At 44.0% G+C, this 66,951-nt stretch overlaps 1 protein-coding gene across 1 annotated transcript; it reads left to right on the top strand.

The window, feature by feature from the left end:
* The first annotated feature begins 29,330 nt into the window (after positions 1-29,330).
* Positions 29,331-60,057, top strand: ATP6V0C (ATPase H+ transporting V0 subunit c). The gene is made up of 3 exons (XM_073636640.1): positions 29,331-29,681; positions 57,892-58,075; positions 59,048-60,057. The coding sequence occupies exons 1-3, from the start codon at positions 29,603-29,605 to the stop codon at positions 59,250-59,252; spliced, it is 468 nt and encodes a 155-aa protein (XP_073492741.1). The 5' UTR covers positions 29,331-29,602; the 3' UTR covers positions 59,253-60,057.
* The last annotated feature ends 6,894 nt before the right edge of the window (positions 60,058-66,951 follow it).

Here is a 66,951-nt window from a genome sequence, read left to right on the forward strand (position 1 = left end):
GTCAATCTGTTGCTGACCCCCATTCGAAACCTTCCCTACTCTTTGCAGCCCCACAGCAACTGATCATATGTTTATTGTTTCCCTAAAATAAATAGTGGAATCTGATTGGACCCTTTTAGTTAATCCAACTCTCATTGTTAGTGTAATATCCCTGGAGCATACGTATTTGCACAGTGAGTCATCACATGAATGCACACACCTATCAGAATAGATACAAAATCGCAACAAGCTATTTTAAACTAGGTATCAATGAGAGAGAAGTGATCACTGGGGAAGCACTGAGCCTGGCAGACAACAGAGAAGAGTTTTCAGGACGAGAGCAGTGTATGGCACCAGCCAAAAGATAAAAAGGATCCCAGGAGTAGAATGTGAAAGTGAATGCATTACCCCAACTGGCCACCCTCCAGAGCCACATACAAACAACAAACATCCAAGCAATAGATTGCATGCTTATAGGCACGTGCAGGTCCTCCTCTGCTCTGTAGTTGGCACTTTGCCTTTATAACAGATGAAGTGGCGTCTGTAAGGGGAATTGTCCCCCTAGGCCCTAGGGACTGTCAGTATCTCAGAAGGGTCAGAAGGGTCAGCTGTCTGACTGGACGCTGCAACTTCTCTGGATCTTTATCAACCGTCTTGGTTTGGGACCTTAAATAATTGGGTATCCACTTCATTTGGGCATGCCTGAAATGAGTACTAGGTCAAAGGTATAGACCCCGCTGGCTAGAGAGAGAGAGAGAGAGAGTGCATAGCACAGGGGAAGGTTCCTGCCAACTAGGGTCAGCTCAGGGACAATGCCTTCTTCTGAAGAAACATCCCAGTATCCCGAACAGCAACATGGGGCTCTTCACAGCAGTAATAAAGGGTCGTCCTGATACACTGCAAACCACCACCCCTCTAATGGAAGCCATCCTCAGGCAATACAGGCCCAGACCTGGTGACATTGTACAAATACCAATTGCTGTATTTCCTTATATTAGTGCCAAGAAAACTGTGTTCTTTCATTACCGCTAACCTGTATACAAACTTCAAGATAATTTAGAACATCAAGAACGGTGTGTGTGGTCTCTCCCGACACCACCCTTTTTTTAACCCGATTAGAGCCTCTGGTTCTAATCACGTGCTTAAAAAAAGCACACCCCCGACATTGGAATCCATAGTCCGGCGGCCTGTAAGTAGACAAGGGGGCCGGACGAATGGATGGGGGGGCCCCGTGCTGACCTAATGAACTGGCTGCCACTGATATACACCTAAATCTTAAATGACACTGATATCCACATTATCCTGCACTCCCACTGGGAATGAGGGCAAAGCCACAAGGCATCATCCAGTCAGCTCTCTGTACTAGTAAGGAAGCTGGAGCCTGGTGTGCATCAGTCTACTGGGGGTGTCAGCCACAGCTAGCCAGAAAGACCACTACATCTCCATTCCCACCCCAGGAGAGAGCAGAAGTGTCAGATCCATGATCCCAATCTGCTTCAACAGTGTAACTGTCAGAACAGATAAGAAAACACGGCCCGGCAGGAGCAGAATTACAAACCTACCTGATTGAAATTTACTGACATGACACCCAAAATTTACTGGCCGAGTTTTTACCAATTTACCATTTCCAAAAGTTACAAAATTACAGTTTTAAGTGCAAATTTCAGTATTTAGGCTACAAATAAGTACAATATGCAATTAGAGATGTGATTTTAGGTAGATATTAAAGCAAAAAGCATATTTCTTATTTTATTTTCAAAATAGTAAGTAAGTGGCTCAGGGACAGGACTCAGGAGGGCGGAAAATTACAATGGACAGGCCACACACATGAAATTGAGCAGTGTGGAGCAGCACAGATCACCAACAGGACACGACCCCTCCTGAGTCACAGTGACAGTCTCTCTGCATGCCAGGTGGTCTCTTCAGTCCCATCCAGTCCCAACAGCACTGACAGTCCCACTCTGGGCTTGCCTTGCTCCCATCCTGCAGACCTGCACACGAGGCTCTGGCCACTCCGCTCGGCTCCCTTGCACCATGACATCACATGACATGCTCAGGCACCACCTCCGCCAGATCGCCCCTCCCTCCCCCCCGCCGGTACTGCCTGAACACACTGTAGCAGGCACTTGGATGGTCTTGGCCAGCCCTGGATCGGAGCTGCGCATGCGCAGTTTCCGAGCCAAGCGTCACAGCCATATTTTTTTTTACTGGCAACCTTTTTGTCTTACTGGTATTTACTGGCAGGAGAAAAGTGCCCATTTTTTACTGGCTTCCGGTAAAAATACAGACGGTTGGCAACACTGGGCAGGAGGAAGGCTGTGGCCCCATACCAAGACACAGCCTGGTGATTGAGAACCACTGTCTTACGTTGTTGGGGGGCTGGGTATCTATTCCTTTTCTTGCAGCCAGCTCCCTGTTGACACGCCACGGCGCATGTACAATGGAATACATAAGTATTCCAGGAGGCTGTGGAAAGTAAGAGGTACATCATCACAAGCGTAAATGGTAAAAAAAAAGGTCAGCAATTGTGAGAAAAAAAGGAGGGAGGTGGAAAAGAGTATTATTGAGGAAAGTAGTTGAAAGGGGTGAAGGTCCACTTTAGGTACATAGCAAAAGGAATTCTTCACCAAAGAGAAAAAAAAAAAACAGGAAAAACAAGAAAAACAATTTTGTCCTGCTAAAATCACAACGCAAAGCATTCTATGAATGTCTTGATCATGAATAATGACAGAAATGCAGGACTTAAAGCGGAGTTTCAACTGTTACATTTTTTTTTTGATGAATATCTTATTTAAAAATCTTATTAAAGCGGTTGTATAGTCTTTTTTTTTACTTTTACCTACAGGTAAGCCTATAATAAGGCTTACCTGTAGGTAAAAAAAATATCTCCTAAACCTTTTCGGTTTAGGAGATATTCCCCTTGCTATGCGCTGCTGACTGCAGCGGCGCATGCGCACAGGGGATTCTCGGCTGAAGCCCGGCAGCTGCCGGACCTAGCCAAGTAAGAAATCTCCCACGCGCATGCGCTGGAACCGCGATACCCGGAAGACACGCCGAGGCAACATGACAGCTCCCTCGGCGTGGACCAGGTAAGATACCGACGCCTCGTTCTAAGGTAAGTATTTCATAATGAGCTAGTATGCGGTGCATACTAGCTCATTATGCCTTTTGCTTTACAGGGTTAAAAAAAAAAAAATTTGCGGGTATACAACTGCTTTAATAGCACTCACGTTTCTCTGATGAATCGCTGCTCGATTGCCGATTTAATAGAGGAAGATATGTTAGATTGTTCGTTCTTGGCAATTTCCATCTTGCTTGTGGGCATGTCAAGCCCACAAGCACTATCTTCCGGGATCAGGTGCAGCTGAGCGACCAGCATGCACTGCCCGTTCTCGCGCATGCGCAATATGTACGGCTCGCAGCGCAGTACACTTCTGATGTTACCACCACAATGGGTGGCGTTGTCGGAATTGTCCACCCCATTGTGATGTCAACAAAGCCCTCAGCGCTTCCCACTGACTCCTGGGAAATGATGACAAGCATCTCCCAGAAGCACTAGCAAGCACGGGCACTGAGGGAAATGACGTCAGGCGCCAGGGAGAGGAAGAGGCAGATTACAAGGCACCCCTTAGCAATAGACATGAAAAAATGAGTAAAAATGCCGCTAAATAATGCAAAGTTAATTTTATGGGTGGAACTCCGCTTGAAGCTGGATACACACTATACAATTTTCTGTAGATTCAGATTTACCAAAACCATATAATATGAGGTCAAACCTTACAGCGGAGTTCCACTCAAAAATGGAACTTCCGCTTTAAGTGATAGTGACCCCCTGACATGCCACATTTGGCATGTCATTTTGTTTGGGGGGGAGCGGATACCCTCTTTTTAGAGGCAACCAGTTTCCACTTCCTCCTGGGGCTCTGCGGCGTCGGAAGGAAGTTCACCTCTCCCCCCTCCCTCCCTGCAATCTTCTGGGACACATCACAGGTCCCAGAAGATTGCCCGGCCATTCACAGCGCGCAGCGCATGCGCAGTGCGTGCCTGGCTGTGAAGCCATAGCCAGGCGCCCACAGTTACAATGCCGGCGCTGCAGAGAGGAGGGGGAGAGAAGCGGGGCTTCGTTAGCCCGCAACGCTGGACCCTGGGACAGGTGAGTGTCCGATTATTAAAAGTCAGCAGCTACACTTTTTTGTAGCTGCTGACTTTTGAATGGGTGGAACTCCGCTTTAAGAGTTTCAATATGTATGTAATCAGGCAGGCCCTTGCACTACATGATTTTGGTAAATCTAAGGAAATTGACAACAAAAGTACACTACATATAATACATTATATTTTGACAAACCACATAAAGGGCACCCAGTTCATTGTTATGTTAATAAGATCCATCATGTACCATATTTATCGGTGTATAACACGCACAGGCATATAACATGCATCTTAATTTTAAGGGGGAAGTTTCAGGAAAAAAAATGTAAGTTTAAATAAAGAACTTCGAAAGAAGATAAGGGTCAGTGCCCATCAATGCAGCCTTATCAGTGCCCATCAATGCAGCCTCACCATTGCCCATCAATGCAGCCTGATCAGTGCCCATCTGCAGCCTCACCATTGCACAGAGTTTAGAGACGCCAGATTACACAGAGTGGTGATTTCCTGTTTACTTGGCGGCCACTGTCATTCAAAGTCCCGCCTCCTGGACCGGTTCCTATGATAGAGAGAACACTGGTCTAATGTCGGGACATGTGATGTCTATCATAGGAGCCGGGCCAGGAGGCGGGACTTCGTATTACAGCAGCCACTGAGTGAATGAGAGATCTCTGTTCTGTGTAATCTGGCGGCGCTCGCCCCTCCCTTCCCCTCCGAGGCAGCCCAATTTAAATATTGGCGTAAAACATGCGCACATTATTTACACTAGATTTTCAGGGGGAAAAGGTGTGTTATACGCTGATAAATACGGGTATGTTCTTTTTTTTTCTGTGCCGACGCCTAAAGGTCTATTCCTGGATCTTCTTGTTTTCTGTCACTTCAGTTCTACTATCTGAAGAAAAGAAAGCAGGTAGATTGCTAACATATCCCAGAACAAAACTGAAACCAAACAACCCCTTCTAGTTTTTTTTTTTTTTTAAGTAAGAACAAAACTAGAACTACATTCTTCTAGAATTTTTTAATAAGTTCTAAAGCTGGTGCTATGCTTTGCAAAGTTCCCATGTTTTAGGTGAAAATATAATTATGAATAAACAATCACATTTAAAAAAAATGGACAGATTACAATAATGTAACAAAATAATTTGGATGTTCTCTGTTTGGGTGTCTTCTGAGTATATGCTGCAGTTAAAGGAAAAGTACAGCCAAAGCTCATTTGGCTGTACTTCTCCTGTGGATCACAGGAGAGCAGATCGTTTTATACTCCTGTGACCTGTTTTCAACAGACAGCAGGCTGACGTCACAGAGCCTGTCCAGGATCAGGAAGGATCGCGACCATATGGTCGGGATCTGCCCACATGCCTGGATCGGCACCTGGTTCAGCCTCTCAGCCGGCCGCTCCCACCCCCTCCATAGAACAGCGCTCCAGTGAGCCCTGAGAACCGAGCGATCGGCGGCCTTTTAAAGGCAGAGAATGTTATTCCGTAGGAAGAAACACTATATCATCAAAGTTTTTGGACACCTGACCATCACACCTACATTAAATGATCTTGTTGAACGTCCCTTTCCAAAACTATGGAAATTTATATAGAGTGGACTTCTGTGCTGAAATCTTGTATACACGTTTCAGACTTGAAATTTAGCTATGGGGTCAAGTTCCTAGCTATAAGTATTGGTGAGGATGGGAAGGGGGAAATTAAGGAAAGGGGAGGGCTCTGGGCAGGGCCAGACTTACCATTGGGCTTGACTGGGCTCAAGGCCATGGGCCCCGTCCAATAGGGGGCCCCAGCCGAGTGTACTCGGCTAGTTCTGCTCACAGTCATGCCTAGTCCCGCCCTATGATGGACATAACACAGGGACTGGGCGTGACTGTGAGCGTAGCTAACCGAGTACACTCGGCTATGTATGTATATCGGCGGCGCTCGGCTCCGCTCACAGTCATGCCCAGTCCCGCCATTGGACCTGTGTTATGTCCATAATAGGGCGGGACTGGGCAAGACTGCGAGAGGAGCCGAGAAAAGCCGACAGGAGCTGAGATACACAGGACTGGCTCTGTGTATCTCGGCGGCGCCATATTTAAACTGCAGTGACACTGACAAGTCACTGCAGTTTAACTGCAGCCTGGGTAAGGCTGCAAATGACACAGACAAGGCTGCAGATGGACACTGATAAGGCTGCAGATGGACACTGATAAGGCTGCCGATGGAGGCTGCAAGGCTGCAAATGACACTTACAAGGCTGCAAGGCTGCAAATGACACTGACAAGGCTGCAAGGCTGCAAATGACACTGACAAGGCTGCAAGGCTGCAAATTACACTGACAAGGCTGCAAGGCTGCAAATGACACTGACAAGGCTTCAATGTCACTGGGCAAGGATGCAAATGACACTGACAAGGCTGCAAGGCTGCAAATGACATTGATAAGGCTGCAAGCCTCCAAATGACACTGACAAGGCTGCAATGTCACTGGGCAAGGATGCAAATGACACTGACAAGGCTGCAAATGACACTGGACAAGCATGCAGATGGACGCTGTGCAAGGCTGCATTGATGAGCATTTAAATGTAAGTTTTTTTTCCTTAAATAGTTTTTTTCCTTAAAATTCCTTAAACTCTTAGGCCCCTTTCACACTGGGGCGGTGGGGGCGTCGGCGGTACAACAGCGCTATTTTTAACGCTGCTGTACCGTCGTTCTTGCAGCTGTATTCGGCCGCTAGCGGTGCGGTTTTAACTCCCGCTGGCGGCCAAAAAAGGGTTAATATCACTCGTACAGCGCAGCTATAGCCGCGGTATTGCCGCGGTATAGCCGCGCTGTCCCATTGATTTCAATGGGCAGGAGCGGTTTAGGAGCGGTGAATACACCGCTCCTTCACCGCTCCAAAGAAGCGGTTTGCAGGACTTTTTTCACTGTCCTGCCAGCGCACCGCTTCAGTGTGAAAGCCCTCGGGCTTTCACACTGAACAAACAGCGGAGGCTGTTTAGGGGCGGCTTGCAGGCGGTATTTTTAGCGCAATACCGCCTGCAAACTGCCCCAGTGTGAAAGGGGTCTTATCTTGAGGTTTGCTGATTGGTTATTGGCAGTTACGTAGTGCCTCGTTTACTGCCGTTGAGAAAACCTGTCTGCATTAGACAGTGATGTAATAGTGGACAAACGGTATCAGAGTGGCGCGCTTAAACGAAAACTAAAGGTTTAAAGTAATGTATAGAAGGTAGGGCCCGAAAGTGACTCAAGCCCCCACCACCCTAAGTCCTGCCCTGGCTCTGGGGTAGGACTATGCGCATGGAGAAAAGGAGAAAATTAAAAAATGGAAGAAAGGGGCAAGAGAGGAACAGAAGATGATCATTATGAGAATAGCTAGCACGTGGCTTCCCTTAATGACTAGTATATAAATTGCAGAACTAATAATATATATGTAACATATTGGTAATGGTGTGGCTTCATTGCCTTGCATGACAGAAACAATAGTCAAGCAAGTTGGGATCACACTATATAGTGTTATCTAACACACAGAAATCCTCCTAATGTTTGGGAGATAACGTTCACAGAATGCTTCAATAATGCTTTAGATTAACCTGTGATAGACATAATAGGATTGGCTGATCCACAAATGTATTACAAAAATCAATAACGTTTTTGAGTTGTTAATACTTTTTTTTACAGGTTTTGTAAATGTGTAGATTAGCCTTTCTAAACCTTTTTACTCCAGAGAAACCCTTGAAATAAATTTCAGATCTAAGGAAACCCCTACTAAAGTTGATTCATCAGGGTTGAATGGGAAGAATGCCCCTTATACTGTATTGGTTGTCAGTGGGCAGAATGCTCCTTATATTGTTGGTCAGCGGGAAGAATAACTCCCTTACATCGGTGGTTAGTGGGAAGAATGCCTTTTACATTGGTGGTTAGGGGGAAGAATGCCTATTACAATGGCAGTCAGTGGGAAGAGTATCCCATACTACACAATTGTACATAGGTGGCCAGTGTGAAGAATGCCCCCTTTATAGGGATGGTAAGAATGTACCCCTTACAGACAGCTAAGAAGATCATTGATGTCATGCTGCTGGCTCTGCCAAGTGCCATTGGATCTGGAACTACCTAGGCACCATCTGATGAAAGTTCAATCAGCCACAGCTCAAGGAATTTTAGCAACCTCTGGAGGAATCCAGGTTGAGCTAGTATAGATGTATGACAACCCATGGACAGAGATGAGTGTTTAACAGGTTCAACATACACAAGTACATTTGAAGTGTGTGTTTAACAGTCCACAGAAAAAAGTGCTAGCTGTCCTTTGAAGGGGTGTATCTACCAGCAAGAGGAAGTTGACCGTATTAAAAGAACTCATACACACTTATGCCGCGTACACACGGTCGGACTTTCTGACGTAAAATGTGCGATTGGAGTTTCCGACCGTGTGTAGGCTCCATCGGACAGTTTCCATCGGAATTTCCTTTGCACAAAATTTGAGATCTCGATCTCAAATTTTCCGACAACAAAATCCATTTGCGTAAATTCCGATCGTGTGTACATAATTCCGACGCACAAAGTGCCACGCATGCTCAGAATCAAGCAATCAGCACTGGCTATTGAACTTCATTTTTCTCGGCTCGTCACAAGTGTTGTACGTCACCGCGTTCTTGACGTTTGGAATTTCCGACAAGATTTGTGTGACCGTGTGTATGCAAGACAAGTTTGAGCCAACATCCGTCGGAAAAAATCCATGGATTTTGTTGTCGGAATGTCCGATCAATGTCCGATCGTGTGTACGGGGCTTAACCCAGGCTGTAGGCTTTGATAGACTGCTAGATTGCAAACCATAATGAGAAAACAAACAGTCCAGGTCATTTACCTGTAAACCTTTATAGAAATAATACAAATCTTATCAGTCTTCACTAGAGGGGCCAATTCAGTTGGGTGCATTATGGTAAAGTACAATAAATGGGCAAACACCATGCTGCTGCTGCAATGGTATTCATGGCACCCCAGCGCACTATTGCCAGACCTTTCTTTTCAAGAACACCCTTTTCATAAGATTAAATGTGGATGTAATGTATTTTCCGTATGTTAATGCACATGTAAATGCCTCTCTTGTGTAGACGTTCAGAAGCGCTGAGATTGCTGGTGGGGGGCTGCCATCTTGGAGGTGATATCAGCAGCCCCAGCAGATTCAGAGCTGTCAACCAAACAACACCCTATACAATAGAACATTGTTTTCCTCTGATGGGACTTTGTAAGGCAAGAGTCTTCAAACAATATATCAGAAACATATATATAATTTTATTATCAAAAAGTTAAAATCATGACAAGAAACATGAAATACTTAGATAAGAAGGGAGGATGCTGACAGTTCAAATGGCGATGACAATGACAATATGCTTATAAGGGTGCAATGATAAACACAGAGAACCACATCGACTAATATGGCTGGAGTCTAAACACACAAGAGCCCGACTCGAGGGCTTTCACACTGAAGCGGTGTGCTGGCAGGAGAAGAAAAAATATCCTGCGAGCCGCATCTTTGGAGCGGTGAAGGAGTGGTGTATACACCGCTCCTAAACCGCTCCTGCCCATTGAAATCAATGGGACAGCGCGGCTATACAGCGGTAATACCGCGGCTATAGCTGCGCTATACGAGTGGTTTTAACCCTTTTTCGGCCGCCAGCGGGGGGTTAAACCCGCACCGCTAGCGGCCGAATACCGCGGTAAAACAGCGCTAAAAATAGCGCTCTTTTACCGCCGACGTCCCCTACCGCCCCAGTGTGAAAGGAGCCTTAGGCTACCGTCACTACCCTCATTTAAATAACACCCTATAGTATTCCTCTTCGCTTCACCCCCAGTCACTATAGAAATGATTATGTAGGTTGGTGACGAGAGGGGGTAGAAGAACTAGGCCAGCACAGACAGTAAATAGACACTTCTAGAGGAGGAGAGGACTATGACTTGCAAGGAGGAAGGGAGGGGCTGTGCCAGGGAAGTAGTCAAATTTGCTGCAAGTTCAGCGGCACATTGCATGTCAATAAAAAATAATTTTTGAAAGGAAAAATTATGCAAATAAGACTTGATTTTTACCGTAATTTTTTAAGTTGGTAAGAGGGTCTCTTTACGGTGCACTGTCAACCTATTTAAATAAATGGGCTGCTTATGTTAACGAACAACAATCCAACATATAATCTGAAGGGGGCCCCAATGAATATGTAAACTCAAGCACTAAAATCTCATATAAGCTTTAACATATTAAAGTCAATCACCGGCTTTCCAATTAAAGCGGTAATAAACTCTGTAAGAAGAACAAAAAAAAAATTCCACCTGCAAGGCAATGTCATAATATGCTAGTATGCACCACATACTAGCACACTATGAAAGACTTACCTTAAACCGAAGCCCTCCAGCGGTGCGTTGTCACCACTGCAGAGGCTTCAGTCTGCACCCGGTCTTTCTTCCGGGTTCAGGGTCTCCGGGCATCTGGTTGGCCGAGCCACGATGACGTCACTTGGACGCGGCACACAGCTCTGAAGGAATGGCACGAGTATGCTGTTACTTCAGAGCGCATGCGCTGGTGACGTCACCGGCTGCTGCTCTCAAGAATATCTCCTAAACGGTACACGTTTAGGAGATGTTAATTTTACCTACAGGTAAACTTTATTATGAGCTTACCTGTAGGTAAAAATACAAATGCAGGATTTGCTACCACTTTAATAAAACTGACAACAGCAAAACAAACATCATTTAAAAAAACAATACAATTAGTAATGCTTGCTTACATCTTTCTATAATGTCTTCTTCAATCTACCGTATATACTCAAGTATAAGTCGATCCGAGTATAAGTCGAGGCCCTAATTTACCACAAAAAAATGAGAAAAACTTAGTGACCCGAGTATAAGACGAGGGTGAGAAATGCACAGCTACTGTAAGTGGAAAAGAGGGTCAACAATGCCCATTTACAGCCTCACTGTGCCCATTTGCATGCCTCACTGTGCCCATTTGCAGCCATAGGTCCCCCGAACTTCAAACTCGGTATTTAAGGGTTCCTAGATGCCCCCTAGCTGCAGCCAAAATTTGGGGTCTCTGAACCCAAAGGGTCCCGAAATGACATTGCTGCAGATGGACACAGTTGACCGATTTTGGGGCCCTGTATCTCGGGGCCACTTAGTGCTAGGAACCCCAAATTTGGTGTACAAACCCAGTGGAACTAGCACAATAAAATATCCAAAGCTGGGGTTTCTATCACTAAGTGGCCCCGAGATACAGGGCCCCAAATATCGGTTCAGAAAATGTCAAGCACTTTTCTGCTGCAGAGAATTACATTTTCCGAACCGATTTTGGGGCCCCGTATCTTGGGGCCACGTGGTGCTATCCCAGCTTTAGATATGTTGTGGTACCAGTTCCACTGGGTTTGCACACCAAATTTGGGGTTCCTAGCCCAAAGGGGCCATGAGATACGGGGCCCCAAAGTTGGTTCGGAAAATGAAATTTTTTGCTGCAGAAAAGTGCTTGACTCGAGTATAAGTCGAGGGAGGCACATTCAGCACAAAAAAATGTGCTGAAAAACTCGACTTATACTCGAGTATATACGGTACATGGTCTGTTCTCTCCCCACCCCCCATCATGTGCTGGTATTTATATTTTTTTTTAAAAAAAGCATAATTGGCAATCAGCTTCTTTTTCTTATTCTGGGCTGGCCCACCAATGATTTTGCGCCTGATTTTGCGTACGTACAAGCTAAAACTGCACTTTTTTAAAATGTATTTTTTGGTATGTGTCAAAATAGCACAACATAACAAGACAATATGAATGGATAGAAATAGGCCATGAACAACAATCATCAGCAGAACAAAATTAGAAAACCATAGAACAAGTGTGTACAGAAGACTGCACCCCCAATAAAAATTAGTAGTGCCATAAAGGCACACTTCCCAATCAAAACTACCATTGAGAGGAAAGGTGTTAGGACTCATTAAATTCCATATACATACACTTTAAAATAGCGGCGCGTCAAAAGAGTTTAGGTGGACTACAAGATTCAGAACCTGTACACATGGCCTGCTAGCAATCATACCCAAGGTATCAACGCACACCAGAAAACATTTTGAAATATTTTTAATGGGGAGAGTGACACCCTAGGGTGTCTGAGGGGGGAGGAAAGATGTGAAAAGAAAGGAGAGAGAAAACAAAGGGAGGGGTAGAGGAAGAAGCAGAATAAGTGGGGAAATGGAAGGGGCAGGGGTCCTCGGCGGGGATGACGGATATGCAAATTGAATCCAATGCAGAAACAGCTTTGGTTAGCATGTTGGTTAGTGCATTCTGCTCCTCTGTTTTGTTTCTAAAGTTGGCAGTCAAATTAAAACTGCACTTTTTATAAAAATGTTACCTTGTGCAGGCACTTCCTAGTATGGGGTGAAAATGCAGTATAGTTGATTTTTTAACTTTACAGAAATGGAGCCCAAACAATTTAACAATTGTTTTTTTTCCAAGATCTTATCCCCCCCTTGCAGATCAAACAGTATGGGACCATGTGTATGTGCGCTTGACTCCCTGGTGGGTCCAATCTACCACAGTTCCCGGTATGAACACTATAGGCAGCCTCCAGGTTGGGGTCTCGCAGGTTCTAGGCTCCGTTCTTATGTGAGTATATGTGGAAATAGTTTTATTACTGTCTCTTACATATTATTATATTCATTTTCCCTGTATACATTTTATTATACTGGCTTACTCATATGTCTCTATTTATTTAGATGCACCCGCCCCTGAGGAAGTGTTTTTTAGCCACGAAACACGTCGGTCATATCTGGATGCATCTTGTGTCTTACATAGACGGTCTATTTGATTTTAGCTCAGTTGGGTTTATTATTATTTTCCCACTGTGTTCAAAAGCCACATAAACACGGAGGACGATATTTTATGCCACATTGTGCAGTGTACTGTTATGCTATGATCTATTTTTAGGACAATGGTCTTTAATATATATTTTTTGTATGTTTATCAATTATTGTATTCATTATGAGACTGTTTTTTACCATCCAGATAATAAATACATATATATTTTTATTATTGACTTATTTTCTGGTCACATATAACATGCTTTATTTAAAGTCCCAATCAGTTGCATACTTACATAGAAAGGAAGTGATATGCAATAAAAGCTAAACAGTCATCCATTTGGGGGTTTACATCTAGTTTAATAAAAACAACGCAGAGCAACCAGTTTAATCATTGTCTGCGCTATCCTACCTGGTTCAGAAAAATGAATCCAGTGGTTTCTATTTGAGCACCCCGATGATTTTCTTTAAAAAGGCATTCATATACTGCCTGCTTTGGATACAGTATACTAGACCTCCACGCTTTTCTTCTTGGTATTTCTCCCCATCCCTGGGGTTACGCTGTGACTGCATCACATGCCATACAATGTTCTGTCATTCTCTTCCTCCAATCCTGCAAACATTATTCATAGAAGTGTAATCTGTCATTAAATCCAGTGTCTGCCTGTGCTTTTTTTTATTGAGATGTACAAGCATTAATACTCAGGGCCTGTAGAACATTTAACATGTTACATATTTATCAGATACTAAATTATTAAACGATATTTGAGAAATTAAATTGCTGCATTTAGTGTAAGCATGACTGGCTGGGATCTGCAGCGCATGCACAGCCTCCAGTCCCACCAGGCAGCATAAATATAATGATGCTGAGCGTAGGGGTATTTATAGGAGGGTGCGTAAATGTTTTAATGTATCAATGGGAATTTATTACCGTGTGTGCGTTTGCATCCTCTATAGGAAATATTGTACAGTGCTGCTGGTAAAAGAATATAATGATGTTTAGTTAACCCTTTCACCAGGGTCCAGCCCATCCTGAGCAAAAGGGTCGAGGTGCCTTTGTAGTTAGGGATCCTGTGCAAATCTTGCTGCTCTTCGATCCAATAGAAGCCTCATAGTCTGCCCAGACTGGGTTACTCACATTACAGCAATTGTTAGAGGATCCCTTACTGCTTAATACTGCAGGGAAAGCCATTGATAAAACAGTGACTGTGTGTATCATACAGCCTGCAGACAACCCCCTCTCCAGTCATTGGTTTGCTCACCCCACCCCCTCCTATTCTCCTGTCTCTTCCATCAGATCCATCCATATTATTGTGCTTTCCTCCCATTCCCTGAATTTCATCACGTTTTTGCATTTACATTATAACATTTCTGTTGGCCTGTCTCTTGCTATCACTCTCTTTTTATTACCGCCAGTCTTTATTAAGACTGCACAGAACATCCTCCCTAACATTTATACTCTTTCGTCATTTTGTCGTGACAATTACGTCATTTGCTCACCATCACCTCATAGGCCAATTTATCTAACCCTGGATTTCTATTTTTGTATGCATTTTATTCTCACCTATCTAAACCACTTCTCTAGCATGACCTGCTTCCAGCTCTTTTTTTCTCTTCTTTCACGGAAATTATAGATAATAAAGATTTTTTCAGGTATATACAGTATATATAGCATGTGAAAGTTTTCAGTTTAAAGGACAGCTGTACCTTTAATAAAAACTACTGAAACCCGCCCTCCTAAGGTAACCTACACTAAAGCCCCCACCCCAGCTTCTTACTTACTTCAGTAGCATAGCTGTGACCTCTGATGTTTACAGCCTCTCTGGTCAAAATCCACACCTGTACAGTGAGCCCTGATAGACATGTGTGTGGGCATCTCATGAGGGTGGAGGTGGTTGAAAGATGGCTCTAAACAACTCTATGAGGGTTTACTGTGTAGGTGGACTGCACATGGTTGGGAGAAGGCTCTTTAAAACTCTATGAAGTCTCAATGCACAGATATACCTGAGACCTGAGATAACCTACACTAGAACCTCACCTACCCTAACTACTCATTTACCTCAGTAGCACAGCTGCAACCTCCTCCAATGTTTACAGCCTCTCTGATCAAAATTCACGCCTGCACAGTCCTCAGATCTGTATGGAGACATCTCATGAAGGTGGAGATGGTTGGAAGTCCACCCTATACAACTTTATTAGGCCTTACTGTGCAGGTAGATTGGAGGTGGCATGGAGATGGCCCTATACAACTCTTCGAGGGTTCATTGCATAGGTAGATTGCAGATGCTTGGAAAACGGCCTTCTACATGAAGGCTCACTGCACTGTTAGCCTGGAGATGGCCCTATACAACTCCATAGGGCTAACTGTGCAGGTATACTTTAGATGGTTGGGAGACCACCCTATATAACTCTAGGGGGGCTCACTGTACAGGTAGATTGGTGATGCTTTGAAGATGACCCTACAGTATATGGACTCACTGCACGGGGAGACTGGAGATGATCGGCAGATGGTCCTGTGCAACTGTATGAGGGCTAATTATGCAGGTAGACTTAAAATACTCAGGCGATGGCTCTATATAACTATATGGTGGCTCACAGCACAGAAAAGTCGGAGATACTTGGTAGATGGCCATGCACAACCCCATGAGGGCTCATTGTCCAGGTGCAGCAAGCACTGAAGAGTCATTGGTCAGAGAGGGCATAAGCATTGGCAGAAGCCACATCTGTGCTACTAAGGTAATAAGCTGGGGTGAAGGGTTTCCATGAAGATCACCTTACAAGAAAGAAGAAAGGGTGGGTTATTAGAAGTGCAGTTGTTCTTAATAGTGACCATATCATTAGATTAAAGGAATTAATTAATCGTGTAGAAAAATAAATACCTTTCTGGCAGCCAGTGAATCAAACTTTTGCTCTCTTGAAGAGTTACAGGCTCCACTGGTATTTGGCAATTACTACTCTTAATAACTATCCTTCTAATCTGTCTATCCATGCTCCTCTTTACCTTAGTCATCCATTTTCTAGTAAGTAACTCTCATCTCCAGGCACTTCCTTTTCCCTTAAATATGTTATCTTGTGTTCCTACACCTACAGTTGATTAAGTGTAAACTCATTTACACTTTGTTCAAAATCCCACCATGTTCTAAATTTAAAAGTGACCCTGTTTTAAAACTAAAATTGCCCTTTAAACTTATCAGCTCACTAACCACTGGCATTGACAACAAATTAGTTCAACATATGGATCTGTTTATGGAAGAACAGTGGCTTGAAGCACTGCAAAGAAAACCACAGGTGTCTATACTCCTCTCCATGAGACTTATGCCGCGTACACACGAGCGAACTTTACAGCAGACTTTGCCCGGCAGACGGGATTTCGTCGGACAATTCGATCGTGTGTGGGCTCCAGCGGACTTTGTTTTCTCAAAAGTTGGACGGACTCAGATTTGAAACATGTTTCAAATCTATCCGACGGACTCGAGTCCGGTCGAAAAGTCCGCTCGTCTGTATGCTAGTTCGACGGACAAAAAGCCAGGGCAGCTTTTGGCTACTGGCTATGAACTTCCTTATTTTAGTCCGGTCGTACGTCATCACGTACGAATTCGACGGACTTTGGTTGATCGTGTGTAGGCAAGTCCGTTCATTCAGAAAGTCCGTCGTAAAGTCCATTGAAAAGTCCACCGGGCAAAGTCTGCCGTAAAGTCCGCTCGTGTGTATGCGGCATTAAACAATTATTCTTCTTGCATTGAGTGTATAGTACACACTGTGCTAATTTTCCCATATAGATTGCCCATCATGCCCTAGATGTACCTCAGGACAAAGAGATCCTATTCAGGTGTCCTGGAGATGCCTAAAATTGACCCACTACTGGCATGATGTGTTCCATACTGTTAACAGTGCATTCCAACTTCACTGTTCACCTGAGCCAAAGATGGAACTCCTGGGGATTTTGAAACTTCCGTCCAAGGACCCCTACCTAGAGATCCAGAACATGGGCAGGAATACTATCACACAACATTAGCTATCACCTCAATCCCCTACTGCACATCTTTGAATAGAATAGGTGAACTACACCAACCATAAAGGTAGCTCTCCAAAATTGAAGAATATCTGGCATGGAAAGCTGAGGGATACTTAATTTGCACACCCTGCTTTATGGTGGCCAAACATGCTTCTTTTTCTATCCAGTCGATCTGAGATTTGATCAAAATGATTGAAGAGGCAAAAAGACAAATAGCCACAACTTCCCTTCTGATGGACTTATGCCGCATACACACGACCGGACTTTCCGTCAGAGTAGACTCTGACGTTCTTTCCGATGGAGTTCTGACGGAGTTCCGCTGAAACGGACTTGCCTACACACGGTCACACCAAAGTCCATTCGTTTAGAACGCGATTACATATGACAGGACTAGAAAAAGGAAGTTCAATAGCCAGTAGCCAATAGCTGCCCTTGCGTCATTTTTGGTCCGTCGGAATAGCATACAGACGAACGGTTTTCCCGATAGGAGTTGAGTCCGTCGGAAAGATTTGAAACATGTTCTATTTCTAGGTCCGTCAGAATTTTCGAAAGGAAAAGTCAGATGAAGCCCGCACACGATCGGAATGTCCGACGGAATGATTCAGTCGGACCTTTTCTGCCGGAAAGTCCGGTCGTGTGTACGTGGCATTAGACTAAGTTTTGATAAAATTCAATCAAACTGAGTTGATCGTCCATGGCAGAAAAGTATCGATCATTCCACATCGATCGGCAGCACCGAGATACTTTGCTTATGAATATGACTGTATTTCGATTGATCAGATTATGAGATTACATGGTGGAAATAGAGATGCAATTAATGACTTACAGTACCGTAAGTTACAATCACATCTTAACTATCAATCGAAATCCACTTGCCTGGTTGTGGCATATCGATCAAATGGGTTGTTGACTATAGAATGATTATTCTGATTGGAAGAGATTGATCAGAAAAAAAATGTATTATTTATCAAAGCGTGTATGGCCACCATTAGTCATGAATAGTCTATTTGGAGGTTCTGGTCATGAGGATACATAGCTGATATACACTTCACATATCACAGCATGCACTCAAGGCAGGCCATAAACGGTGCAAATTTCTTTCTTGTAACCACGGTTTGCAGGGAAGAAAGTTGCCCAATTCCCCCATTAGCACAGACAGTGCTGACAGGGGAATCCCTCCTGCCGAGACATTGTGTTCCTCGGGAGTGAGTATTGCCAGCAGCTATAGCAGCTGCTAGCGATAATCGCAAGTAAATCAAGCAGGCTGGTTGTACCCAAGTTAATCAATTAATCAACTTGGTACATTCAGCCTGCCCATACATGGTTCGAACCTCTTGCTGAATCGGACAAGATTTGAATTGTCTATGGCCGGTCTTACTCCTTTGTATGTTCAGTACATTAAAGATCACACAGACTACAGTTAATCCTTACTGACAATGAGCTATTGTGTTTAGATTTCATATATAGTTCCATTGTCCCTGAATACTTTTTCATGTAACATTCCTGTCTACTGTACCACTGTACTTCATGGTTGTATGGAAGGGTCACATCAACTGAATTTGTAACTAGTGAACTGAAGGTTGCTTTCTTCTGCCCTAGTACTGTATGCCACATTATCTTATATCTGTTGTTTTCTTGTTTTTCTGCTGTATGAAACAGAAACTTTGTTCTTCTTTGAGAATACCTAGATGAAAAAAATGTCACTAAAAGCTTCACATGTAAATAGACAGGTGATACTTACCTCTTCTGCTGCCTGTGCCACCGAAATGAAGTCTTCTGCAGGAACTGACACTTCTTGTTGACCTCCACAGTAGTGACATGAAGATTAGAGGAAGGAATGGCTGAGTGTTGGGGTGACCATGGGGATTGACACTTTCAGAAGTACCAGTTTGGGCAGACTTTATTTCTCTAGTTTTGAGAAGCATTTAGCAGCGCCGCTATCAGAAGGGGTAAGTATTCACTTGCGTCTTTACAAGTACAGATTTTATGGGCATTTTACATTTTCAGACCGAATTGCTTTATAGTGTATGTAAGGGAATAGTTTTGAATAGATTTGGGAAAATTAAGACCCTCAGACAAATAGTTATTGCTGGGAAGATTCACCTGTGTATTTGTTTTGGTGACTGCTGTCACTGAGACAGAAAGTTAGGACAAATCTAATGTCTTAGATCTGTTAGAAGGATCACCCTCTCCTAAAAATGTATCTAATCACCTTCTCAATGGAACACAAAACTATTTCCCTTTTATTGTGATCAGCTGTGGTCATTTTGATTAACTCAGCATGAAAAGAGCTTTCCTGGAGCATTTCAGTCCCTGGTAGTGCAACTGAAGAAAACAACCAGCGTAAAGCCTGGTACACATGGTAAGTTTTTTCTCAGCAGGTTGAAAAAAAAAAAAAAACTGGAGAGCCCTGGAAGAGGTTGCTGTACTAATGATTACATTTTAGTACAGCAATCTTCCTGTTGAGCTATTGTGTTCTGACAGGTGGACCGTCCCCCGCCAGAACACACCGGTCAGTGCTCGCAGCTGGTTTTCCAGAAGCCAGCCGTGAGATTGGCTTCTGTCAAACAAGGACCCGTACACACGGCCCGAATGTCGCCTCGTATCTGCTGTACCAGCTGATTTAGGCCAATATTCGGCCTGTGGGTACAGGGCTTTAGAGGTTAGAGTAAATTATCCATGGGACACCTGTTTCTGCGACAACAGTCTAAAACAGCCTTTCCCGACCTTTTCAACAAACCCTTAAAATAACTTTCCAGTCTAAGGGAACCCCTGCTAAAAATGACTATATCTACAACTCATGATACATTAGTGTGATGGTCAGTGGGAAGAATGCTCCTTACACTTGTGGTCATTGGGAAGAATTACCTCCTTACAGATAGCTGAAAAGATCAATGGTGTCAGTGGGAACTTATCTGAGAGGCAAAAATTGCTCATTGTTCAAGGAACCCCGAGCAACCTCTGGAGGAACCCTAGGGTCCCATGGAAACCCCGATTAAGAAATCCTTGTCTAAAGAAGAATACACTTTAGGAAAAATTTGGCTCATCGCCTGTATTGGATCTAGGAAAGGAAACTAAGGACAATCTCCTCTGACAGCAAAAGATAACCCAACAGGGGTTCTAAACATTTCCTATCCCAGCTAAAAAAAAAAAAAGAATGTTTTGGCTAAACACATACCGTGTTTTAGGCATCCAATGTACTAAATGACTATCAATAGAAGAAAATAAAAAATTAAAACAACTCCCAACCTCTCTTTGTCTTTTTATGTAATAGGAAGATGTCCTTGTGTTATACTCACACATATTAGTATATTAGACCAAAGTGTATTTTAGTTATACAGTATTGATCATGGAAATATGATTTTTCTAGGTTTTCCTTTAAGCTATAAAAAATAAATTAGAAAGGTTGATCCTGTCAAATAACCTGCTTTTATAAGTCTGACAAGTTTTAAACATCCTATTATATTTTCTGTATTTATAGCTGTTAAAACTGAAGTGCCATAACCAGTTTACCTTACACATTTACACTCTAAACAAGTATTAAGGCAAGACCGAGTCACTGGTTTCTTCCAGTATCATACTGTAATCATAAAATATGTATTGCCTTTCTAATGACAAGAAAGGTCAGACATATAATGGTACGATAATACACCATTATTGAAAATATAGGGATAGTGACAGTCACAGTGGAGTGCCATGACCCCTTAAAATAGAACTGCGGCCAAGCTATGGAGATTCAGATATTTACATATTCTTAACAATCAGTAAATACCCTAGCACAGGGGTACTGAATTTCATTTCTTAGAGGTACGACTAGTAAAAAAAAATTTCCAGCACAGGTTCGAATCGCATTTTTGTGCGATGATTCTTTACATCACAGCCCAGGTGTGCAGGAACGACAGCCGATTCATTTGAACGGGCTGCTATGCCTGCATTTTCTGCTGGGAAAAGGTCCTGGCACCTTTTTAAAAATGCAGCAGCATGGAAACTGCATGGTGCGTTTGTACCATGCTATTTCCATGATTGGGATACTGCATCTTGTATTTCAGTGAGTTTAAGAGTCAATGGTACCCCTACACATTTTCTGTGCAGCACCTCATTTTGTGTGCAGCTGCTTGTCCCCTTTCACATCTTCTCCACCACAGCACTGTCACCTTCACATATCACCCCCACAGCACTGCCCCTTTCACTTCCCCCCGCACAGCACTGCCCCTTTCACTTCCCCCGCACAGCACTGTCCCCTTTACATCACTACCCCCGCACACAGCTTTCCCCTCTTCACATATCATCCCCACAGCACTTGCCCCTTTGACATCCCCCCCACAGCACCGCCCCCTTCATATATCCCCCACAGCACTGCCCCCTTCATATATCCCTCACAGCACCGCCCCCTTCACATATTCCCCACAGCACCATCCCCTTCATATATCCCCCACAGCACCGCCCCCTTCATATATTCCCACAGCACCGCCCCCTTCATATATCCCCCCACAGCACTGCCCCCTTCATTTATCCCCCCACAGCACCGCCCTTCACATCCCCCCACAGCACCGCCCCTTCACATTCTTCCCACAGCACCACCCCCTTCATATATCCCCCCACAGCACTGCCCCTTCATATATCCCCCCACAGCACTGCCCCCTTCATTTATCCCCCCACAGCACCGCCCTTCACATCCCCCCACAGCACCGCCCCTTCACATTCTTCCCACAGCACCACCCCCTTCATATATCCCCCCACAGCACTGCCCCTTCATATATCCCCCCACAGTACTGTCCCCTTCATATATCCTCCCACAGCACCGTCCCCTTCATATATCCCCCACAGCACCGCCCCCTTCATATATTCCCACAGCACCGCCCCCTTCATATATCCCCCCACAGCACTGCCCCCTTCATTTATCCCCCCACAGCACCGCCCTTCACATCCCCCCACAGCACCGCCCCTTCACATTCTTTCCACAGCACCACCCCCTTCATATATCCCCCCACAGCACTGCCTTCATATATCCCCCACAGTACTGTCCTCTTCATATATCCTCCCACAGCACCGCCCCTTCATATATCCCCCCACAGCACCGCCCCTTCATATATCCCCCCACAGCACCGCCCCTTCATATATACCCCCACAGCACTGTCCCCTTCATTTATCCTCCCACAAGACTGTCCCCTTCATATATTCACCCACAGCACTACCCCCTTCATTTACCCCCCACAGCACTGCCCCCTTCACATCCTCCCCACAGCACTGCCCCCTTCATATATCCCCCCACAGCACTGCCCCCTTCATATATACCCCCACAGCACTGCCCCCTTCACATGCTCCCCACAGCACCACCCCTTCATATATCCATCCCACAACAGTGCCCCCTTCATATATACCCCCACAACGCTGTCCCCTTCATATACCCCCCCCACAGCACTACCCTCTTCATTTATCCCCCCACAGCACTGCCCCCCTTCACATCCTCCCCACAGCACTGCCCCCTTCATATATCCCCCCACAGCGCTGCCCCCTTCATATATACCCCCACAGTACTGCCCCCTTCACATATACCCCCACAGCACTGCCCCCTTTACATGACCTCCCCACACACAGCACTGCCCCCTGTACATGACCCCCCCCCATCCTTCACAGCCATGTACTTTCCTCCCTTGACTCTCCTACCTTTCACAGAGCGGAGGGCAGGAGGCAGAGCAATCCTGAACTGAAGGCAGAGGCACAGCAGCACTGAATGGGGCGCTTTTCATATTAGCAAGCTGGTGATTGGCTGCCAGGACCACCTCCTAGTAGCCAATCACCTCCTGGTTAACGTGAAAGGTTAATTCAGGAAGCTGCCTCTCTCGATGCAGTGCTGGTCCCGCCCCCAGTTGAGAATTGTCCCACCTCCCGCCATCCGCCCTGCTCTACTCTGCTATTGACAGCGGCAGAGGCTGGGGACAAAAGCAGCAGCTAAATGGTCCGGTGGTCGCACGGCAGTCCGGAAAGAGCAGTAGCCATTTAGTGATGCCCGTTCTAGCATATGCGCCCCTTCCATCTGCTGTCCTGGCCCCCCTGTGTGCGCCTTTTCCCCGCAGTGCTAACGGCTTCCCTCCTCTCCTCCCCCGCTGGCAGTTGCTGCAAGCACACAGGGGGTTGTTACAGGATAAAGAGCGGGGGGAAGGGGCCGGTAAAAATTTAATATACAAGCCCCTTCCTTTCCTAAATGAACACAGTGAGCCATCAGTATCAATCACTCCTGTGTCCATTCATCACTGAAGCATAGTAAACTGTCATGATGGGGCCCTGTCAGGTAGGCTAAATGGGGCCCCATCATTTCTAACAGCAGCCCTGGACGCCCCAGTCGGCTTCCTGGCCTGCTCCTTAACAACCAGCTATTCACTTCGCCCTGATTGGGCAAAGCTTTGCCCAATCAGGGCTCAGAATGCACTGTGCAGTTCGCAGTGCATTGCAGGGCAAACACCCGCCGAACTGGGCGAACAGCAGGGCCATCTTGGGTTCCTGGGCAAAGTAATGCACTAGGGCCCCTGCCAGGGAGAAGGTGACCTGCGGTGCGCTATGCCCACGGTGGCAAGGAGTAGGTGTGGCTGAATAATGCTACATTTTGGGCGTGGCCTTTTAGTCTGATTAGAAACAAGAAATACAGAAAACTAGGGAATTAACCCAAATTAAATTCACCCCCTATACACACTGTCCCACCCTCTCTACACACTGCCCCCCCCCCCATATACATAGACCCCCCGTAAACACTGACTCTTTTTCCCTGTACACACTGCTCCTTTTTGAAACTATCCCCCTCCCTGTACACACTGCCCCTCTCTCATAAATGCTTCTCCCAGCCATTTAGCGGTCTGTATTTATGTATGACTGTACACAGTATGGGGGGGGGGACAGGAAGGCACAGTACAGGGGGGTTGGAGGACAAAGTAGAGGGGAGGTCAGGAGGGTACAGAATAGGTGGTAGTAGTAGGTAGGTGGTGTAGTAATGTATAGTGTCAGGTTTGGGTAGTATAGGGTGGTATAGTGGCAGGCTAGGGTAGTATAGGCCAGTATAGTGGCAAGATAATGCAGTACAGAGGTAGGTTTGGATAGTATAGGGCAGTACAGAGGTAGGTTTGGATAGTATAGGGCAGTATAGTGGAAGGTTTGGATAGTATGGGGCAGCACAAAGGTAGGTTTGGATAGTATAGGGCAGTGCAGTGGAAGGTTTGGACAGTATAGGGCAGTGCAGTGGAAGGTTTGGATAGTATAGGGCAGTACAGAGGTAGGTTTGGATAGTATAGGGCACTATAGTGTCAGATTTGGATAGTATAGGGCACTATAGTGTCAGCTTTGGATAGTATAGGGCACTATAGTGTCAGGTTTGGATAGTATAGGGCGGTATAGTGGTGGGTCTGGATAGTATAGGGAGGTATAGTGGTAGGTCTGGATAGTATAGGGTGGTATAGTGGTAGGTCTGGGTAGTATAGGGAGGTATATTAAGACAGGAAGTGTGCCAATGGAAGGACTCAGTACAGTTTTCACCCTAGGACAGGAAGTGTGCCAATGGCAGGACTCAGTACAGTTGTCACCCTAGGACAGGAAGTGTGCCAATGGCAGGAATCAGTACAGTTGTCGCCCTAGGACAGGAAGTGTGCTAATGGCATGACCACCAGGTTAAAAGAAAAGAAAAAAAAGTGTAAAAAAAAGAAATAGAATGCTGCCATCATTTTTGTTTTTGGGTTTACATAATATTTAAAGTATAACTCGTTTTGGATAGAGTGGGGAGGGACTAGAACACCTGTCAGGTTTTTATTGCTGTCTGTGCCCCCATTAGGGAGATTCACGCTATTTTTTCCAGTTTACCGTTATGTTATAAGAAAAAAATCCCAAATTTTGGGTTGTCACCAGAACAGGAACAGAGGGGAAATCTTCCAACAGGGACACTAGTTCTGGTGACAACCAGGGATTTCCTTTACTTTGGAGGGATTTTCTCTTACTTCCTGTTGTGGCTATAGGACCGGAGGTGAAGAGAGATCTCCCCAACGGGGACACGGAGGTCCTTTGGTTTTGCCTTTAAGGCTCCTCACACATGCAGCTAGCATGCGCTTCCTCACTGCCTGTTTTAACCCTCAAAATGCTGCACCAATTTTTGTTACGAGGCCGTAAGGCTAAGCCATTGTACCTCCAATGGTACCTTTTAAAATTTTCTTTTATTAATTTTTTTCCCACGTATACAGTATGTCACATTGCACGTATATGTGTGTTTTTTTCACGTGGATTGTAGGGTGTGGGTCTTTGGGCCTACCTTGAAATTTAGGGGAGGATGTGAGGCCCTTAGGTTTCTTCCTACCCCTGTCTTGAAGGGGGGGGGGGGTCTCTATTTGGGAGAGCCCCCACCTAATACTTGTTGGTTGGCTTTGGTTGATCATAAGGAGCCGCTGGGCCTTTTGGCTAGGTGGGCCTAAAGCCTCGTACACAGGATCGGATTTTCAGACAGGAAATGTGGATGACAGGCTGTTGGAGGAAAAACCATTTGTACGCTCCATCGGACAATTGTTGTCGGATTTTCCGCGGACAAATGTTGGATGGCAGGCTTTAAAATTGTTGTTGGATTTTCCAAGCGTGTGTACACAAGTCTGTAGTACAAACACACATGCTCGGAAGCAAGGACGAGCCGGAAGCGGTCGGTCTTGTAAACTAGCATTCGTAATGAAGAATCAACATTCGTGACGTGGCAAATTATGAAATCTCGAAATGCAGCGCACAATTCTCTTCTTCTTTAATGGGATAATAATGAAGCTGCTTTGCTGGTGATACTGATGGAGTTCTGGCAAACTACCGTAATTTTCAAAGGCTTTTTTTTTCTAGTGATATCAAGAATAATATTATTATGCTTGTTTTTTTTATTTTTTTTTTTTTTGGTGCAAGTTACCACAACACCATTATCCCGCAGTTTTTAAGATCAAAGATACAACTATGTTGGTGTCCCTTGTCAATTTTACATTGTATTTGTAAATGCAACTGCCTACTCCCAAACTGTCATTTGAAGTAAAACACATAGCCAGGTATTATTCTCCAATCTTTTTTATTGTGCATTAAAAATAAATAAATAAATAAAATTAGACATGCTATCTGCCAATAGAACTTAACCAAAAAGTGCATTCTATGCATCCAAAAATATAGAAAATATACCAAATCAAATCATTATTTAACCAAAAAATAAAATAAAAATCTCATGCATGTGTCCTGCTTCTTAATATAGGGGGTCAACAATGCCAAGAGTTGGTGAAAGCAGGGGTCCGTCATCCGGAGATAATTCCTAAAATTATCAGGATTATTCTCCTGGAGCTCCCGCAGCAAAGGTATATGACATAATTGGTCAAGATTAAAGCAACCCATTTTTGGTCCAAGAAATCCTCCTCCTCCTGTTCCTGGACTGGACTTGGGTCAAAGCAATAACTCCAAGGCCAATAATAAATAACAAGTTATCTCCTCCGATTCCGCAACATGTCTGGTTGATGAACAGCCGTTCAGAAACGAACTGAAAAGCGTGAACTGAAAAGCGCGAAATGAAAAGCGCGAATCAACACTCACCAAACTTCTACTAACACTAAATTAGCAGAAGGAGCCCAAAGGGTGGCGCTAAAGAGCTGGAAAAACATGTAGTATGTCACTACGTTCGTGTTTGTTCGCCGACAATTCCTTGCCGTTTGTATGCAAGACAAGTTCCTAGCCAACGCCCTTTGGACAAAAGTCAGAGTTTTTGTTTGCGGAGAATCTGATCGTGTGTACGAGGCTTAAGTGTGCCTCGCCCCTGTCTGGAGACTTACATCCTGGGGGAGGGGGGCTCAGAGAAGGGTCCTTCCTCTTCGTGAAGGGAGTAGTGGACACACCCTAAGGGCCTGTTCACATTTGGGATCACGGGCAGAAGTAGGAGCTTTTTTGGGCGACAAGCTTCACGTGATTCAGTTTGCTGCGACTGCTGTATGATTTATTTCAGTGCAATTTGGAATCGCAGGCAGAATCACAATGATTCTGCCCGCAATCCCAAATTGCCAGATGTGAACGGGGCCTAAGTGCACTTTTTTGTGTGTGTTTACATGCAGTTTTTTGGTTTATTACCGGTGTATTGTTGCACTTCAGGCTCAAAAACTAAATAAAGCTTTACCTCCAGGGTACTTGCAGCATGGCCCCATTAACTTGAATTGGTTGTTTTCAGTGGCGGTACATTTTTACCCCTCCTACTTTAACCAGTTGCCTACTGGGCACTTTCACCCCCTTCCTGCCCAGGCCAATTTTCAGCTGTCACTCTTCGAATGACAATTGTGCGGTCATGCTACACTGTACCCAAATGAAATTTTTATAATTTTTTGCACACAAATAGAGCTTTCTTTTGTGGTATTTAATCACCGCTGGGTTTTTTATTTTTTGCTAAATAAACAGAAAAAGACTGAAAATTTTGCAAAAAAAAACGCAACATTTTTCAGAGCTTGTTTTTGCAAACAGATAATTAATAATCTTTCACTGATATGCACTGAAGAGGCTGCACTGATGGGCACTGAAGAGGTTGCACTAATGAGGCGGCACTGATAAGCTGCACTGATCCACGATGAGGCAGCACTGATCGACACTGATGAGGTGGCACTGATGGGGCTACACTAATGGGCACTGATGAGGCTGCACTGATAGGTGACACTGACACCTCTTTTACAACATAAATAATGTGACAAGGAACATCCCACTTCCTCTCCTTTTTACTCTTAAATATGCACTAGACACTTTCACAAACACTTGCTGCTTCAAAGACTCTTAGAAATATGTAGTTACATAGTTCCCAGATGTGTACAGCTTTATCATTTTTTATTTTAAGTTCTTCTCTGTGTTCTATTTTTGTATATTTATAATTATGTTTAATTAGTATGTAGCGCAGTGGTCCTGCCAAATACGGCATTTCATTGTACCGTATGTCCACACGTCTAGTAGAATGACAATAAAGCTTGACTTGACGAGGAGGCACTGATGGGCAGAACTGATGGGTACTGATTAGCAGCACTGGTGGGTACTGATTTGCAGCACTGGCGGGCACTGATTGGCAGCACCGGTGGGCACTGATTGGCAGCACCGGTGGGCACTGATTGGCAGCACTGGTGGGTACTGATTGGCAGCACCGGTGGGCACTGATTGGCAGCACTGGTGGGCACTGTTGGAACAGCACTGATAATCAGGACACTAATAATCCATGCCCTGATTACCAGTGTCGATGTCTCTTTAACACAAGACGATTATCGGCTCTCTTTTTCCTTTCTCAAGCCAATCAGCTTGTGTTGACATCCGTGATCAGCTGTCATTGGACACAGCTGATCACGTGGTGAAAGGCTGCTGTGATTGGCCCTTTACCCAGATCTGTGATCAGCTGAGTCCGAAGAACGGGAAGAGCGTTCACAGGAGGAAATCCATGTAAGCCCTTCCGGCAAAGTAAGCCCACGCTGTAGCCGTCATTCGGCTAGGAAGTAGGCGGGAAGTGGTGAAAAGGGTTAGCTCACCTTTACTAAAAAAAAAAAACTGCCTATGTAGGTAAGGGGCGTCTGCACATAAAAACAAACTGTGCAGCTATGACTAAAGTTGAATGATGCCCCTGTTTTATGCATAGGCCATTTACACATCTTATGAAGCCTGACTGGAGAACTCCCAGGATGTTGCTAAGGACGTTGCTAGGTGAGGCCTAGATTTACTGTTCACCTTCACCATCCCAGGAGTGAGCTCAGAGCTCCTGCATCAGGGGTGGAGGGAGAGCATGTGAGGGATGTGAGGGGTGTGAATCAGAGGAAGAGCTCACTCCTGTGATGGCGGAGGTGAGCGGGAATTGCTAGGTCTCTCTTAGCAACGGCCTAGGAGATTTCCAGTCAGACTTCATGAGGTACATAAATGGTCTACATCTACAGAAAGGACAAGATTTCAACTGTGAACGGTGCTAATGTACATAAGATGGTTTAGTGTGTGTTGTGGTAAGGTGTGCACTGGATGAGGCCTCTGACTGGGCCCTAAACCCCTCAGATTGTCAGGGAGTGTATTTTTATTGACTTGTATTGTATTTCCCTCGTATTAGCCCCCTATGTGTCCTCTGTACCTGCAGGCTGACCTCTTATTGTTATCAGTGACTGAAAAGTCATCAGATCCAGTGCTGAGCGCCCATCCCCCCTTCCCCTTTATGAACCTGCCTGACGCACCTTGCACCTCACCCTACCGGGCCCTCAGGGCACCCCGTGCCCGCTAACCGAGTCCTGACCCGGGAAATAAAACTCCACGGACCTCATTAACCCCTCACATCCCACCACCAACATCCCTCCACCCGCCTACAGAACACCTCGGTCCGCCGGTGGGCGTGGCCAGCAGGAGCAGGGAAGCGCCGCGTCACGTGACCGCCCCGGCCGGCCGCCATTTTGTGCTGCGGTGAAGTATTTAGAGCAGAGAGCGGCGCTTCACCTCTTCCAGTGTGAGAGGCGCACCGAGTGTCAGCAACAGTCCGTTCCCTTCCTCCTTCCTCCTCCCATAGAATCCGCCGACACAGCTCCCTCCCCCCGGCCTCTCTGTCTTCGCTTCACCCCCCCACACACACCGGAGGTTTATTCGTCCACCTTCAGTCAGCGGACACAACCCGGACCAAGGCGGCACCATGTCCACCACATCCACCGCTCCGGAGTACTCCGCCTTCTTCGCCGTCATGGGCGCCTCGTCAGCCATGGTGTTCAGCGGTGAGACCGAGAGAGAGATGTGTGCTTTACGGCCCGACCTCCTCCCATGGGGGGGGGGGGGTATTATAGGAGGGCGCCTCCATTATAGAATGGGGGGGGGGGGGTATAGGCAAGGGGCCTTTATTATAGATGGGGGGGGGGGGGGGCGCATTGTAAGGAGTCTCCAGGGGGGATTTATTATTGGAGGGGGGGCCTTCATTAGTGGGGGTATTATAGGTGAAGGGGCGTTTAGTACAGGCAGAGGGCCTTTAATATTGGGGGTGCTTAATTATAGGGAGCCCAATATTGTGTGTTTATTACCGTAAGGGGCTTCAATATGAATTATGGGGAGCCCCAACTTTATTTTTTTGTTTGGGGGGGGGGGGACTTTATTATAGGCACGGGTCCTCTACTGTTGGGGGAGAAAGGGGGGGTTTTATTAACTAGAGCTGGGGCTTTATTAGAGGGGGGGTATTATTGGGGAGGAAGGGGGGTCTTCATTATGGGGAACCTCCATTATTGGGGAGGAAGGGGGGTCTTCATTATGGGGAACCTCCATTATTGGGGAGGAAGGGGGGTCTTCATTATGGGGAACCTCCATTATTGGGGAGGAAGGGGGGGTCTTCATGGTAGATTATTATAGGAGGGGGGGCTTCAGTATAGGGAATCTCCAACATAATTTGGGTTAGGCAGGATGGTTAATGGGGAAGATTATCAGGAAAGGGGTTTATTGTAGGAAATAGGGAAGACTTCATTATATTGGGCGACAGGGTGGTCATTATAGGGAGCTTCCATTATAGAAGAGGGTGCCTTTATTATAAATGGGGTACTTTTTTTAGGAGGGGGTGACTATTTTTTTTTTTTTTTTTTTTTTTTGAGGGGGGGGGTTATAGGTGACAATATCTGCTTGCTTTATGGCTGATGTGTGCTGTCATCACTGTGTGTATGATTTTGAATGGGGGTTGTAGTGTCTATAAGATTTCTATGTTGCCAGCAGTCTGTATGTTCCAGTATAGATCCCTCTGTATGTTCCGGATGACACAATGCAGTGGCGGCACGGTGTTGTTTCCTGTACTCGGCTGTACGATGGAAGGGGCGAGGTGTTGTCAGTAATGGACAGCCTGCAGTATCTTTTCTTCAGGCCGTCAACCTGACAAAGGACGAGTTTTTTTTCTTCCCATGTCATTTCTCCCAGTACACCATGCAGTGACTGGGTTGCTTAGTACATGAAGGGGTTACAGTGTGAATGTGTATCTATATGTGATCTCCTTCTGTAGATCTCATTCCCAGTACAGCCTGCTCTTCTTCTTCCTTCTTGTCATGTGACCCGGCTCCATCCTGCCATCTTTCCTCTCTTCGGTTCACTGGCTGCCTGTACTAGTCTCCTCCTTCTGTGTCACACTTCAGTTGTATCTGCTTCCACAGCCTGAGCCTATTCGGGATTTTTGGCTTTTTTTTTTTTTTTTAATTTTATTATTTTTTTATGCACAAATCAGTGGTACGCCTGTTTGATTGGGGTGTGTGTCTCTTCCCAGAAGGGGAGCCCAGTGTGTGTGTGACGTCACTGGGGTGATTCCAGCAGCTTGTCACATGACTGCAGAGGGAAGAAGATCGAGGGGTGGGGGGGGAGGGGTTGTTCAGGACTAGTGAGCTGTCCGCTCAGCCTGTGTTCAGTCTTGTGACTTTCTTACTGGTTGTCAGTGTAGTGGGGACAAGGAAATAAATGGCTTTTTCCACCCAGCTGTAAAAATCCATTGTGCTGTTGTCGCTGCAGATGAAGAAATAGACTTGTTTTGCAATGACGTGATAATCACGTGCCTGTTGAACAGTTTATGAAAGCTTTCAAGGTTTTTTTGTATAAGGAGCTGAATTTCCGTTGGAAAACAATTCCTAAAATGAAGTAGAAGCTTGCTGATAACAGGCATTTATCGAGTCCTAACAATTCACAGGGTGGCACACCGTTCATTCACCTCAGTTCTTGCCCTCAAGGAGCTGACAATCTAAGGTCCCTGTTACACACTGGGCTCAATTTTAGATGGGAGCCAATTAACCTTCCAGTATATCCTTGTCTGGAGGAAACCATGCAAGCCCAGGGAGATCATGCACGCCATGTAGACGCTGGCCAGGATTCAAACCATGGACCTCAGTGCTGCCCATAGATATGATGGTAATGCTGGATAGCGGGGCCTAGCAGTACTCCACCTTTAGGCCCCTTTCACACTTATACGACTTGTCCCACGATTTTGTACTGCAAAATCATATGACAAGTCATTCTCCATAATTTTCAATGACTACCATTCATATTGGCACGACTAAGTCGTGCCGACTTCAAAGTAGTCCCTGCACTACTTCGGTCCAACTTCCATACGACTTGTACTCCATAGACCTCAATGTTAAACCCTCAAGTAGCATGCAAATCGTACCTGAATAATAGACACTATTTCAGCACTACTTTGTAAGCACAAGCTGAGAATGGTTAATGGCAAAGTAGTACTGCTCCCAAATGGCTGCAAAATCGCGCGACTTTGAAGTTGTATAAGTGTGAAAGGGGCCCTAAGCTGGCTGTGCACTAGATTTCTGAATGGACATTCCTATAAATGCTTGTATGAAAATTCTTTGTGCATTCAATGACTGGGTGAACATCATTCGAAAACGGCAATGTTTTGTTTGCTCTTTTGGGATGCATGTCATTTCTCAAATCAAAGCCACACTAAGATTCATTCATTCAAGAGAAACTCCATCCTGCTTCAAATTTTGTCATCACTGGTCAAAAACTAACTGATCTCACTAGTGTATGGCCAGCATTACCCATAGTGACCCTATTTCCTTAAAGCAGTATAAGGTCCCTTTCACACTGCCAGAGGCCGCCAGTGGATCTCTCTGCTGACCCCCACCGAGCGGGTGGATGACAGGTCCATCTCTGCTCCGCTGATGAACGGACACAGCATTGCTGTTTTCTATGGGGCTGTCAGATGGAAAAGGACCGCCTGTCTGTTTCCATCCCACTGTCACCCAATGGATCTCCATCTGACTGTTTTTAGCGGACAGGATTGGATGCCAGCGAACACGTTCACTCTATAGAGCAGTGGCTTATTGGATTGCGTCCACCTTAAAAACTGACAGATGGACCTGATCTGTCGATCTGTGTGAGACTCACTTAAAGTGGGGGGTGTGGGGTTTTTTTGGGGGGGTTGCGCCCCTAGACAGGCAATGCCATAATGGCTAGTCTGCACTGCATTTTGGCACACAAGACTTGACTGTCATAATGAGCACTTCAGTGCTGTGCTGTCACAGATCCTGCTAGTCCCAGGCACTTCCATCACCTTGGTCTTCCTTCCAGGTTCCGGCTGTTCCACCACCTGAATGGCCAGGCTACAATGTCACCCCTGCACACATGGTAATTGCATCACCATGGCAGACAGCGGGTGCTGTTGACACCCTGAGCTGCGTACATGTGTAGCTAATAGGGTCTCTGTTAGCAAGTTTTTAAAGTGGGTTTAATACAGTTTTAACTGTAATCTGTTACCCAGTCTTTAGGTTTACATAGATGGCCCATTAAGCCTAGGTTTACACTGACTGTGGGTTAGAAATTGTGCCAGTTCAGCTAAACTTGCATGTTTTCAAACTGTGGCCATACAGTCCGACTTCAGGGGCGATTCAACAGACATCTGTGCAGGTTCATGCACAAATGTCTAAACAAATCACCCCCTGAAGTTGGCAAGAGTAGTACAGGAATTCGTTTTGGGAATCGGTGCGGCGCTGCAACTATTCGGACAGTGCCATTGCCAGCAATAGCTGCTGATTTGGCATGCGATTCAACATGTCAAATCGGCCCAATCTGAACGTGGGCTTAGACTGTTTTGCTGCGTTGTGGTAGATTCCTGCACGTTGCTTTAACGTGTGGTAGTTTGTTTTAAGGTGCTGCAATTATGCTGCCAATGCAGATATTACCAATCACTTTTTTTTCTTTTTTTAATATGGCAATTGGCCAGAATGATCAGATAAGCTTACATCTGTGGAACTCCTTGTAATCTTTTGTACATTGGAGTCCTGTTAAAAATGTGACTAGGCACAAATTCTTTCTGTACTTTGTGGCTTGATACTGAGGGCCCATTCACACCGGAACATGCATGTTCCCGTGCATTCTGGTTTTGCAGCCCATTCTTTTGAATGGACTGCAAAACACACTGCAATGCAGGAACGAAAGCAATACTTTTTTCAGAATGCACTGCGCCAAACTGCATGGTACTAATACCATGCGGTTTGGTGCCTGCAAATGTGCTGCGTTTGCAAGGTGAATTTGGGGTGCCATTCACCCTCACTCTTGCAAGGGCAACGCATTCCCCTGTGGTGTGGGAAAAGCGCGCAGAACACCCCTTACCTGCACCACATTTTGGTGTGAATCGGCCCTTAATCTTTTTAGACTTCAGATTTCTGGGTTAAATCCATTACCATTTTAGCTATCGAGTTGCTGCTTCTTAAATATTATTTAATAAAGTAATCTTTATCCTGCTTTAAAACAAGTGTGGCTGCTGCAATGATTGTTTCAAGATGGTCCTTAATTGTATTCCTTAATGGCTGCTAGAGATGCCCCATGTCGATATGACCTCAGTAGTTGACTGATGTGGTGGTGAAGGGCTCATGCACATCATGTATGACTTTTCATGGGGTATTGTTGGCAGCAAGATCTACGTAGAATCTTGTCTTGGGAGCATGTCTGAACTTTTATGTGCAGATCAGGACGCTGGTGTCTCCTGCCGCCTAGCGTCATTGGTATTCATGGCTTGTGGGGGGGTTATGTTCACTGTACGCCTGTAAACATTAGTACAAACGCTTTCATGCGTACAACGTTGCATACAGTCCATAGCCGTGACTGGATGCAGATCTCTATCACCAGATTACAAAGCTTTGTGCATTGGCCAGTAGCATATCACAGTTGCATTCAGATCCGTAATAACACAATAAGCATCAACTGCAGTATCATCTTGTACATGTGTGCATGATCCTTAAGGCCTAGGTTTAAACTATATTCAGAGGAGGATTCAGGGCAACTTTTTCAGTATTCTAAATCTGGTTCTCAAATTTCACTTGTCCTGATCCTATTTGTCTTTAGCACCACCTTAGTGCCACACCAAGGTCATTTGTAGAGCAGCACATCTGTTTACTATAGCTGCTATCAAATAATTGGCTAGTCTTTTCTAAGCCCTTATAAAAAATCTCAAATATGCTTAACTTGTAGGTCTAAATGTAATGACAAATCAATAATTTGATCATGCTATAAGATCATTAACGAAATTAGTTTGCACGTGACCTTCAAGAGGTTCTAGTTTCCTTTGTAAATGTTCTAGATTTATTTCCCTTTATAGAAGACGGCACCATCCGTCTTGTAGATTTGATAAGTCTATTTTTAGAACGGTCCTTGCCTGGCTTAATCTTTTCTGCAGTTTCCTTTTCTTCCTGCTGATCAGTGAAGGTGTGCAAAATCCTGTGTACTGACAGATGGTGTGATCACATCCCTCCTTCCCCCATATATGCTTCATGTTAACACTCTGCAAATTGGTGTGGGAGAAACTCATCATTAGTAAGCACACTTTTGCATCCACACAATCGGATTCATGTTTAGTCTGAACTTATTCTGAAATTCAGTAATCGTGCTCCTAAAAGGATCTTATCTTCACATGTGCCATTTATCTGTGCTAACCAGACTTGAGCCTTTGGTCCTCTGTGCGTTCAAGTTTCTGAACATGCCAGGCTTCATATCTGGGTGTGTAAATATCTGTTGGTCATTTTACAATCTACATTTATTTTCAAATGGTTTCCAGGTCAACTTAATGGCTGTAGCTATACAGTTTTGATACTGAAGCTTTGATAGATGAGGCCTAAATCTGATGGGTCAAATGTGTGTTGGATATTGCTGCATTTTCCTGCGCTAACCTTTTTGAAAGCCATATAAGTTGCCTTCTGTTGCTTGTTAATGATTGGTAGGTAGAGCAGTTTTAGAAATGCAGTATTTAGGTTTGTTTGGCAGAGTACATTTTTTCATTATGCTATCTGCTGATCTTGTGCTTTAAGTGGTAACTGCTTACTGCAAGGCAGTAAAATATTTGGTAAAACATCAAATTAAAGCAGAGTTCCACTTGCTCCCCCCTCCCTACTTCTGGAGATGGGCTGTGGCCCAATCTGCTGGAAGTTCAGCCCCCCCCCCCCCCCCTCCAGAGCCGAGCAGCTCTGTGTCCATTCAAACATGGAGCTGCCATTTGGCCCTGTCTCCTTTCTCCCAATTGGCTAACCAGCTTTGATAGCTGCGGGAGCCTATGGCTCCACTGCTGTGTCTCCCTCAATCAGGAGGGGAAGTCAGGGATGGCCAAGAGACTCTTGGACATCGCTGGACAGAGGGGGGTCCAGTAGGTATTAGGGGGTGCTGGGAGGCTGCTACACACAAGGCTTTTTACCTGAATGCATAGAATGGAAGGAAGAGGGGTGAAGAGGAATGTGGCCTCCAGTGGGGACAGCACAGGCAGGTAAGTGTCACATAATGGGTTAGTATGCGATGCATACTAGCCCATTGTGCTTTTACTTTGCAGGGAACAAAAGTAAAACCATTAGGGTTTACTTCCTCTTTAAGGCTAAACGGGCAATTCCACTAAAAGAACAACCTACCTGTGTATGTATTTTGCCTTCAACATAAAACCACATTAAACATGTGGCAAAAAGACTACTTGTGAAATAAAGACTTAACACTCAGTGCAAGTACACTGAGCCACGGCAAACTGCCCAAAAACCAACAATAGTGATTTGGGATGGGTTATTGGAGCTAAAACGCTTGGTGCTAAACTACCTTTTTTATTTTAGGAAGCCCAGATGTAAGTGGAAAGTGATCTTTGGCTGTTTAAATGCATTTGTCTTCATCTGGTTATTAAACATATTTACTGCTAGTATGATTGAGTTTGTTTTTTGTTTAAACACTAGTCTGCACTTTTTGTCCTCTGGTTTGTGGATGCTGGACGTGTGGGTTTGTGTTTAAACCTACAACAAACCAACTAATCATGCTAGTAGTAAAAAGTTGCTCAGGCAAACTAGTTCTTCCTAGTATAATTCAACCTTAAGCCAAAGAACTGGTGACCTTGATTGGTCCCCTCCTTTCTGCAGTAGCAGCATTTGGTAAAGCTGAGCGCCAGACAGATATTAAAGTGATTGTAAAGCTGTTTTTTTATTTTATTTTTTATGTACTCATCTGCTCTGTGTAGTGGCCCTGATCCTTCTCTGGCACTCCGGTTTCCTTAGTGTGCAACCATGGGAAGCTGCTTCTTATGATGGCACACCTGCAGGCTCAAGCCCTGCTCATTGGCCCTGGATTTGATGACCCTGACTCCTGCCTTATGTTCATATGACCTTAAAGTGGTAAACCGGAAAGCAAACCTTGATTATATTGCAGCTTACCAATTAAACGTGATGGCTGAATTTTTTTTTCAGGCTTCTAGTTTCATCTCTTGATCCAGCCAGTTACACTATATTCACACCTATGTGTTTGTTGAAGATTGTTTGAGCACAGCAGCCCATTCCCTGCACCTTTTTTAAAGACTCAGCTGCAGGAAAATCAGCCTCGGTTGTCTGCGAAGAGCAGAATGTTTTGATTGTGGGTGGTTTTCAGAAAAAACGCACCTACAACCAAAATGTTCTTCTCTCGTTTTGTGTTGGACAGAGAAACTGACTGCTCCAGTCGGAGGCTCTGTACGAGCAACCTCCCTTGCTGTTCTATTGTGTTCTGGCCCCTGCCAGAACACTCCGGTCAGCTTTCTCAGCCATTGGCTTTGGGTGCTGATCGGGAGGCGGTCGGCTGCTGGACAAAAGCCAGCTTCTGCGGCTGCCACACACAGGCTGAATGTTGGCTGGTTTTTATTCAACCGACTGCACAACATTTGGCCCATGTGTACTAGGCTTAACCACTTTAAGACCAGGCCTATTTTTCAAACTTGTTTACAAGTTAAAATCCTATTTTTTTTTTTTTTTTTTGCTAGGAAATTATTTGAAACCCCAAACATTATATATTTCTAACACACTAAAGAGTAAAATGGTTGTAATAGATTTTGTCACACCGTACTTGCGCAGCGGTCTTACAAGTGCACTTTTTTGAATTGATAAATAAGAAAACGGTAAAGTTTAGTTTTTTGGGGGGTTTTTTTTCTGTGAAAGATGTTAAGCTGAGTATGATACCCAGCATGTCACGCTTCAAAGTTGTGCCCGCCTGTGGAATGGTGAAAAACGTACCCTTAATCTCCATATGCGATGTTTAATAAAAAAAAAAAAAATTCTACAGGCTGCATGTTTTGAGTTAGAGGAGATCTAGGGCTAGAATTATTGCTCACTATGATTGCGGCGATGCCTCACATGTGGTTTGAACAGTTTTCTTATGCGGGCGCTACTCACATATGCTTTTGTTTCTGCAAGCTTGGCGGGATGGGGCGCGTTTAATAGTTATTTTTTTTTTTTTACCTTTTTTTATTTTACTCTGTTCTTTAAAAAAAAAAAAAAAAATTGTCACTTTTATTCCTATTACAAGAAGTGTAAACATCCCTTGTAATAAAAAAAAGCATGACGGGACCTCCTTCAATATGAGATCTGGGGTCAAAAAGACCTCAGATCTCATATTTACACTAAAATGCAATAAAAAAACTGCATGAGGGGGGGCCCTCTCCCGCCGCAGATAAAAGTGATCTCGTGGCGAATACGCAGCAGAGACCACTTTTATCTGAAAGTGGACCGCCTGCTGGAGAGGATACTGGGGTTATGGTAGCTAGCTGCTGCCATAACTTTGTCCCTCTTCAAACAGCTGACGTATGACGGCGAGCGGTCCGTGGTTAAAGTGGTTGTAAAGCCTCAAGTTTTTTCACCTTAATGCATGAAGGTGAAAACCTTCTGTGCTGCAGCCCCCCTTTACCTGAGTCCGATCCAGCCATGTGCACAAGTGCAGCAGCTCCAGCCACTGTCGCTCTCCTCATTGGATAGATTGATAGCAGCGGGAGCCATCCCCCAATATTACCTGAGCCAGATCTCGATCCAGCAATGTGCACAAGAGCAGCTGCTCTGAATCATTAGCTTGGACTCTGAGCTCTGTTGCAGCTAGTAAGGGAGTGGGGGGCAGGGGTGAGCCTTGTTCTGTCTTAGAAGCTTGGTGGTATGCATGCTTGCCCCATAGCAAGATGCTATGTGCATATACAGTGCCTTGAAAAGGTATTCATACCTCTTGGAATTTTGTCATGTTACAACATTAAATGTATTTTATGTGTTAGACCAACACAAAGTGGCACATAATTGTGAAAAAGGAAAACAGTAAATGGTTTTCTAAATTTTTTACAAATCTGTGAAAAGTGTGGCGTGCATTTGTATTCAGCCCCCCCCCAGTCAATACTTTGTAGAACCACCTTTCACTGCAATTACAGCTGTAGGTCTTTTTGGGGGTGTCTCTACCAGCTTTGTACATTCTAGAGTGAAATTTTTGCCAATTCTTCTCTGCAAAATGGCTCAAGCTCTGTCAGATTGGAGTGTCTGAACAGCAAATTGCAAGTCTTGCCACAGATTCTCAATTGGATTTAGGTCTGGACTTTGACTGGGCCATTCTAACACATGAATATGCTTTGATCTAAAACATTCTATTGTAGCTCTGGCTGTATGTTTAGAGTCTTTGTCCTGCTAGAAGATGAACCTCCACCCCAGTCAAGTCTTTTGCAGACTAACAGGTTTTCTTCTAAGATTGCCCTGTATTTGGCTCCATCCAGCTTCCCTGTCCCTGCTGAAGAAAAGCATCCCCAACATGGTGCTGCCACCACCATGTTTCACAGTGGGGATGATGTGTTCAGGGTGATGTGCAGTGTTGGTTTTCCACTACATAGCGTTTTGCTTTTAGGCCAAAAATTAAAATTTTGGTCTCATCTGACCAGAGCACCTTCTTCCACATGTTTGCTGTGTCCCCCACATGGCTTCTAACTGCAAACTGACTTTTTATGGCTTTCTTTCAACAATGGCTTTCTTCTTTCTTCTTGGCCTTTTCCATAAAGATCAGACTTGTGGAGTGTATTTGGACAGATTCTCCCACCTCAGCTAAGGATCTCTGCAGCTCCTCCAGAGTTATCAATGGCCTCTTGGTTGCTTCTCTGATTAATGCTCCCCTTGCCTGGCCTGACAGTTTAGGTGGACGGTCATGTTTTGGTAGGCCATACTCTCTCCATTTTCAGATGATGGATTAAACCATCTCTGTGAGATGTACAAAGCTTGGGATATTTTATAACCTAACACTGCTTTAAACTTCTCAAACTTTATGCCTGACCTGTCTGTCTTGTTCCTTGGTCTTCACAATGCTGTTTGTTCACTAAGGTTCTCTGACAAACATGAGGGCTTCACAGAACAGCTCTGTCTATACTGAGATTAAATTACACACAGGTGGACTCTATTTACTAATTAGGTGACTTCTGAAGACAATTGATTCCACTAGAGTTTAGTTAGGGATATCAGAATAAAGGGGCTGAATACAAATGCACGCCACACTTTTCAGTTTTGTTGCTGCAATTCTGCATGAAAAACAGCAGTGTGCACCTAGGCACTCTGTGCCCACAGCTTCATAGCTGAGATTAGGGCACTGCTGCCTCTGATTGCTAGTCCATTTGATGTCACTGCTTTGCTACTCGTTTTTTTTCTGCAGGCTCTGATATTGGGATGTTAAAGCCCTGCCTCTACCAAGATGACCACGTCACACTGGCAGTGCAGAACAAGGCATGGCAAGTCAGCTTATCGTAGATCAGGTGCAGGAAAACCAAAGGTGATGGTGGTTAGTCCTCTGGTTTTTAGGTTCGTGGGCAGACTCCTCATGCAATAAGCAAGGTATAACCCTAACAATTTTAGTTGGCTGTTCTAGCTATAGCCAGAAAAGATAGATCAGATGCAGTTTTTAGAGTGAAGGGAGGGTTATAACGCCGCGCCCCCCCCCCCCCCTCTCCATCTTTGTCCCATTTGAGAGGTTTAGCTTCACATCCTGTCCCATAGCTAAAACAGGAACTGAGGAAATCTCTGCAAATTATGGAAATACAGGATTCCACAACTACCTTCTGCCACCGTGGCTGATGGTTTTTAGTTTTGAATGAGCTGCGACTGTGCTGAGCGCTCTCGTTCATTCACAGGCCCTGCAGCTTTCAACAGACAGCCCATATGAAGGGCAGAAAGCTGTATGGTTTGTCTGCAGAAGCCTGACATTGCACCACTGATCACAGGTGCAATGCTTCCCAGGCTCCTGCAGGAAAAAAATACATGCACTTTTTTTCTTGACAGATGAACTTGTCCTATAAGGTGCTGTGTGTACTGGCTTTCTTTAGAATGGTTTATGTATACATTTATGGAGCTTCCGGGGGAATCAAGCTAGAGCAGTTTTTGCTTTGCGGTGATCTTTAAAGTTAAATGGTCCAAATCTATCCAATCTATCTTTTGGATCGATATGGCAAGGCTAGAACTTTTTTTTTTTCCAAAAAATATATGCTCTGACTTGGTGTCTGCTTACTAACTATATGGGTCTCAACTAAGGCCCTTGACATCACCAGAGGGCCCCACTTAATGTTTAGTATGTACAGTGCCTTGAAAAAGTGTTAATACCCCTTCAAATGTTCCACATTTTGTCATGTTACAACTAAACACCTAAATGTATTTTATTGGGATTTTATGTGATAGACCAACAAAGTGGCATAGAATTGTGAAGTGGAAGGAAAATGATAAATGGTTTAACTTTTTTTTACTAAATCTGGAAAGTGTGGCATGCATTTGTTTTCAGCCCCCCTGAGTCAATATTTTGTAGAACCACCTTTCACTGCAATTACAGCTGCAAGACTTTTTGAGAAGGTCTTTGCACATTCTTTTTGCAAAATGGCTCAAGATTGGTTCACTTGGTTCACATAGCACCAGTTGGGCTTGCAAGTGGGGTCTATGTGGATACTTCATGTGCATGTGATATCAATTTTAGTTCAACAAGACTTGAGCCGCATGCACATAATGCCTACGCATGTAGATTTACTCAAATTGCAGCAAAATATTTCAAACAATGCTAGATTCACTTATATGCAAGTGTTCATCAATGTATACGCAAGAGAGCACAGTGTTGACAAGGCTTGGTGTAGTAGGCTCTTCGTCGTTCATAAGCCTCGCTGCTGAGAGTGCTTAGGTTTTCATGAGCTGGCAGTTTGCAGTATACCTACTGAGAAAATGCAGTGCTTGAAATATCGCTTTTGTGAAGTAAATATGTACACTTTTGACACGTTCAGTCCAACTGTGCAGGATGAATTTTTAATACAATTTCTACCCCCCCCCCCCCCCCCCCCCAAAAAAAAAATATTTATTCAGGATTTATATAGCGTCAATTTGCGCAGAGCTTTACAATAAGAGGGCAGACATTAGTTACAATTCAATACAGGAGTAATCAGAGGGCCCTGCTCATTAGAGTTTACAATCTAGAAAATATGCCCCCCACTTTACACTTTACTAGTGTTAAATGCTACGTACCACTTTCATACATAGCTTGGTTAACTGTCTTTTGCATGTGGTAGCCATAAAGCTGAGATTGCTTTTAAAATGGCAGCATTTCATTTGTACCTGTAACACTTTGGACTGTTCACACAAATGAGCCTCCATCTAGACAAACAAAAAGGGGGGTGGGGGGTGGGGAGATGCAGGTCAGCAGAGCTGAAAGGTCAGGAAAATGCAGCATTGGTTTTGATTGAGCCAAAATGTGAAATGTTAATGGCACCAGCCACAATGATCGGCAGATGAGCCAGAATATTTAGATTAAAATAAAAAAAATGTAGACAACCAGGAAGCGTTTTGAGACCTAATTTGAATGTGAATTGGCAACTTCATGCTACCAGTGAAAAGTTGGTAAGTTGACAATGCTGCAACTTTGAAGCTAGAAATTATGATAGTTCTCTTTTTGTAGTTGTATGACTTTCCCTCCTGTTTTGCCAAACACTGTTCTAGGCCCCTTTCACACAATCTGCCCACAAAGATCCGCCTCTCAATTTTTCAGGTGGACCTGAGCAGGCCACCCATTGACTTGTATGGGCAGGTGGATGTCAGCAGATATGTGTCTGTTGACACCCGCTTGCCATCCAATCCAAGATCCACTGAAAACAGACGAATGGCGATGCGTTCGCCCATCCGTCCAGCAGATCAGATGAAAACGGACATGCTGTCTGTTTTCATCCGATCTTCCCATAGAGAACAGCAGGGCTCTGACAGGTCCATCTCTGCAGTGAGTATCCTCTTCTTTGGCTGGCGGTCTGGTTTCCAATAATAGTGGTCTCTGTGGCGGATTCGCCGCAAGATCACTTTATTAGTGGCGGTAGAGGGACCCCCCTCCCGCCGTGCTCCAGTGCCCCCTCGCCACTTACCGGAACCCTCGACAGAGGCGACGGGATCCTCCCTTGCTGGGTATGGAAGCGGGTGAGGGGAAGATGGCCCCCACCCGTCTCCATAACATTGCAGGGCGAAAGCAATGTCAAAACATCACTTCCACCCATAGCTTTTAAAGGCCCATTTAAAAAAAAATAAAAAATTTAAATGACAATTTTTTTTATTGCATTTTTGTGTAAATGAGATCTGAGGTCCCTTTGACCCCAGATTTTATATTTAAAGCGGGGGTCCACCCACACCACCAAAAAAAAAATATTAAAAGCCAGCAGCTACAAATACTGCAGCTGCTGACTTTTAATAAATGGCCACTTACCTGTCCCAGGGTCCAGCGATGTCGGCAGGCGATGCCGAGAACCCGCTCAGTTCTCGGCAGCTGCCGCCGCCATCCTAGGTGAGGGAATCAGGAAGTGAAGCGTTGCGGCTTCACTTCCTGGTTCCCTACTGCACATGCGCAAGTCGCGCTGCGCGTCCCAAGTGGTCCCCGCTCTCTCCTGGGAGCCGTGTGTTCCCAGCAGACAGCGCGGTGGGGACGGGAAGAGGCATAGACTCCCATGGGAGTCTATGCCGGAAGTGGGTGCAAATACCTGTCTTAGACAGGTATCTGCACCCCCCTCCCCCCTGAAAGGTGCCAAATGTGACACCGGAGGGGGGGAGGGTTCCGAAAAGCGGAAGTTCCATTTTTGTGTGGAAGTCTGCTTTAAGAGATTCTGTCATGCGTTTTTTTTTTTTTTTTTTTTTATTACAAGGGATGTTTACATTTCTTGTAATAGGAATAAAAGTAACTTTTTTTAATTTTTACACTGTTCTAAAAAAAAGTTAAAACTTTTTTTAAATGCGCTGAGCTCGCGTGCAGAAGCGAACGCATACGTAGTGCCTGCATGTGAAAACGCTGTTCAAACCACAAATGTGAGGTATCGCTGCGATCGGTAGAGCGAGAGCAATACTAGACCTCTGATTCAAAAGGTGCAACCTGTAGAAATTTTTTTTTTTTTTAAGGGATAAAGTTTGTTGCCATTCCTCAAGCGGGTGCAATTTTGAAGCGTGAAATGTTGGGTATAAATTTACTCGGCGTAACATTCTTTCACAATATAAAAAAAAAATGGGCTAACTACTGAACTACTGTGTGGGGTGGTTTTTTTTTTTTTTTTTTTTTTTTTTTTTTTATATATTCAGAAGTGTGTTTCTTTCCAAAAAAAGTGCACTTGTAAGACTTCTGCGCAAATACGGTGCAACGACCGCCATTTTATTCTCTAGGGTGTTGGTAAAATAATGTCTAATGGTTGGGAGTTCTAAGTAACTTTCTAGCACAAAAAAATGTTTTTAACTTGTAAACAACAAATCTCAGAGGCTTGGTTCTTCAGATGTGTGTGGAGAGAAGAGGCAGGAAGGTCAACCACATTCTATGCATTAAGGTGAAAAAACCTTCTGTGCTGCAGCTGCCACCCTCTTACCTGAACCCGATCGTTTCAGCGACAAGCACAGGAGCTCCAGCCGCTGTCTCGGTTCCTCATTGGTTAGATTGATAGGTGCCATTGGCTCCCGCTGCTGTCAATCAAATCCCGTGACGGGGGCTGGGTCCTGCTGTCAATGGATGCAGCAGGACTCTGAGCGTGCCTGCAAGAGTGCCCCCATGGAGGGGGCACTTGAAGAGGAGTCAGGAGTACTGCTGGAGGACCCTAGAAAAGGGGGATTGGGACTGCTCTGTGTAAAACCCTTGCACAGAGCAGGTAAGTATAACATAATAAAAAAAAAACAAAAAACTTTACAATCGCCTTAGGGCCACGCATGCCCCTTTAGGGACGGGGGGGGGGAACCCCACTGCCAGCACGTTCAGGAGCAGCAGCATTTTGGCACAGAGCCTAACTCTCGTCAACACTAGTCGTATTTGGTGCATCAGTGTTCATTTCAGTGGCCAGACGTGCTTAAATGGGTTTACTAAACGTGGCTCGAGGCCTGTTTTTAATGCTGCTGCCAGAAGAAAGGTGTTCAGGAGAGCCAGGCAAACACCCAGTGTACATGAGGCCTACAACCAAACCCAAGTGCAAAAATCTTGATATCATGACAGATTTACTATCCGCTTTGACCTTCTGGGCTCTTTAGCTGTGACTTTTGTACTGGAGTGCTTTTTGCATGCTATCCTCCTTCCCTCCATGCATTGATGATAAATGATCCTGTATTTTGTTAGCGGAATTCAAGGCATTTTGTGATTGAACAAAGGGTGGTCCTGTTTATTTGCTCCTCTCCCCTTGTCCATTTACAGAATGCCTTGTATTCTGCAAATTTGAGTATAAGATGTTTAACCACTTCAATACCGGGCATTTTCACCCCCTTCCTGCCCAGTCCAATTTTCAGCTTTCAGTGCTGTTGGATTTTGAATGACAATTATGCGGTCATGCAACACTACCCAACTGTATGTGTGTGTATATATTTATATTTATATATTTTTTTTTTTTTCATCTTCCCAACAAATTGCTTTCTTTTGGTATTTGATCACCACTGGGGTTTTTATTTTTTGCGCTCCAAATAAAAAGACCGAAAATTTTGAGAAGGTTTTTCTTTTCTGTTATTTTTGTAAATAAGTGTGGGGTTTTTTTTTTTTTTTTTTTTTTTTTTTTTTTTTTTTTTTTTTTTTTTTTTTTTTTTTTTTTTTTTCTTCACTGATGAGGCGGCACTGAGACATCCCTGGTGGTCTCCGGTGATTATCAGCACAGGTCCCCACCATCAGGAGAGCAGCCAATTGGTTCTCCTCTACTCGCCTCTGTCAGTGTGAGTGGAGGAAAAGGCAATAAACAGCTCTTCCCACACTCTTCAAAAGGGTTGAGCACCTCTTTTAGAGGTAGAACTTTTTGCAGAAACTATTGCTAGAATCCAAAAGCACCCTAAAGTAACAATGACTTTAGGCTTGCAGTGATAATTTCCCAATGGGCATCTCTGCCTAGTGTGACCAACCAGGTCCACCACTGGTACCTGGTGCATCACTGTTGTGTCCTTTACTAATTGCCAGGGAGGCCTGTTGTCCACACACCTAACCATGATACCTGTAGTTCTCAATGAGATTTGATGCTACACACCAAAAGTCCAATCAATCTGGCCATATGCTGCAAATTTTGATCAGTTTATGGTGAGCCAGCTGCCATTTGATCAGTGAATGGCCTTGCACCGCCATCTCACCTGACATCCTTCGATTTGACAATTGAAATGGCTAAGCAGAGAATTGTCATCCAATCACTCAGTTGCTGTTTAAATTAGGTGCCAGCTGTCAAAATACACTAGTCAGTGAGACTAGTCTATCTGTGCTGTATAGTGTGAATGGAAGAATATTATTGCATGTGGATTTTTTTTGTGTTGTATTGTGCATTGTCTGAGGCTTTTTTTCTTGTGGTGATCAGGTCTCCATGACCCAGTGAATACACCATCAATTTCTACACCACGGCTTTCCGCGCATTGTCAAATCTTAATGCTGTGCAAGTCTGTTTGGGTTTTTGTTTTTCCCCCAGATAGCGGTTATAGTGTGTGTGTATAATTTTTTTTTTTTTTCAAACTGATGTGTTTAAAGGCCTAGTCCATCTGCAAAAATGTACCTACAGTGCGCATTTAATAAATTCTTTACATTGGAGCATGCAGAGCATTGCAGCTGTGATCTATGCATCATCATGGGTGCAATGCTCAGGCTCCTGCACTGTTTGCATCCTAGCTCCAGGTCCATGTGAAGGTACTGCCCTTCAGTAATTGGGCTAAAGGAAGTAAACCATGGATTACAAGTGCAGTGATGACTCCATGAGTTGTTGTGTTGAGGCAGATGGGGCTTGTAGCCTTCCTTTCAGATACCTGTAAATGGATAACATGGCTGTACAGGCAGGGCCACACACAGCCATGCTAAATTCAAAGACACCTTTGTGATTCAGGCAAGTGGGGAATGCAGTTATGCCGGACAATATGGCTGAAACATGGTCACAAGATTAATTCTTTAACATGCATATATTTTTCAGAATAGGAGTTGAGATTTACTTTCCCAATTTGGGAATAGGTCTATTTGCTCTCCAGTATTGATGCTATGGTGAGTTCAGTGGTGTACTTCCAAATCTGTTTGCAGCATTGTGGGTATATGTTGCATAGTTCTGTCTGACATTTGCTCATCAGCACAGATCTAAATCCTTTCGGCTCTCAGATCACACTCTGCTCTGTGGTCTATTTCTGCAATATGTGACATCAGATTCCCACCCCTGCTTTCTGCTGAGAACAATTCTTTCATCTGTGTGGTGTACACACTGTACAAGACTGCTGCAGAAAAACGGGTACAACTTGGGCTAGGTTCACACTTGTGCAATCGGAATTTATTTTCAGTGCAGTTATGTAGTGTAACTTGAAGTGGTTTGCATGTTCTATGGGGCCAAAATCTCACTGGAATTGCATCAAGTAGTACAGGAACATTTTACAATAACATTATGCTTGGCTGCATTGATGTGAATGGGCAATATTGAAAACAATGTTTTCTGTTGTGTGACTCAAATTGCATCTGAAATCGCACTAGAGTGACTGGAGCTTTATTTAGCTGTGCATCACCTGAGGCCAGTCACTTTGCTGGGTATATGACTGTTTACATTCATGGTAAAGCATCGCCTATGGAAAATTTTGTCTAACAAAGTTAGTTGCAGTTTCATCGGCAAGTGCAATTTTAAGGTTTGGCATGAATGTGACCTTTTTTTATCCAAAAACTGGGTGGTAATGTTTGCATTAAAATTTTAGAGTGGTGTGCATTTTCTGAAAATATGGGGCTTGATGATGGTTATTGTGTGTAAATTGACTGTGGCAGCATAAAGGTTAAAACAAAAGTCCAGGCAAGCTAAATACTCTGTTGTAATGTATGTATATATGGGAACGGTTTAACTGGCAAGTTTTTTTTTTTTGTTTTTTTTTTTTTTTTTTTTTCCCCCCATCCAGTTTCTAAGACTGTCTTCTATAGTTGGAGCAATATAGACTCTGTGTTGCTTTTTTGCGTGGTCTAACCATTTTATGATCATCCCTACTAGATGTCTTGATTGTGGGTTCTCACAAACCTAGGAATTTGCCATATAAGTGATGAAAGCAGTCGTGTGATTGTTCTTTCCACCCTGGAATGTGACACATGATCTGCAATGGAATCACTTGATCGACTGGAACCCTGATTATCTGGATGTTCTGGTACAAGTGCATTGTCTCCAAAGACTGTCTAGTGCAGGGATATGCAACCAGCTGTTTCGAAACTACAAGTCCCATCGTGCCTCTACCCCTGGTTGTCATGCTTGTGGCTGTCAGCCTTGCTATGCCTCATGGGACTTGTAGTTCTCCAACAGCTGGAGGTATGCTAATATCATATCCCTTGTCTAGTATCTTAAACTTTGTGCAATTAGGGCTCATTCATGTGCGGCAGTGACTGCCACTCCTGAAAAGTGATTCACTCAGAATGCTTTCAAAGGTATCCCACAGGTGATGTGGTGATAATGCTGCCTGATTTAACTCTATATTACTGTACCCCTGCATCATCACAGTGCCGTACATTGCACCTGATTAGGGGCTGTCTTAGGGCAGTGCCATAGAACAGCATTAATAAAGACCACTGCTTCGGGCCATGTTGAAACTATCGCCGACACAGTGGTAAGTGCAGTCAGGTCCCAGGGGTGCTCAGGGTCTAGTAAGTTACCTTTTCCAAAAAAAGTGAACTTGCTTTTTTAAATTGTTTTTTACTTCAGCACCACCCAAATCCATCAGGATGTTTCCACAATTCTTAGTGCTTATGAGCTCTAGTGTAGTTTATTTTTTAATATCTGGTAGGACTTTTCTAAGCTTTCAGGTTTTTAACTTGACTAGATCAGCCAGAAAGGCATGCAAAACGTAATGCTTTCAACTTTTGAAGTTAAACCAACTACGTTGGGGGTGCATCTTACAGTGAGTAGAGAAAGTAAGGTAGACCCACTGTATAGACTGCTTATGTAATAGTCAGTCTGCCCCATGTCTATCCTTTATAAATGGATACTGATTTTAACACTGCCCATATTGATGAGGTCATGTTTAAAACCTTTTGCTAATGTAAAAATTAGTTCAAGGACAACAGATAAAGGTTCCTTGATCTTACAGCAATTCACATTTGAGGCCAGCTACAAAAGTTAGATGCAGGCATACCCCACTTCTTTTTATACCAATTGACCATAGCATGTATGTAAAATGAAAATGTTCTTGAAGTGAAGCAATACCTTTTTTTTACTTCTTGCATGTACTGCATTGCAATAGTCACGTACAGACGTAACTGATTACCTAGGCAAGCTGGCCAACCCCAAAATCTGATGTGGCATGGCAGTGCCATGCCAAGCTGGCCAAGATTTCCCATTGACGCCAATGTTAAAAACCGGGAGCTGTGCCAAGCTAAGATTTTCCATAGACACAAATGTGTCAATACTCACAAGTGTACGTAAGTGGGGTATGCCTGTGTTCTGTCAAAATGGCCAACTCTACAAACTCCAACTAAACTTCCGGTTTCTTTAAACCATCAGTAATTGGAGATTTTGACAAATTGCTTTTTTGACACAACACTGGAAACTGAATAGTCCAGTGCACAATATTATGAGCAGAGATTGTTGCTCCAATACTAGCCAACAAAATGGCCGCCTCCGAGGCGGTGACAACTTTGTCTTTGTTAGCTGCTGTGCTGTCAACGGCTGCATTTTCCTGTACTGTATTTGGTTGCCAGTGTTGTCCAAACAGCAGTTTGTCCATCTTTAGATACTGATGGTTTAAAGAAACCGGATGTGACGTGGTTGGAGTCTCTGACCACTTGGCTAATTTGACAGAACACCTGTAATGGTCTGAGAGGTCTGTCCTTTTATTGTATCGAATCTGGTTGATAGCTTGTGGAGGCTCCATCTGGTGAGTGCATCTCAACATTGTCAGGATCTTTCCTGAGCCTGGTGTAGATGGCGCACAGTAACCGGCTATCAGCTGACTTTGAGCCACTTTGAGCACTTCTACTTCTGTGACTCTGATGTGAAGTACTGGCAAGAGGTTTTGCCAACCTCCTCCTTTTTGTAAATTCTTTTAAAAATCAACAGCTTTTATTAAAATACCTGCTAATCCTGCCATGAAGGTTCTTGAGGCCTTTGCTGATGTAGAGTGACAGTGCGGTCTCCCAGGAAAAACAAGGCATCAAGGCAGACATGTTCCACACAGTATCATGTGCTTAATCATTGGCAATGAATAAGTGTATGCTAATGTGTGAAACATGTCTGCCTTGATTGTCGTTTTTCCTGTGGTGTCACTTGGATGGATTAATAAAGGATTTGTATTCATCATCTTGGAGTGTAGCCGTTTCTTCCTTTTTTGCAGTTTGTATGGTGGGTGAGTCCTTCAATTCACTTCATCATTCATTTGGATTCACCCACCTGAGCGGTGTTCCCTGTTGTTGGTTGTTTGTTTTTTTTGTTTTTTTTCTCAATTCACACCAAGGTGATTTGAATTGTGGGTGGAATCATCACAATTCTGCCTGTAATTCCAAATTGCGACAAAACTAACTAGTTTGATGCCATTACTAGATGGCACCCCAAACGCAATGCAGTTGCTGTGTGAGAACTCGTGCCGCAGCACCTCGGGGTGCTGTTGTCCAAAAGAAGCTCCTGTGACTCAAAGGAGCAAGTGTCGCGCATTGATTTGCTGCAAATGCAGGGTGACTTATTGCTGCAAAATTGCGACACATTTGGGGTGCCATTAAGTAATTCCGCCCGCGATTCAAATTGCTTTGGTGTGAATGGAGCCTTCGAGTTAGGATTTTGGTGAACTTCTACTTCACTTTCATCCAGTTGGGCCACTCAAATAAGCAGTTCAGTGTGTGGGGTTTTTCTTGTGGGGTGATTTTTTTTTTTTTTTTGTAGCAGATCACAACTTTTTAGCAGCAACAAACTGCTACTTGCCAGCAAAATGCCAGTGACTTTAGCGATTTCTGCTAGCTACAAGTTGCAGTTAATCACTGGTAGGGTTGTCCCGATACCGATACTAGTATCAGTATCGGCACCGATACCGAGCATTTGCCCAAGTACTTGTACTCGGGCAAATGCTCCCGATGCTTCCCCCGATACCTGGAAGACAGCTGTGATCGGTGCGTGGGGGAGTTACAAGATTCTCCCCCAGCGGCTTTCACCAGCTTTAGTGACATACAGCGGTGATCGATCACAGCTGACTGTCACTGCATCCCCCTCCGCTGTCCCCCTCCGTTCCTCTGTCCCCCTCCGCTGTCCCCCTCCGTTCCTCTGTGCCTCTCCGCTGTCCCCTCCGTTCCTCTCTCCTTATCTGTCCCCTCCGTTCCTCTCTCCTTATCTGTCCCCTCCGTTCCTCTCTCCTTATCTGTCCCCTCCGTTCCTCTCTCCTTATCTGTCCCCTCCGTTCCTCTCTCCTTATCTGTCCCCTCCGTTCCTCTCTCCTTATCTGTCCCCTCCGTTCCTCTCTCCTTATCTGTCCCCTCCGTTCCTCTCTCCTTATCTGTCCCCTCCGTTCCTCTCTCCTTATCTGTCCCCTCCGTTCCTCTCTCCTTATCTGTCCCCTCCGTTCCTCTCTCCTTATCTGTCCCCTCCGTTCCTCTCTCCTTATCTGTCCCCTCCGTTCCTCTCTCCTTATCTGTCCCCTCCGTTCCTCTCTCCTTATCTGTCCCCTCCGTTCCTCTCTCCTTATCTGTCCCCTCCGTTCCTCTCTCCTTATCTGTCCCCTCCGTTCCTCTCTCCTTATCTGTCCCCTCCGTTCCTCTCTCCTTATCTGTCCCCTCCGTTCTCCCTCTCAGTTCCTCCGTCCCTCTCCTCCTTTTGTGTATGGATAGTCAGCTGACTCTGTCCATTCACATAACTGAAACATTGTAATCTCCTGTGAATTACGATGTGTCAGTTTATGAATGGAGAGAAGCCGCTGTCTTCTCTCCATTCATTCTCAGTGCAGCTGAGGCTGCAGAGAAAGGGACTGGGGAATCTCTATCCTCTGTCTTTTTCTCTGTCTCAAGGGGGAGATATCAGAGGTCTGTTAAGACCCCTGATATCTCACCAAAGCCCCCCAACAGGGCTGATTAAAAAAAAAAAAAACAATAAAGAGTAAAAAAATATTATTGTAAAAAGTAAAAATTGTAAAAAAAAAACACACACATACAACGTTCAACCCCCCCCCCCCAAAAAAAATAGCAAAAAAAAAACTGTCACGTGACATTAAAAAAATGTATCGGTAATCGGTATCGGCGAGTACTTGAAAAAAAGTATCGGTACTTGTACTCGGTCCTAAAAAAGTGGTATCGGGACAACCCTAATCACTGGTATTGACAGTTTGCAGTTGGCGATCACTGCTTCAAAAATTGACTCTCCAACATGGCATTTAGGGCTTGCATCTATTTTAAAGTTTGGCATAAATGCTGGACCTTGATATAGACCAGCATTGATCAGGAAGCCGACAAAACGTACTGCATTGTTTCAACATCCTAGAGCTGCACGATTCTGAATAAAACAGGAATCACAATTTTTTGATTCGATATTTTTATTTTTTATTTTTTTTTATGGTGTTACGTTTTCACATTATAAAAAAAAATGAGCTAACTTTACTGTTTAAAAAAAAAAACACTAAATTCCTTAGTGTATTTTTTCCAAAAAAAATTGAGTTTGAAAGACCGCTGTGCGAATAGTAAACATAAAATATTGCAACAATTGACATTTTATTCTATAGGGTCTCTGCTAAAATTTTTTGGGGGTTCTAAGTAATTTTCTAGCAAAAAAATACTGACTTGTAAGCAACAAGTGTCAGAAAAAGGCTTAGTCTTCAAGTGGTTAAACTGCCCTCATTTACAGACCGAGGGTCATTCCTTTGATCTAAAATAACAATGTTACTTTGTATCTCTTCTATCACTCAGTGCTGATGTATGCGCTGTTTACATAGAATTACAGAAATGGCTTAGGATCGTGGTGGTGGTGGTGGTGGGGGGGGGTTTGAATCATGATCGTGGTGTTATAAGATTAATCATGTATCTCTACAACATCCTAATTACTCTTAACTTTCCCATTACTACAAGAAAGGAATCTACATGTGGCCAGTCTGGTCCTGTGATTTGGTATTGCATTCCAGAGGATTGCTTGTCAAGTGGTGACCATCTTGCATCAGACCTGAAAGCTCCAAACTCTGCATATCCGCTCACTGAGACTGTCTAGAAGCCAGGAGCAGATGACCATCTTAAAACCTGCACCCTTTTAATAAACTGTTAATAGTGGTTCTAAAGCACTGTCCACAATGTTTCCTTTTTAAAAAGTCCACTTGTAAAATAATTGTTTTGCAGTGCATGATTTATAGTTGTGGTGCCATCTAAATGAATTGACTGCCCTAAAACAGTGCACATTAACCACTTGAAGACTCGGATTTTTCAGGCACTTTTTTTTTTTTTTTTTTACATTTTTAAATTGTTTTTGCTCGCAAATTACTTAAAACCCCCAGACAGAGTTGGGGAAGGTCTAGCAATGAAATTATTGCTCTCACGTTCGTGGCAATAATGCCTCATGTGTGGTGCGAACAGTTTGTGTGAGGGATGGGGCACATACATTTTTTTTTTTTTTGCAATGTTTTCTGTCCCTTTTTTGATTCCTTTTTATTTTTACAAGGAGTGTCAACGTTCCTTGTAATAGAAATAAGGGTGACAGGTCCTCTATGGCTAGATCTGGGGTCAAAAAGACCCGGAGTCTCTTTACCTTTTTAAAAGCAAAAGCTCAAGAGAAAATGTTTTTATTTCTAACCTGGACTGGAAGTGTCAATCCTGACCTCCAAGGTCATAGACTATCAAAGAGGTTCTACTTTGATCACCTATTGGAGCAGCCAAAACGGTAAGCCTGAGAAACACTGGTGGGAGGAGGGAGACATCCCCCTCCCACTGCTTAAAGCATTCAACTGGTTATTGCACTACAGTGGGCCAGACTGGTGACAATGGACCCTAAGGTGTGTGTAGAAGTTATTTTTAAAGGTTTTAGAGTGGTACTTTGAGAATACCAAGTATTTAAAGTGTAATTTTGTATTGGCTGTTTGAATTTTTCCACCCAACTCTTATGTTGGGGTTTCTCAACCAGGGCTCATGGAACTCAAGGGTTCCTCCAGAGGTTGCCAGGAGTTCCTTGACAAATTTCTGCCTCTTTGAGAAGTTCCCAGTGACACCATTGATCTTGGCTAGCTGTCGTTAGTCGACATCGTCTCCAACATTAACAGTCAAATTTTTTTTAAAGGGCAATCTATTTCATACGTAGTGTGCATGTCTAGCATACATGTGGGATCGTCTACTAGTTCCACTCATGCGTGATAATGTTCAAGAGATGTTTTACGGGCGACCTTCACTCCAGCAAATAGAATATCGTTCATTTGCAAATGATACAATTTTTCTTAAATCTCAGTCTTTTTTGTTCACTGTCGATATCTGAATTTGTATAGCGCTGCAAATGCGAACTGAATTGCCTCTGGTATTGATTGGCATCGAGAAGAAAATTGTTCGCAGAGCGGAAATTTTTTTTTTTTTTGTCTTGTGTAGTTCTGCCATAAGAGTAATTCTTTAAGACCACAAGTGTAAGGAGCATTCTTCCCACTGACCATCACATTGATGTATCAAGTTGTAGATACAGAAATTTTTAGCCAGGATACCCTGAGACCAGGAAGTTGTTATTTCAAGGGTTCCTCTGCGTTGGGAAGATTGAGAGGTGCTGATCTATGCTCTTCAAATGTGTCATTCCAACTTTAGCATGCTAATGCATCAAATTCTCCTTAGGCTCCATTCACTCCTCTGTGGGTGGAATCGCCACGATTCTGCCTGCGATTTGAAATGGCAAATTGTGGGATGCCCATGTGTTCCCTGTCACTTTCATTAGCACCCCGATTGTGGCTCAATGTTGCTGCGATTCATCGGGTGACAATCATGGTAAAATTGCGTAAACAGAATCATGGGATGCCTCTCGCCCAAAAGTACAAGAGCTTCTTTTGGGCGACAGGTGTACCATGATTCTGTTTGTGTGATTTTACCACGATTGTCGCCCAGTGCGCTGAGATGTGAACAGAGCATGATAGATTTGTTTTAAATCCACTCTAAAAATTATGATTTGAATAAAGAGCAACTGTCATCTGACCTGCTGTTGACTCACCGACAGTTTCATTCACTTTGATGGGATGGCTGGTGATGCTGCACACACAAGGTGAAGGACGTAGCAGCAGATAAGTGGATGCCCGCTAACAGGCGCTGCCAGGATGTATCTGAAATGACAGGTGATCTTTAACCAGTTCCCGACCGACTGACAGATTTACTGCTGCAGAATGGCTCCCCTGGGTGAAATCCCATCGGGTACATCCTACCCATTTTGGGCACCAGAGGGCGAACGCTGCACGGCGGGGGACCCGATGCGGGCACAATCGCCGCCAGCCACGCGCAATTAGGTGCATGAGTGCCAGCATGGTGATTTGTGTTAACACACAAATCCCTGTGCTGTAAGGGAAGAGGAAACCCATCGTTCCTACTAAGTAGGAAAAACTATTGGTCTCCTAGTCAATCCCCACACCATTAAAACAGTGGGAACACAGTTAAACCCCTTGGTTGCCCCTAGTGTTAATCCCTTCCCTGCCAGTGACATTTACAGTAATCGGTGCATTTTTATTGCTCTGATCGCTGTATAATAGACAGGACACATGACATTTTTGGGTCCACTGACAGTCGCAGTACTGCTAAAAAGCGCAGATCATCACCATTACTAGTAAAAAAAAAAGCCATACATGTTTCCCATAGTTTGTAGATGCTATAACTTTTGCGCAAACCAATCGATATATGCTCATTGCATTTTTTTTTTTTTTTTTTTTATATGTAGAATATATTGGCTAAAACTGATTAAAAAGATTCTTACATTATTTTTTTTTGGATATTATAGCAAAATAAAAAATATAGCTTTTTCTAAATTGTAGCTTTTTGTTTATAGCGCAAAAAAATTAAACCGCAGAGGTGATCAAATACCACCAAAAGAAAGCATTATTTGTGGGGAAAAGACACAAATTTTGTTTGGGTACAGCAATGCATGACCGCAATTGTCAAAGTGACAGTGCCAAATTGTAAAGTCTGGGGCGGAAGTGGTTAAATGTAAGGACTTCTTGCTGGTAGTTAGAATCTTTAATATTTGCAAACAAAATGAAGGTTTCCTATTTTGAACAAGTGGTTAGTAAAACGGCGATATCAGAACCGATTCAATCATAGTTTTGTAGTGTACATAGGTTTGCAAAACAATGGAATAAAGGAAAATTCCTTAACTTTTTGTTTTATCTCATGGTTACTGTGAAATTGTGTGAATGCATCAATACAGTGCATATTATCTCAGCTTGCCGAGCTTGGATTCATTGAATGAGTTTACCAAAAATGTAAATATTGCAGAGTATACAGCCTCATGCTACAGAACTAAGCTCCATTTCATGCTGAATAAACTAAATGTATATTAAATGGGAAAACTATCTTTTTACTCAAAGCATTTTATTAAAATTGATCAAAAAATGTAACCGCTTCCTGACCACCACACCAATGTAAGTCGGCAGAATGGCACAGGTGTGCAAAAGGGTGTACCCGTACGTCCCTTCATAATCCCGGGCTAACTGCCGCGTGCCTGCAGGTCCTGTGAACTCTGTCCGCCGGTGGCCCGCCATCGCGACGAGAAGAGGCAGAACGGGGAGCTGCCTATGTAAACAAGGCAATTCCCTGGTCTGCCTAGTGACGTGACAGGAATCTACTGCTCCCTGTCAGGAGCAGTGATCTGTCATGTCCTAAGTAGCCCATCCCCCCTACAGTTAGCACACACTGAGGGAACACATTTAACCACTTGATCGCCCCCTAGTGTTTAACCCCTGCCAGTGACCTTTACACAGTAATTAATGCCTATTTTTAGCTCTGATCACTGTATAAATGCAAGTGGCTCCAAAATGGTAAGTGTCCGATCTTTCTGCTGCAGTGTCGCTGTCCCGATAATCACAGATCAACACCATTACTAATAAAGAAAAAAAAAAAGCCAAATCTATCCCTATTTTGTAGACTCTAACATTTGCGCAAACCAATCTAAAACTAGCTGTATGTATTATACCCTGTAATCGAACAGGCTGAAATTCACTTTGGGTGGTCCCTGTCACCAGTCTCCCACCTGGCATTCTAAGATTCAAAAATCAAAGGAACCAGATGGAAAATGGTCAGCCAACAACCGCTGCTTAAATAAGATTCAGCCTCTGACTCTTCTGGCAGCCAGTTGTGCTTTCTATCAGAATAAACTAGCCACATGTGTTTGCAGCCAGCTTAATATACATTGCAATTTTTACATGTCTGTTAGAAACTGACCTTCCTATGGGTAAGGCCTTTGAAACCCTTACAAAGGATTCCAGAATCCAATTGGGACAGTATATAAGTGTTGTTGCATTACTTCTAATGTGACCACAATTTGGGTAAAGCATAATCAAATACGTTTGTAGAACCTTTTCTACAAAACATAAATTTCCAACAAGGACTGTCATTGTTGCAGGGCACTGCACTGGTATCTTTTACATGCAGCAGAATGGAAATTACAAGGGCTGTCTGTGTATACTTTGGTCAGTTGTATTTCAACTTCTAATGAAAGTAAAAACTTGGCTGTGAATGACACTGTAGCTTGCTCTGTGTATATTGTCCTTTCCCAAGTAACAAACTGAAGTGGATTGTAGTGTCTGCCTGCCTTTCTGTGTAAATACTGACTTTTTTTTTTTTCCTTTAATCTCTACACAGCATTGGGGGCAGCCTATGGAACGGCGAAGAGTGGCACAGGCATTGCTGCCATGTCTGTCATGAGGCCTGAACTGATCATGAAGTCTATCATTCCTGTGGTCATGGCTGGTATCATAGCTATCTATGGACTGGTAGTGGCAGTGCTTATTGCAAACTCTCTCACACCAGACATCACACTATACAAGTGAGTCTTTAGAGTTGCCTATTTTATACAAGGTGCTCAATTTATTTTATTTTTTTTATTCCCATTAGTAGATGAGTATATATGCTGTTTTCTAGGACATGGGTTGTGATTCTCTAACCTGTGATGGTGCTTGAGCATGCTAAATGATTCAATGACTGAGGACAATAGCAGTTATGTCTAGGGCTAACCTATTCTCCCTAGCACTTCCAGTGAGCAAAATTAAGGGCAACTTTCCAGCCATGGCTTTGAGTAGAGAAGTTAGAACTTTGGGTTGTGTTAATTCCTTGTCCTATGACCCCACAGTACTCAATGGGGTCAAAAAGGGACACTGACTTCCATGCCATTCTCATGCGTATGGCAGCCCATTGAAATTGTAGGGGAACGGAGAAAAGAGGTGCCAGGCCAGTCCTAGTGCAGCATCATTTATTATAAAAAAGCATAAGCAATCCAGTATAAGGTGCACTTGCATAGTGCTTCAGTAGGTGAAGGCTTTCCAATGTTCAGCACAATAGTGCAGGGTGGGGTACTGCCGCTTAAATTTTTTGTGGGTAAAATTAGATCAATGGGTGCCGTCTAGCAGCGGGAACAGCAGACTTGAGGTGACTCGGGAGGATTCAACGTGGAGGTGTTCAGAGCTTTCCAACATGGAAGCCGCCTACAAGAGTTGTGGGCCAATCGAGGGGGGGGGGGGGGGGACATTTTGGCTTTTTAGGACCTAAATGCAGCAGGTTTTATTTAAAACTTGTCAACTGCCTACTGATCTTGTGCACTGCTTTGATCAAGCTGCAGTATATGGGTAAAATTTATATAGAAGTAATGTACACAGTATAAATGTTTTTTTTCTGTAATTCTAACAAGAATGGTACTATAACATCTATGACACAGGCTCCAATGTTAATGTGCCTGAAATTACTACTTTGATATAATTTTTTGTTGACACTAACCACTTTTTTTTTTTTTTTTCTCGTCTAGGAGCTTCTTACAGCTAGGTGCCGGCCTCAGTGTAGGATTGAGTGGCCTTGCTGCTGGGTTTGCCATTGGCATTGTGGGAGATGCAGGTGTGCGGGGAACAGCACAACAACCCCGACTATTCGTAGGCATGATCCTGATCCTCATTTTTGCTGAAGTCTTGGGTCTGTACGGTTTGATTGTGGCCCTTATCCTCTCCACAAAATAAAGAAGAAAGTTCTTCCCAGCGTTCCAGAAATCGTCACTTACAAAAAAAAATGGTTTTATCTCATGTGTACAGTCATCCTTCACCCACCCTGATTCAGTAGATTCTCTTCCCCCCTCTCCCCTGTAACGGCGCAATTGTAAGTTAGTGACTGTTGTGTGTAACCCTCTAGCTATATTCATTGGGTGGACTTCAGGGCAGCAAGGAGTCCTGATGCCAGTGTTGTGGGAAGGAAGCAGGCAACACTTCCACAAATCACAAGACTCCCTTTTCTGCGTGCAGTGTTTATTTTTCTTCCCACATCTTCTCTGGATGTTTCCTAACAAAAGTTCCATGTAAAAAAAAATGATTTCTGATCTAGCATTGTAATTTCCCTCTTGCCATTCAATGTTTTTTATTTATAAATATAAAAAATCTTCATTGTTCATACTTTAAAAAACCAGAGCCAGCTGTTTCTTTTCCTCCTGTAACTTATCCCACCCCCTCCTCCCTTTGCTGCATATATATATATTTAATCTATAGCTGTATATTTGTGTGGGGTTTCCTTTGTAAGTGCTGAGAATTCCCTGGATGTACTTTGGTTCGAGATTGCTGTACTGTTCTGACATTGGAGTGAGGTCTCAATATATATATATATATTTTTGTTCTAGTTTTTTTTTTTTTTTTGCTTTAATACAAAAAGATTGATTACCGTCCGTGTTCAACTGGTGACCAGAATATTTTAAAAGCAAAACCTTAACATATGGTGAAGATGAACCCACTACTGGGAATCGAACATTTCCAAATAAAACATCTCCAATACACAGAAGCTGTCATTTTGTGTAAGATTGTGATGGGTTTAAGCCTGATGTGCTTCAGACATTGTCATGTGCAGAAACCTTGACATTCCTTGAATGTTTTCAGGTGTCCAGAAATCGCATGGGTTGATATGAAGGGTGGAGCTTGTCTGACTTGTCTCATAAGTTTCTAAAAATTGTCAGTGTGTTATAAAGCAAAACTACATAGTGTCTGAGCACTACAAAGCAAAAATTCATTTTTAGTTTTCAAACAAACTCTCCCATCTGTGTCTCCATGCTTTTATTTTTGCCTGGAAATCATTTTGAAAACACCCTTTCTGGCTGTGGCCATCTTGAGTAAGGGCAGATGATTCATGCTGCATTTATTTCCTGGACTCCACTCTGGCCCTGGCTTAGGCGTGCAGGCAGGAGGGTGTTATCTGAGAAACCCCTCCTGGGATGTATGACATTGTTTGCCCAGGCCAGGAACCAACTGAAGAAATGTGGTTCAGAAATAAAACTTGTACCAAATATACTTATCTAGTTATAAATGCTAACAGCATGAGGATTAAAATAAGCAATGTTGATTGAGAGCAAATTCTGCTTTTAAGTAAAGTTAAATTCTAGCCTGAAAGGGTTTTAATTATTTCAAGCCACAAAGGATATACACCATGTGTGCTAAATGCCTGTGCAAACCCAGATATTTCCACATAAAAGTAGCAGTGACATTACTTTGTGCAGGGTGACTGATTTTGTGCCCATAGGTCAGCTCAGGCTGCTACAAAGTGAGAGCTGCAATAACTACTTATTCCAGCAAGCTCCTGCCCAAAGGGTGAGTGTCTGTCTTTTTTTGATCCTGTGTAATTTGTTTCTCTTCCAGATCTGTTTAATCCAGCACAAAATAGGAGTACACCTGATCTGTATTTAGACACTTGTGTAGCCTGTAAGTCGACTTTAACAAATGTGAAGATTATGTAAAAGCTTGTAGAAAATACTTACTTTTTAGCAGCCTTTCATCTAAGCCAGGGATCTTAAACTGGCGGCCCTCCAGCTGTTGCAAAACGACAAGTCCCATGAGGCATTGCAAGACTGACAGTTACAAGCTTGACTCCCACAGGCAGAGGCATGATGGGACTTGTAGATTTGCAACAGCTGGAGGGCCGGCAGTTTGAGACCCCTGATCTAAGCTTGCATGGGTATATTGCTGTAAAGCTTCCCACCGTATAATAATGAGGATGCCAAGTGGGGGGGGGTACACATGTTGCAGCAAAAGCTATACTACTGCCAAATGCAACCCATTCAGGTAAAGGCTGTGCTGCAAATGCATTTAAAGGGGGTTGTAAAGGTTAAAGATTTCACCTTAATGCATTCTGACAATACCAGCCCCCCCCCCCCCCCGTTTTACTTGACCCCTCAAGTCCTGCGCTCGCCCCCGACATCATATTTGCTGCTCAGCCTGGCTGTTTGGTTACAGTGGATGGATTGAAAACAGCGCAGCTATTGGCTTGCGCTGCTATCAATCACATCCAATGATGCCTGGACCGAGTGATACAGTGAGCGGCTATGGCTGCTGGCTGTATCACAGGAGCGTGCCTGCAAGCACTCAACACAATGCGAGGGAGCTTGCGTGAAGGTGTTGAGTCCTTGTGGGGAGGAGCCGAGGACCCCAGAAGACCGGGTTTGGGGCCACTCTGTGCAAAACAAGCTGCACAGTGGAGGTAAGTAACATGTTAATTTTTCTAAGCAAAGGCCCAGTTTATTGTCCTTTAGACTTTAGGAGGGCTGGATTATGGCTAGTGGGAGTAGAAAATGCTTCGGGCTTGGTGGTCAGTGGGAGTAAAATTTACATAACACCTTCAGTAGAAGGTATTGGTGTGAAGAATAATCTCCATATCAATGGGGTGGGGGAGAGAGTACCATATTAGTGGGCAGAATAATCCCCATCCGTGTCAGTGGAGGAATAGTGCCCTATCATTGATATTAGTGGAAGAGAAATCCCCATCATTGGCGTTAGTGGGATGAATAGTGCCCTAAAGGCAAGCAAAGGGCCATATCTGGGCTCCAGGGAGTAGTTTGGAGACTGCTGCAACAGAAAAATTGTTGCACCTTTTTTTTACCTGCACTTTATTTTTATAAAGTGAACTTGCCCCTTTGAAACAGGCATCCAGGAGCTGACATGCTGCCTGGCAGCTGCTCTCTAAAGTGATCCACTTCAGATTGCTTTTCAGTGGGCACTGAGTAACTGAGGCATAACGTGAAGTGTTGCGTTACAATTTTCCCTATTTTCCAGGAGTTGCTGGTGGTTCTGTCTGGTACACATATTTCTGTGTAGGAATTGAAACTGCTGAAGAATTGAGCATGCCATGCTGAGAGCAAGGGCTCTGGCTTTATTCCTTTTTAAGAGGCTGAGGCTGGCCCAGGCAAGGTGATTTGCAAAGACTTCTAACAAGCATAAATAAGTATTTCTAACTTAGACTATTAACTGATCAATGTATTTATATATCTTAACCACTTGCCACCCAGGCCAATTCTGACATCTCTTCTACATGTAAACATTTTTTTGCTAGAAAATGACAACCCTTTTTATTTTTTTGTTTTGCAGACACCCTAGGGCAGTGGTTCTCAACTCCAGTCCTCAGGACCCACCAACAGGCCAGGTTTGCAAGATAGCTGAAATACATCACAGGTGATATCACTTGCTGTTCAGTGATTGCAGTATTCTAGTCTGCAACTCCCCAAGGTAATACTTAAAATCTGGCCTGTTGGTGGGTCCCGAGGACTGGAGTTGAGAACCACTGCCCTAGGGAATAAGATGGCGGCTGTTGCTTTTTTATTGTGCAGTATTTGTGCAGCAATTTTTCAAACTTTTTTTGGCGTTAGCACAATTTTTTTGCATAATGTGAAAGCTGTTACGCCGAGTAAGTAGATGGCTAACATGTCACGCTTCAAAATTGCAATGAAAATATTTGCCAGCACACCATGGAACGGTGTAGATAGCGTCCAAACGTGTAATTTATTGCATGATCACAACACAAGGAGAGTGCAACGTTTTGGAGTCACGCAGGACCCCTTCGTCAGGCACGCTTCAAAATTGCACATACTCGTGGAATGGAGCCAATTTTTGGTACTTAAAAAAAATCCCATAGGTGACTCTTAAAACATGTAACCAGTAAAAAAAAAAGTGTGGTTAGAGGAGATCTAAGGCTAGCATTATTGCTCTCACTCAGTTTGGGGCGATACCTTGCATGTGTGGTTTGAATACCGTTTACATATGTGGGTGTGACTTGCGTTTGCATGTGAGGACAGGGCCACTTAAATTTTTTTTTTTTGACACTTTTATTCCTATTACAAGGAATGTAAACATCCCTTGTAATAAGAATAAGCATGACCGGTCCTCTTTAGAGTGGGATATGGGGGTCAGTAAGATCCCACATCTCAACTCTAGACTGGGAAGCCTAATATAAAAATAAACAATCTTGGCTTCCCAGCCCGAGGCGGTGCTATTTGTTTGCAGAGGCTGGGTGTGATGTCATAACATCGTGCCCGGCCTCTGAATGATCATAGAGACTCCAGGGACCATCTGGTCTGCCAGAAATCTCTATCCTCAGAAGGAGCATCCCCTCTTGCTGCCTGTAAGAATGATCAAGCAGCTGAACTGCTGCTATGATCATACCTGTGGTGTAGGGCAGGGATCTCCAAACTACGCCTTCCACCTGTTGTGGAACTACACATCCCATGAGGCATTGTAAAACTCTTGACATTCACAGACATGAAGCATGATGGGAATTTTAGTTCCTGGACAACTGGAGGGCTGTAGTTTGGGGACCCCTGGTGTAGGGCATTGCCGGCTCTAAAAGACTATATCAGAAGCTGGTTAATGGCTTTCTTTTTGCTAAGAGGGAAGGAATAAAAAGGATGGTCACTGGCTTTTCTTTACTTCCATGATCAGCTGTGATTGGCTCCTTTACCCTGCTCTGTGATCATCTGAATCCCTAGGGCAGTGATGGCGAACCTTGGCACCCCAGATGTTTTGGAACTACATTTCCCATGACAACTACACTGCAGAGTGCATGAGCATCATGGCAAATGTAGTTCACCATCACTGCCCTAGGGTGTGTTAGAACGGGAGGATGTCCATATACATCCTCCTGGCATATCAAGCCTGTGCTGTAGATGGCTTTTGGCTATAGTGTGAATGTAAAGCCTCACCTATACCCAGTGAAGTGAACAGCCTCAGAAGAAACAAATCCTCCTAAATACGTTTTACTTGCAGATCTGCTGTCTTCAGCTTTCTACACACTTCAGAAAGTGCACATTGTGTTACTAATGTTTCCTCATTTAGCAGTGGTTGTGGAGTCTGGGCTTGCACTGTGGTAAGGAAGGTGCAGATTAAATTAATGAGGTTTAACAACCACATTAGGGCCTGTGAAATGTTTAGCCTCTCCCTCTCTCTTATCATGCTTGTTCCTGAATGAAAATGCATTTTTACCACCACCTGATCAGCCAATTGGGGCACCTGTTCTAAAGGGCTTATAAACGTCCTCGTATGTACAGCTTATGTGCCATGTACTGTACATTTACAATACCTTTTTGATTTTGCCTGGAATCTGACTTAATACCAGTATGATCAAAGCCGATCTGAGTGGCTCAGCCTTGTGCTCACTGAACAAATTGCAGCAATCACAAGCACTAAAGACTGGCCCTCCTCCGTGCTCTGTACACCTGACAGAGGCAGCAATTGTCAGCACCACAGTCATAATCCACAGGGGACTATCACTTCAAATGGGCACCAGCGAGACCGCAGCAGCCAGTCCACACTTGGCAAACAAAAACAGGTACTGTATATACCAGCGGCATTGTGTTCACCACCACAATGTCTTCCCTAAAATTCTAGCTGAAAATGAGTTTTCCTTAAGGCTCCTTTCACACTTGTGCATCCCTCAAGTCACATGATGTGAAATTTTAATGCATCTCTGAGATCTGTTCCTACTGACACTGCTGCGATGTCAGAAAAGCTTCCTACTTTAGTCTGACTTTTAATGCAACTTTGGCCCAGAGACTGTAACATCCGCTCAGTCGCACTGGAAATCTTGCAACTATGGAGGTGCGCTCACGTAAAAGGAGCCTAACACCCACCATGCTGCCTGCGTTGCACTGTGACAAAAAAAAAGTTGATTTTGGGTCTTTCATAGAGGGAAAATAAAAACAGTGGTTATTAAAATGCCACCAGGAGGTATTTGTCTCCAAAATTTAGATTTGGGTTGTGTGTCCACATAAAGACTCGTACATAGGGGAGATTTACTAAAACTGATGTACGCAAAATCTAGTGCAGCTCCCCATAGTAACCAATAAGCTGGGAGGTTTTATTATCAAAACTTAATTGAACAAGCTGAAGTTAGAAGCTGATTGGTTACTATGCATAGCTGCACCAGATTCTGTGTGCACCATTATTAGTAAATCACCCCCATAGTATAAGGAAATAAGGTGAACATTTCCATCTGAGGAAACCGCATGATTTTCTGATAGTGTGTACACAACTTTTGACAGCTGATCTTGACCTTCTGATCCAAAGGGACCAACTCCAAAATTTTTCTCGTACGGGAAGAGAGCGAACTATTTTTGTATGAGAAAAATCTGAAAAGGACTGCTTGATCAGAAACCATAAACAACAAAAAAGCTCCAAAAAAAAAAAACTTTTACCTGCAAAAAGATGTGCTATAATTATCTTTTTAACCACCTTCCGACCGTGGGATGTCCTGGGTTTTTGGGGGTATATCTGAATGATACCTGCAGCTAGAGGCATCATTCAGATATTGCTGTTTTCAGACGGCGATTCCCTACACCATAAGTACAATCATAGTGGCGGGTCAGCCGCTTGATCGTTCTTACGGGCAGCAAGAGGGGACGTCCTCCCCCCTCCGGTGCTTCTACCGACACCTCTGTGACCGGTGTGTCGGGGAACGGATCTGCCGGCGCCTGATGTCCACCATAGAGATTTCCGGCGGACCAGATGGTCGCCGGAGTCTCTATGATCGTCGGAGGCTGGGTGCGATGTTATGACGTCATGCCCGGCCTCTGCATTAAAAAAAACAGCGCCGCTTCGGCTGGGGAGCGGTGATCGTTTTATTTATTTATTTTTTATTGTAGGCTTCCCAGCCTAGTGGTGAGATGTGGGGTCTTATTGACCCCATATCTCACTGTAAAGAGGTGCGATCATGCCATATTCCTATTACAAGGGATTTACATTCCTTGTAATAGGAATAAAAATGATCAAAAACATTTTTTTTTTAAGTGTCAAATTAAATTTTTTTTTTTTTAAGTAAAATTAACAATAAAAAAATAAAAATGTTTTAAAGTGCCCCGTCCCTGTGTGCTCGCACGCAGAAGCGAACGCATACGCAAGTCCCGCCCACATAAAAAAACGGTGTTGAAACCACACATGTGAGGTGTCGCCGCGAACATTAGAGCAATAATTCTAGCCCTAGACCTCTGTAACTCAAAACATGTAAGCAGTAAAAATTTTTAAAGCATCGCCTATGGGGATTTTTAACTACCGAAGTTTGGCGCCATTCCACGAGCGTGTGCAATTTTGAAGCATAACATGTTAGGTTTCTATTTACTCGGCGCAACTTCATCTTTCACATTATGCAAAAAAATTGGGCCAATTTTATTTATTTTTTTTTTTTTTAAAGCATGAAACTTTAAAAAAAAAAAAAAACGCATTTGAAAAATTGCTGCGCAAATACCGTGCGAGATAAAAAGTTGCAATGACCGCCATTGTATTTTCTAGGGCCGGGATCCTCAAACTACGGCCCTCCAGCTGTTGCAGAACTACACATGCCATGAGGCATTGTAAAACTCTGACATTCACAGACATGACGGGAATTGTAGTTCCTGAACACCTGGTGGGCCGCAGTTTGAAGACC

The sequence above is a fragment of the Aquarana catesbeiana genome, linkage group LG06, assembly GCF_042186555.1.
Source record: "Aquarana catesbeiana isolate 2022-GZ linkage group LG06, ASM4218655v1, whole genome shotgun sequence".
Classification (NCBI taxonomy): Eukaryota; Metazoa; Chordata; class Amphibia; order Anura; family Ranidae; genus Aquarana; species Aquarana catesbeiana.

Excerpts from the sequence above, each read along its gene's own strand:
- ATP6V0C (XM_073636640.1), top strand. The coding sequence starts at position 29,603 with ATGTCCACCACATCCACCGCTCCGGAGTACTCCGCCTTCTTCGCCGTC. Across the intron at positions 29,682-57,891 it reads GTCAGCCATGGTGTTCAGCG|CATTGGGGGCAGCCTATGGA; the intron begins GTGAGACCGAGA and ends ATCTCTACACAG. Across the intron at positions 58,076-59,047 it reads CCAGACATCACACTATACAA|GAGCTTCTTACAGCTAGGTG; the intron begins GTGAGTCTTTAG and ends TTTCTCGTCTAG.